Source organism: Salvelinus sp. IW2-2015, linkage group LG3 (assembly GCF_002910315.2).
Source record: "Salvelinus sp. IW2-2015 linkage group LG3, ASM291031v2, whole genome shotgun sequence".
NCBI lineage: Eukaryota > Metazoa > Chordata > Actinopteri > Salmoniformes > Salmonidae > Salvelinus > Salvelinus sp. IW2-2015.
This window is the reverse complement of record NC_036840.1, coordinates 21,708,860-21,780,948: the sequence shown is the minus strand read 5'-3', so window position 1 is coordinate 21,780,948 and position 72,089 is coordinate 21,708,860. Positions and strand designations below refer to the sequence as shown.

The 72,089-nt window shown below is 43.4% G+C and overlaps 4 protein-coding genes across 5 annotated transcripts in view; all 4 read right to left on the bottom strand.

Moving 5' to 3' along the window:
- The window catches only part of LOC111952498 (FACT complex subunit SPT16), a 20,425-nt gene extending 9,694 nt beyond the window's left edge, over window positions 1–10,731 (bottom strand). The window contains exons 1-9 of one of the 2 annotated variants that reach the window (XM_023971225.2): window positions 10,246–10,731; window positions 6,366–6,458; window positions 2,314–2,484; window positions 1,852–2,004; window positions 1,505–1,651; window positions 1,018–1,169; window positions 660–832; window positions 385–475; window positions 143–216 (exon numbers count right to left, since the gene is read on the bottom strand). In XM_023971225.2, the coding sequence (XP_023826993.1) occupies window positions 143–216; window positions 385–475; window positions 660–832; window positions 1,018–1,169; window positions 1,505–1,651; window positions 1,852–2,004; window positions 2,314–2,484; window positions 6,366–6,458; window positions 10,246–10,311 (1,120 nt within the window). In that variant the 5' untranslated portion in view covers window positions 10,312–10,731. Of the gene's footprint in view, window positions 1–142; window positions 217–384; window positions 476–659; window positions 833–1,017; window positions 1,170–1,504; window positions 1,652–1,851; window positions 2,005–2,313; window positions 2,485–6,365; window positions 6,459–10,029; window positions 10,088–10,245 lie in introns of those variants that run through there. The other variant, XM_023971235.2, reaches the window with a different exon arrangement.
- A 3,662-nt stretch (window positions 10,732–14,393) lies between these two features.
- LOC111952492 (TOX high mobility group box family member 4-B-like) lies at window positions 14,394–26,283 on the bottom strand. Its single transcript, XM_023971214.2, has 9 exons — window positions 25,633–26,283; window positions 22,745–22,813; window positions 22,135–22,431; window positions 19,268–19,528; window positions 18,752–19,069; window positions 18,498–18,578; window positions 17,689–18,333; window positions 17,360–17,514; window positions 14,394–16,744 (listed from the first exon to the last, which is right to left on the bottom strand). Exons 1-9 carry the CDS (start codon window positions 25,729–25,731, stop codon window positions 16,690–16,692), a joined length of 1,980 nt encoding a protein of 659 aa, XP_023826982.1. The 5' UTR covers window positions 25,732–26,283; the 3' UTR covers window positions 14,394–16,689.
- A 3,760-nt stretch (window positions 26,284–30,043) lies between these two features.
- Window positions 30,044–33,124, bottom strand: LOC111952486 (H/ACA ribonucleoprotein complex subunit 3). Its single transcript, XM_023971200.2, has 2 exons — window positions 32,766–33,124; window positions 30,044–30,557 (listed from the first exon to the last, which is right to left on the bottom strand). Exons 1-2 carry the CDS (start codon window positions 32,817–32,819, stop codon window positions 30,417–30,419), a joined length of 195 nt encoding a protein of 64 aa, XP_023826968.1. The 5' UTR covers window positions 32,820–33,124; the 3' UTR covers window positions 30,044–30,416.
- Window positions 33,125–44,121: 10,997 nt separating this feature from the next.
- Window positions 44,122–61,378, bottom strand: lpcat4 (lysophosphatidylcholine acyltransferase 4). Its single transcript, XM_023971186.2, has 13 exons — window positions 60,567–61,378; window positions 59,897–60,260; window positions 59,091–59,203; window positions 58,516–58,576; window positions 58,151–58,209; window positions 56,182–56,216; window positions 56,003–56,057; window positions 55,729–55,811; window positions 52,381–52,506; window positions 48,846–48,999; window positions 46,585–46,677; window positions 45,883–46,018; window positions 44,122–44,874 (listed from the first exon to the last, which is right to left on the bottom strand). The coding sequence occupies exons 1-13, from the start codon at window positions 60,654–60,656 to the stop codon at window positions 44,657–44,659; spliced, it is 1,587 nt and encodes a 528-aa protein (XP_023826954.1). The 5' UTR covers window positions 60,657–61,378; the 3' UTR covers window positions 44,122–44,656.
- Between the last annotated feature and the right edge of the window lie 10,711 nt (window positions 61,379–72,089).

The window sequence follows — 72,089 nt, the reverse complement described above, 5'->3', positions numbered from 1 at the left end:
AGTTATGAAAGCGTCCGCTCTACACACACACACACACACACACACACACCACTTAAAATTGCCTCTCTCTGAGACACACTACCATGCCTACAAAGTAACCTACTCCTACTCAGTAAGACAGTACAGTGACTTGATTTCTCACCTTTCTTCAGTTTGTACTGGTTCTTGCTGTTCAGGACCAGGGAGCCCTCTCTGAACTCTATCCCCATGGCAAATCTACAACCGGGAGAGAGAGGGGCCGCACAATAAACATATGGGCACATGGGGAGCCCTTGGTCAGAAGTTAAGAACGTGTGTTTGTGTGCACGTGTGTGAGAGAGAAAGAGAGACAAAGAGTGAAAGAGTGTGCGAGAACGAACGGGTGCGTGTCGCGGCGCGTCCTACCCGAGGTTCTTGGTGAGTTTGGCCGCCAGGTCTGGTTTCTCCTTCTTAACGTAGTTCAGCACGGCACTGTACGCGTCACAGATTTTCACACCTAGAAAGAACAAAGGTAAGAATAAAGAAAAGGTTAGGTTACGGCAACCACGTGTACCCTATCCCGCAAACACACTCCCTCTCATCTACAGCCCTCTCTCCCCTCGAGGTGTTTGAGCAGCTCCAAGCGGATGTCCTTGCATCTCCCCCATCACACACACACTCTCCCTCCACCCTTCACCCACCATGTTTGAGCTCTTTGAGCAGCTCCTCCTCCACCTGTAGCAGGAAGCTGTAGTTGTCCTGCATCTCCTGCGGGGGGTCCACCATTAGGGTCCGGACCAGGTTGGAGCAGTAGGACTTGTAGCGGATGCCCATGGCACACGTGATGGCCCCGAAGTGCATGTGGTTCTTGTCACTGTCATAGGGAGTTAGAACAGATAAGAGGTCAGACTGTGTTAGAAAAAGTCTGCTGTGACAGGTTATGTACTATTTGATACAGGTCCTTGTGTCTTTCTGGTCAAGAAAACGGGATAAAATGAAAGACTGACGACTTTGCAGTCACAAGTCAGTTAAGCGGCAAACTGCCGATTGACCTATTACCTGACGACGCTGAACTTGAGGCTGTAGTTGCCCCCGCTCTGTATAATAGGGGGGTAACACATCTCCACTGTCGAGGGGTCTGCTCCCCCGAGGTACTTCTTCTCCTCGATGGCCTTCTCCACAGACTCAGCCAGCTTACTGTGGCGCACCTTCTGTTAGGGCAGACAGATGGGGACACACTGTTAAGAAAGGAAAGGAATGGAATGGATTCAAAACAATTTGGACGTAAACTGTTAAGCTTACATCTATGTTTGCTGTATGATGTTCTTTCAGGCCAGTCTAGCCCGGTTCCAATACTTTGAAAATGCATCCTTTCTTCCTAATTTGAAAGATAGCACTGATCTGACATGACTCGATTGGTGAAAGCTGGTGTTGGGCCAGTGATTACTCCAAGGGAGAAAGGAAGGTAGGGAGAAAGGAAAGAAGAAAGGAAGGATTTTAAAAGTACTCAAACAGGACCTAGATCTTCTCTCGTGTCCTTCCTTACCTCATCCGCGTCTACGATCTCCATGACCCTCTCCTTGAAGAACTTAGAGTAGACCTCGCTGGTGACGGCTGCAGCTTTCTTCATCAAAGCCAGCTCCCCATCCTCCTTCACGGCCATGGTGTAGGCCACTACCGCACTGATGTCCACCTGGGAAAAAAGAGGGGGAGGAAGGGGTTATATATGAGGATCCACAAACCAATGAGTAGCTACTTGTGCATTACATGCATACAAGCACATCACAGACATATCCATGGGTCGGATTTTTGGCCTGCTAACACACACCATCATCCCTCCTTCCCTCTATCCTCCCTCCCTTCATCCCACCCTCCCTCCCTCCTTTCTCTCACCTTCTCCAGGCCCTCAGCAGTGATCATGTCATTCCAGCTCTTCATGTACTCTCCGGGGAACTTGTCCTTGCTGAACACACCTACAGTCTTGCCCTCCTTACTGGCCCTGATCGCCTCCATCATCTTCTCAAAGTTAGCCTTGTTGCTTTCGTTCTGAGGGGCGGGAGAGAGACAGAGGTGTTTGAGTGTTATACCAACAAGCTTGAACACATTCATGTGAGCGAGTGAGCACACTCACACACAGGCTTTCCCCTCACACAAAAACACAAGCGCTCACAAACATGAGCTGACAAGGGCTCTCTCTCACACAACGTAGCAATTACAAATGGCTATGAGACTTAGAACAACCACACGGACTTGATGTGTCACACATTACAAAGGACAGGCATGTCGGGGAAAGATGCATCAACACTGACAGCCAATCAGTGATAGACCATGCCGAGTCTACCAAGCGGTGCTTACCTTTTCCCTGACGAGCAGTGTGATTGGTGGAACCCCATTGGCGTTCTCGTTGCCCTTGGTGACAGCCACCTGTTTAAGAAACTCCACCTTCTTCTTGCTGGCCAGGAAGATGATCTTAGACTCACAGAACACCATGATGGTGTCGGTTAGCTCATAGCCAAACAGCCATGTCTTCAGAAAAGAGGAAGGGAAGAGAGGAGGAGAAGAGCATACATGTTATTCTCTGAAAAATATAGATTTTTTTTCAAACTTATGGTTTAATGTTCTCTCGAAATAAGCTTTGTCGTACAATTAAAGGTCAAATACACTGCATCTCAAACAGTCAGGAATAACCTAATGAATTCAGGGCTTGCAAAAATTCTACCTAGGCTAAATATAAGCCTTCCACAACCATAAGACCCACTTTTTGTAAACATTTTACCAGAACCATGACATTCACTAATAATGACTTAACTTCTTGTAGCAGGCATTTTAGACAATGAACACAGCTCTCAAACAGGTAGCCTAGTGGTTAAGACCGTTGGGCCAGTAACCGAAAGGTTGCTGGTTCGAATCCCCGATGTTGTGTAGCACGCGCCAGATGATCTAGTTACAGTATGAAATTCACAAATAAATGTTTGCCAGCTAGATACCCTAGAACTATTAAGTTAAGTCTAAAATGTGCGAAATGCTCCGCATGTGTGCATTTGGATTGATAGCCAACATGAATTATCTAACTAAGTGCTTAGCTTCTTCCAAAATCAAGCTTTGTTTGGTATCAGGAGAGAATCCCCTACTGGATCAAGATCCTTGCTGTCTAATATTTGTTTTGTGTGTGCAGCAAACTGTGCTTTTTTTATTTACTTGTATAACTTTGAGCTGGGATGTCTGTCCTGCAAATACTTTAGGTCAGAGACAGGTGAAATGCAACAACCTCTCCCTCAATGTGAGCAAGACAAAGGAGCTGATCGTGGACTACAGGAAAAGGCGGGCCGAACAGGCCCCCATTAACATCGACGGGGCTGTAGTGGAGCGGGTCGAGAGTAGAGGTCGACCGATTATGATTTTTCAACGCCGATACCGATTATTGGAGGACCAAAAAAGCCGATACCGATTAATCGGACGATTTTTTGTTTGTTGTTGTAATAATGACAATTTCAACAATACTGAATGAACACTTATTTTAACTTAATATAATACATCAATAAAATCAATTTAGCCTCAAGTAAATAATGAAACATGTTCAATTTGGTTTAAATAATGCAAAAACAAAAGTGTTGGAGAAGAAAGTAAAAGTGCAATATGTGCTATGTAAGAAAGCTAACGTTTCAGTTCCTTGCTCAGAACATGAGAACATATGAAAGCTGGTGGTTCCTTTTAACATGAGTCTTCAATATTCCCAGGTAAGAAGTTTTAGGTTGTAGTTATTATAGGAATTATAGGACTATTTCTCTCTATACCATTTGTATTTCATTAACCTTTGACTATTGGATGTTCTTATAGGCACTTTAGTATTGCAAGTGTAACAGTATAGCTTCCGTCCCTCTCCTCGCTCCTCCCTGGGCTCGAACCAGCAACACAACGACAACAGCCACCATCGAAGCAGCGTTACCCATGCAGAGCAAGGGGAACAATTACTAGAAGGCTCAGAGCGAGTGACGTTTGAAACGGTATTAGCGCGCGCTAACTAGCTAGCCATTTCACTTCGGTTACACCAGCCTCATCTCGGGAGTTGATAGGCTTGAAGTCATAAACAGCGCAATGCTTGGCGCACAACGAAGAGCTGCTGGCAAAACGCACGAAAGTGCTGTTTGAATGAATGTTTACGCGCCTGCTTCTGCCTACCACCGCTCAGTCAGATACTTAGATACTTGTATACTCAGTCAGATTATATGCAACGCAGGACATACAAAAAAAAGTTTTTTCTTTAAACATTTATAAAAATAATCCGATTAATCCATTCCGATTAATCAGTCGACCTCTAGTCGAGAGTTTCAAGTTCCTTGGTGTCCACATCACCAACGAACTATCATGGTCCAGACATACCAAGACAGTTGTGAAGAGGGCACGACAAAACCTATTCCCCCTCAGGAGACTGAAAAGATTTGTCATTGGTCCCCAGATCCTCAAAAGGTTCTACAGCTGCACCATCGAGAGCATCCTGACCGGTTGCATCTTCGCCTGGTATGGCAACTGCTCAGCATCTGACCATAAGGCACTACAGAGGGTAGTGCGAACGGCCCAATACATCACTTGGGCCAAGCTTCCTGCCATCCAGGACCTATATAATAGGCGGTGTCAGGGGAAAGCCCATAAAATTGTCAGGGACTCCAGTCACCACAGTTATAGACTGTTTTCTCTACTACCGAACGACAAGTGGTACCGGAGTGCCAAGTCTGGGACCAAAAGGCTCCTCAACAGCTTCTACCCCCAAGCCATAAGACTGCTCAACAATTCATAAAATCGCCACCGGACAATTTACATTGACCCCCCCTCCCCTCCCTTTTATACACTCGCGTTTGTTTGTTACCTATGCATAGTCACTTCGCCCCCACCTACATGTACAGATTACCTCAACTAGCCTGTACCCCCGCACACTGACTCGGTACCGGTGCCCCCTGTATAAAGCCTCGTTATTGTTATTCTTATTGTGTTACTTCTATTATTACTTTTTATTTAAATAAATAAATATATATAAATATAATAAATATAAATATAAATAATAATATAGGTAAATATGTTCTTCTTCTTGAACTGCACTGTTGGTTAAAGGCTTGTAAGTAAGCATTTCACGGTAATGTCTACACTCGTTGTATTTGGCGCATGTACACATCGTTAGCATTTAGTTAGCATTCTCTATGGGATTTTACACGTAAGCATTGCTACCCTTCGGATTATAAAGGCTCAGCAGGGGTTGGGGGAAAAAGACCAAAAAAACAACACCCATTGTGTTCAGTGCCGTTATTACAGTACATCCCTGTATGGCACAAAGTTTGTATGAAGGTATGAGAATCTGGATTCCACCCAAGCCTCGTTCAGATACTGAAATCAAATGGCCTGCTTTATTTTTTAGAATGAGTTGACAATTCCTTCTATAAATTGTTTTTAATAGTTATTGCACATTTATAAAACACAGACTTGACAGCTAGTATAACAGTCTTTGGCTAAAATGCTGCTAGCCGTACGTGGTACCGCAATGCCACAAACTGAGCATACATTTTCCAGAATCAATGTTCAGTGATACTCCCATTTCGTGGTGTCGGCTCTGCGCGCAATTTGATGAGTTGAGACAAAGGGTATCATTATAAAGGTTAACTTCTCCATTACAGTCAAATGATGTCTCAATGTGTTTCGGTGTCCATAATATGACCCATTCTGTTGGACTAAATCTCAAATGTAAATAGTGAGTTGAAACCGCTTGTCAGAGAGGAAGAAGTGATCTCTCCATCTTTGTTGTTGTGAGTGCCAGGGGGAGGGGCTTGGTGTGTATGTGTGTGTAAACAGAGAGGAAGAGCCGAAGTGAGAGGTTTCACGCTTGCCAAAATCTGTCAAAAATAAGCCCTACGCATTAATGGGTTTATTTTGGATCTAAGCTTGTTGCCTGCCTTGCCGCCGTCGGGACAACGACTCCAATTGTTAGGGCAGAGACGTGAGCATCTCATCGTTATATACAGATATCTGGTGTAAATGGGAATGTGCAAAAAGCACACAAGGAGCGAAGGAGACGAGACCAAGAAGACGACAAGAGCTCAAACGCTCATTAAAACAAAAGTATTGCAGAAAAAGATCAAGTAGAATTAATCAAGTTATATATATATATCACCCAGCCTTATGCTTGAGTGTAAACTAGCTATGTTTCGTCATTAGACAAGTCATAACACACATGCGCGCGCACGCACACACGATTTAAAGTCAGACTATGCAACAAGTTGTCAAGGAGCCATATTTTCCTGACCGGACCCAAATGACTCCAGGCCCCAGCTACAGCCTACAATTGGGGTCCAGAGTTTTCCCTGATCAGCTCACACAGTTAGGAATAACTCCAGGATAGGGGTAAGGTTCATGAGTTTTACCTGCAGGGCAGTGGATTTGGCGTATACAATCTCCTCGTCCACACCAACAGAGACCACCATGGCATCCACTTTGCCAAACTCATCTTCTCCTTTCTGATAGAGAAAAATAACAAAATACATCATTGATTATTAATACAGGAATGTTTTACATAGTTCTAAGTTAACCAATGAGCAAAAAGGTACAGCTAGCCACAGTTGTGAGTTTTGGATGACAAGTTGCTGGTTGTTCTTTTTGAGTGCAGGTGTTAAGTACGGAAAAATTGCTAGCAAGCTACAACCTAGCTAGCTAACCAGTTAAGAACAAACTGAAGTTTATAGCCATCTATTGCTATAGATACAGTAGTATCTCAATGTTGCTAGAGAGCAAGTTGCTAGCTAGCTTCAAATGCAGGGGTTGAGCTTAATCATTGCATGCCCCAAAAATAATAAAAGTGCACTGTGCACGTAACAAATCAATGCCGTGGCGCGATAAAAAAAAAAGCTAGCTATTGCGCTAGCTTGAACATGTTGATGTTTGATAGTTATAGGGCCGGCACCAGAACGAATCAGTTGGATGGGCATTCACATTTTTTAAATGGGTTTTATAGTAAAGACAGTTTAACTGTAAAAATGTATTATGTTTTAATATGGCATGAACACAACTAGTCATGACGTTTTCACCTGATTGTCAAACAAATCACTTTAAAAAGCAGGTTACCTTCGCACGTTCGTCAAAAATAATTCCAGCATCCGAAGTGGCTGAAACTATCTCACCGGAGAAAGCATCCAAGGGAGCGAAACACGCCCCTCTGTTTTACTATAAATAGCCCATGTATCTGATGCTGTCTGGTCAAAAAGAGTACGACATGTCACTCTTTTTGTCCACACAGCATCAGGCTACACATTGAGACAGAGGGCCGCTGTTTCGCTCGCTCAGATTAGGGAAGTCGAATGAATGGGCTGCTGCACAGTCACTATGGGAGCTCTTTCTAGAGCCCCTGGTTAAAATTGTGCATAAGAGCATCTCTAAAATGGTTAAACTAGTGAGAAATGTTTACTATCATCCAAAATCAAGATAATTATTTCGCCATGGGCCTCCCTAGTGATCTAAGGCACTGCATCACAGTACTAGCTGCGTCACTACAGACCCTGGTTCAATCCCAGGCTGTGTTGCAGCCGGCCGCGACCGGGAGAACCATGAGGTGGCGCACAATTGGCCCAGCGTCGTCCGGGTTTGGTCGTCCTTGTCCCATCGCGCTCTAGGGACTCCTGTGGCGGGCCGGGCACAATGCACGCTGACAGTCGACAGGTATACGGTGTTTCTTCCGACACATTGGTGCGGCTGGCTTCCGGGTTAAACGAGCACTGTCTCAAGGAGCAGTGCAGCTTGACGGGGTCTTGTTTTGGAGGACGCACGGCTCTTGACCTTCGCCTCTCCTGAGTCCGTACGGGAGTTGCAGCGATAGGACAAGATTGTAACTACCAATTGGCTATCACAGAATTGGGGAGAAAAAGGGGGACATTTATTATTATTAAATAAATAAAAAGAAAATAATTGTTTTTTTGCCATATGTAATTCATTTATATTATGCTACTTTCCATGTCGACAGTACGTGTTACTACATTACACAAGATGACGTTTTGACCACTTCGAATTATGGGGGTTATTACACATTCTTTTTACCTCAAATGGCACTGATCATTCGGGCGGTCTCTCTAAAAAGTCGCAGGCCACCACAGGAGGTTGGTGGCCCCTTAATTGGGGAGGACGGGCTCATGGTAATGGCTCAAGCGGAATAGGTGGAATGGTATCAAATACATCAAAACACATGGCTCTGAGGCCATTATTATGAGCCATTCTCCTCTCAGCAGCCTCCACTTCTGGCCACACACCAGTCAAACTATCACTTAAATAGAAGCCAACTGTTGTCTCTGTTGATATCCTATGGCGGGTCGTGATTCATTGAAGTTAACAGAAAAAGTGGTTTGTTCCCTTTTCTGTGATGCCAGCCTCCTGAAATCAACATCCGCCATTACAAAATATAGATATAAGCCTTCTACAACACCTTGTTCTATTTCAGCGTGATATCGAGAGTTCCTCTGTCCAGTGTCTGTTCTTTTGCCCCTTTTAATATTTTATTTTTGATTGGCCAGTCTGATATGGCTTTTTCGTTGCAACTCTGCCTAGAAGGCCAGCATCCCGGAGTCGCCTCTTCACTGTTGACGTTGAGACTGGTGTTTTGCGGGTACTATTTAATGAAACTGCCAGTTGAGGACTTGAGGCGTCTGTTTCTCAAACTAGACACTCTAATGTACTTGTCCTCTTGCTCAGTGGTGCACCGGGGCCTCCCACTCTTTCTATTCTGGTTAGAGCCAGTTTGCGCTGTTCTGTGAAGGGCGTAGTATACAGCGTTGTACGAGACCTTCAGTTTCTTGGCAATTTCTCACATGGAATAGCCTTCATTTCTCAGAACAAGAATAGACTGACAAGTTTCTGAAGAAAGTTCTTTGTTTCTGGCCATTTTGAGCCTGTAATCGAACCCACAAATGCTGATGCTCCAGATACTCAACTAGTCTATTTGAAGGCAAGGTTTATTGCTTCTTTAAATCAGAACAGTTTTCAGCTGTGCTAACATAATTGCAAAAGGTTTTTCTAATGATCAATTAGCCTTTTAAAAGAATAAACTTGGATTAGATAACACAACGTACAGTATAACACAACGTGCCATTGGAACGCAGGAGTGAAGGTTGCTGATTATGGGCCTCTGTACGCCTATGTAGATATTCCATTTTTTTCCAGCTACAACAGTCATTTACAACATTAACAATGTCTACACTGTATTTTTGATCAATTTTATGTTATTTTCATGGACAAAAAAAAGTGTTTTTCTTTCAAAAACAAGGACATTTTTAAGTGACCCCAAACTTTTGAACTGTAGTTTATATTTACGTTTTTAATATATCAAACTGTTTCTGCATATTTGGTATTAGGAATATAAAATGGGGCTTTCAACATTAATTTCCAATGGGGTATTATACTTAAAAATCAGGTAACAGCTGCTGAATGAGATTTATTATTTTTTGATATACCAGACATCTCCAAAACGGTTTTGCCCTGCCTTCTCAGATGCTTTATCTGGGATTGATGTGTCTTTCTTTCAGGGAGTGTCTCAGTCAAAGAAATATATTTTATTTGGATGGGCAAGGAGCTACGGTAGGGCGGGCAAGGAGCTACGGTAGGGCGGGCCATGCACCCTAAGGCCCGCCCTGGATAGTTGCTGTCTGGCTAGCTAGCTAGCATGTTTACTGATGCTAGTTAGCCATGTGAACAAGAAGCAACTAGTTAGTGAAGATAACCAGTCAAAAAAGCCCATGGTACTTTGGCATTGTATTTTGGTGCCAATTTTAGATGTGCAACCCAGAATATTAATTCAAAATTTGCTAGCTAGCTAACGCTGGCTAGACTGGCAACGAGCTAAAGTGGTTGTGCCACACACAGTGCCAGATACTGGGAACTGACTGGCTGGCTAGCTAGCTAGCTACGCTAATTAATAGATAACTGCCTGACTTGGTGAATAATATACAATGCAGAATAAGTGGCAATGTTGTAGATATCATTTTTAGGATGTTTAAGATCTCCTGAATGTATTAAATCCACAATAGTGTTTCATGCATGTAAGTCTACCTATATCATCAAAGTGAGGCCTTCCGCTCATTGTTGGGGGCTTTTTGCGCTTCTGTGCAACACCACCATGGCACTCACTCATGCCGAAAACAAAGTCAACCACGCACTTCAAAAACGCGGCTATCCGCCAGTATCAGCATCTAGGCTGGAGGATGATTTTACGAGTTTTACCCACACCTATACAAAAAAAATTATCGTTTCAAACGTGCCGTTTACCTTCCAATTGCCATATAAGCGCTTGATTCGGCGGTAGTACGCTTCCTTGTCCAAGTTTACCGCCATAGCGAGTCTTCTGCACCTTCAAACTTCAGCTCCTGGCTTCTCAGAGTAGCACAGGCCGGATGAGTGTTTGCTGTTTCACGCACTTTCCACGCCTTGAAACCTCTCTATCAAAAGACACTCTTCCTTCCTCCTCGATGTATGGACGATGGTTACGTTCAATTCTTCCCAAGATGTGCCTCTATGGCTATGTTGCTCAATTAAAAAAATCGCCAACAAATGTTTACATTAGATACACGTTTTGTTAAAAATCGATATTTGAAGTAAAAATGTCAAATTCATAATTTTTCTTGAGATGAATAATTGCATAACATCTAGCTGTTTGTTATCCACACTGGTGCCACGCATAAACGACTCGATTATAATTAATACCCCCCACCTTCTCCGTTTTCTCCTCCTTCTCTCTCCCTCCCTCTTCTTGCAGTCTGTCGAGCACTTTACGTGTCAGATAGGTCAATTCCACTACTCAGCCTATATCTCGCAAGCACATTATTTGGATAAAATAATGCGACATGTTTATTATATAATGGTGCACTAGTTTATATGACACACACGCATTCTTGGTTTGCTCCCGTTTTCCTCTGGACCGCCTGGATTTCTATCTTTATGCAATGTATAAAAAATAATATCGGTGTATTAAATAGTTGGATGGGGTTTTCAATTTGGGGCATTTCATGTATATTGTTAGATTGTTACAGTGTATCATTTTATTGTTTTACATTACTCGACAGCGCCTCCAGAACTACATCTGAATTCCCACCTCCAGTCGGATTGTGCCAGAGACCATGCGCCCCCCCACTACTGTATATTTTCCCGCCACCTCCAGAATTCGAAATTCCTAAACACGTCACGCTGGAAACAAACGTTTCATTGCACAAACATTTAAAACATCTTCTTACGGTTGGAATGAGATGTGCATGGAAGGCTCTTGCAAATAGTTATTTATCATGGTGATAAAATCATAATCTTTAATAGATTAGTTGATTGGATATTTTGCTTCTTTTTTATTTATTTTTATTTTTTACATTTTAGGGATATAAACCAAAATTCAAACCAAAAATATTACGTTCTGATACATAAAACATTTAATTTTTCCATAAAACATTTTAATCACCATTAGGAGAACAACCTTTTCATTCATTTGTTTTTGCTTTTGTTATTATTTATGAACATGTTTGTGCAATTTTTGTTCTGCACCCATAATATACTGACGATGACAACTGGTAAGAGATTAGAAATCAGAACCCATCATTTCTCTTTCACTAATCCAATGCCAAGCAAATCTATTGATGCACGTGGTGAAACCATATGAAAAATAATTACTATTGTACAGAATTACGATTTAATGAAATAATTATATTATCTCTATGGGTAAAAGACTGATATTGCTTATTTACACGTCACTGCCATTTTCATAAAGCATCTCAGAGTAGAAGTGCTGATCTAGGAACAGTTGTCTTTTAGATAAAAATGAATAAGATTACATATGTCAGCAGGGGACATGATCCTAGATCAGCACCCCTACTTAGAGACGCTTTATGAATATGGGCCCAGATTGAGATTAAACAGGAAAAAAATTATGAGGTTGCGAAATCAACAAAAGAAAATCCTTTCCCCTACTGAAATAAAAGTACAAACTGGTTAAGTGTTACTGTGTGCATTGTTTAAATGATTTTATGTATTTTCTTTCAAATAKATTTTTCCAAATCTTATTTCACCACATAATGGTTTTTCAAAAACAAACTGTAAACCTGAATGTTCCTAATATGCATACTTTAAAGGAGAGAAGCCTTCCCATTCAACGGGAATCATTTTCAGTATAGAACAACCGACAGATAGAAATATATTATATGAAATATATGTAGTACAGACATGCTTTTGTCAGGTACTAGAGAAAGGAATCATGTKAGTTCAATACATAGCATTGCTATCTGCAACGTTCATAATGTTGCACACTCCTGAACACAGCCCAGAGGTTTATTTTAAGTCAAACCCGGTCCCCTGCTCCGGAAACCAACTGTCTTAACCATTAGACCGAGAGGAAATTCCTACTAGGGCTGAGGGTGACACTGATTTTAAGTTGCAGGCAGGGCTATCAAATCACAATGCATGATTTACAGTGCATTCGAAAAGTATTCAGACCCCTTGACGTTTTCCACATTTTGTTACGTTACAGCCTTCTTCTAAAATGTATTCAATTGTTCCCCTCCCCCATCAATCTACACACAATACCTGATAATGAGAAAGCAAAATTAGGTTTCGACATTTTTGCAAATTTATTAAAAATAAAAAACGGAAATATKAAATTTGCAAAGGTATTCAAACCCTTTACTCAGTACTTTGTTGAAGCACCTTTGGCAGCGATTAAGCAGCCTTGATTATTCTTGGGTATTGGATCTACAAGCTTGGCACACCTGTATTTGGAGAGTTTCTCCAATTCTTCTCTGCAGAGCCTCTCGAGCTCTGTCAGGTTGGACGGGGAGCGTTGCTGCACAGCTAATTTCAGATCTGTCCAGAGATGTTCGATCGGGTTCAAGTCCGGGCTCTGGCTGGGCCACTCAATGACATTCAGAGACTTGCCCCGAAGCCACTCCTGCGTTGTCTTGGCTGTGTGTTAGAGTCGTTGTCCTGTTCAACAGGTGAACCTTCCGCCCCCAGTCTGAGGCCCTGAGCGAGCAGGTTTTTATTGCGGATCTCTCTGTACTTTTGCTCCGTTTATCTTTCCTCGATCCTGACTAGTCTCCCAGTCCCTACCGCTGAAAAACATCTCCACAGCATGATGCTGCCACCACCATGCTTCACCGTAGGGATGATGCCAAGGTTTCCGTCCAGACGTGACGCTTGGCATTCAGGCCAAAGAGTTCAATCTTGGTTTCATCAGACCAGAGAATCTTGTTTCTCATGGTCTGAAAGTCCTTAGGTGCCTTTTGGCAAACTCCAAGCAGGCTGTCATATGCCTTTTACTGAGGAGTGGCTTCCGTCTGGCCACTCTACCATAAAGGCCTGATTGCTGGAGTGCTGCAGAGATGGTTGTCCTTCTGGAAGGTTCTCCCATCTCCACAGAGGAATTCTGGATCTCTGTCACTGACCATCGGGTTCTTGGTCACCTCCCTGACCAAGGCCCTTCTCCCCCGATTGCTCAGTTTGGCCGGGCAGCCAGCTCTAGGAAGTGTCTTTGTGGTTCCAAACTTCTTCCATTTAAGAATGATGGAGGCCACTGTGTTCTTGGGGACCTTCAATGCTGCAGACATTTTTTGGTACCATTCCCCAGATCTGTGCCTCAACACAATCCTATCTCAGAGCTCTACGAATAATTCCTCCGACCTTATGGCTAGGGCTGTGGTGTTCATGAAATTTTGTCAGCCAGTGATTGTCAAGCAAATAACTGTCAGGCTCACGGTAATTGACCGTTAATTAACATAAGCACATTTAGCATCTCTTGGTTTCCACACACAGCCCACAAGCCATTTTAAAAAGTTGAATAAATCCATGTAATATAGCCTACACCTTCACAATAAATCCATTATTTATTTTAGACAGGTCTAAAGAAGCATGATAAGAAGAAAATGTAGTCTATTTCAGAAGAAAAGAATAGCATACTCTGAGTTGTCCTTGTGTTAGGTCCTGATGTGGCTATGTCAAATGGCTGTGGGCTACACTACTTCATTCAGCAGACAAGATTTGCTTATAATTCCGTGGCATTATTTTATAGTATGAAGAATACAATTGAACAAAGCAGAATAAATATAAATATTCTCTCGATTTGAGGGAGTGAGCACATGCGGCTATTCTGTGTTGAGCGGTTAACAAAGAAATAGGTACTCCTATATGCTTAATTTAGAGTTATCAATGTAACTTTAGTTGTTCTACAAACTTTGTAAGGCTGCATGATGAGACTAATGGTGATTTGAAAAAAGTTGCTTGAATGGCATGAGCTCTGCTTTATTTTTTGTGCAGGCTGTACACACMCCAATAGTATCATTCACAATTTAACAAGCACTTGATAATGCCTCGAATTTCACGGTGGCATCCCCTTGTGGCTGTAATGCACCCTAAAAAAAATCCATGCCTTTTGCGGCCCGGAGTGCTGCGTTGTGCCCTTCTCCCTGAGTGTGCTGCGCAATCTGTCACGTGATCGGGTCTTTCTCACAGGCTACAAGTGAAGACAGACATATCGAGGACGCAGCTGCGCAAGTTCTTATCCAATTCCGAGGTACATATTGAAGATATTGTAAAAACTGTCCACATTTACTTAGTCAGCCAACAAGATGAGAAGGCCTAACGAACAGCAAAAGCACTAGTCTATGTCAAGCTACTATCCCCCGTAGTACAAAAGTCAACCTATTCTATTCTGTGCGATAAATAAATATTCCAAACAGTCTGGGACAGTTGTGGGATGCTATAGAGCCCAAATTAATACAGCCACTAGCATCAAAAAAACTTTTTTAATGCAATATGACTGACGCAACAGATCAGAATGTTTAGCTTAAAATGTTGATAAACTATTAGGCTATTTCTTCACATTATAAGCGCAGCAATGTGGACATAGTAGGTTATATGCGCAAATGTTCAATTAGAGGAAAACACCATTATCAAAAGTGACCGCAAAGGCAATTATGCATGTAATGCTTTTATTATAAAGGTGCATTTTTATGGTGAAAATGATCTTCCCCAAACTTTAAACTCACATGCTGCTTATATATGCCAGTTAGGCTCTACACCCCTTGTAAAGCAGATTAATGTGCTTCATTTTAAGAAGTTATTTGGCCACTTTAGTGATACAAATCTTATTAAAAAAGAGGCCTATGGCCTAGGCTACATGAGGTGTGCGACTATGATTCGAACAAGTCGCAAAAAAAAAGGCATTGTTTCTTATGCTTATGCATCATTCACAAGTGACAGGCTAATATTGTCACCCATCAGACTATTCTTGATTTAATTTTGTCTTTACATATACTAAATAATATATGTGTGACATTTGTTTTGATTTAGAATGGACCATTATCATGCACCTGTATCGAAACAGGGCAGTGGGAAAAAATAAGTCATCTATGCACTTAAATAGCGAATGGAGGACGCTTTTCCCAGTGGTTTATTTTCATGCCAGCCAGGTAGGCTATACTCCTGTTGTAAATATAAGCAATGTGCTTAACATTAGGAAAGTTGAGAAATGACTAAATATAGTAGGCCTAGCCTTTAGAAAGCTGATGGGATCCTCCTCTTTTTGTTAGTGACCATCACTCTGTTTTCTCCCACAATTGCATAGTCTATAGAAATGTTGCGCAACATGAGCTGATGGGCTCTCATGAAGTTTGATTCGATTTTAGAATACATTTGCATTGATGTCAGAGTGATTAGAGGGACAATAGATTGCTGAGTACCAGGCAGGTAGCATGTTTGGTAGGCTACCAATGACCAGCAGCAGCATCAGAGCTTAGAGAAGCTTAATTACCGTGACTAAACGGTCATGTGGAATTTGACTGCCTTCATGACTCGTGACTGCCGGTGTGGCAGTAATATGGTCACCGCAACAGCCCTACTCATGGCTTGGTTTTTGCTCTGACATGCACTGTCAACTGTGGGACCTTATATAGACAGGTGTGTGCCTTTTCAAATCGTGTCTAATCAGTATAAAGATCTTAAGGATGATCAGTGGAAACAATTTCGAGTCTCATAGCAAAGGGTCTGAATACTTATGTAAATAAGGTATTTCTGTTGTTTATTTTTCATACATTTGCAAAAATGTTTTTTTTTTAACTGTTTTTGCTTCGTCATTATGGGGTATTGTGTGGAAATTGATGATTTTTTTCTTTCTTCATTTAATCCATTTCAGAATAAGGCTGTAACGTAGCAAAATGTGGAAAAAGTCAAGGGGTCTGAATACTTTCCGAATGCACTGTACATACCTTGAAATCACTTGGATACGACAACACTGATACCATGGTCAGGAGAAAAAACGTCATTAGCCGTAGAGTTGGATAGATTAACACAGTCTATTTTTGCATGGACAGCACCATTTGCAAATATGTGCCCTTTGTCCAACTCTATGGCACGAGCTATGAAATGCAAGAGACATACCAGTGGCGCCTGTAGCGTWATATTACATATCACCTTAAAAACATTTCATATAAAATGATATTATTTAAACTTCATAATGTATCAGCACAGGAGTATTGGTCTTCTGCTTGATTATTCTATGAGGACAAAGTCTGGTTGTGGAAAAAAGCCAAGTCCCTCTCTTCTCTTCTCCATTCTTCACTCCCCTCTCCTTTCTCTTTAGTCCTGGCTAATCCCTATCATGTCCATATATATCACTCTTCTCTCCTCTCACTCCTCTTTGAAGTCTTTGTCCATCTATCACTCCTCTCTTCTGTCCATTCCTTACGTGACAGTGGAGTCCTGCCCTCGGATCGCACACCAGGCCATGAACACATCCCTATAAAGACAATAAATTGGAGAAGAAATTATTATTATTTTTTTTTAAATCGATCAACTAATCAATAATAAATAAAATCACAATTAGAGCAGAAATGTTGCTTTGTCGACATTTTCTTTCCTGGCTACCCAAACTGCTACTGCCAAACGCTACGCCACACCCACGGACATTCGTTTCTTCTCCACAATGAGTCTGGATCTGAGCTGTCGAAACGTTGGTTATTAGGTTATAAATCTATTGCATCGGAGCTCCTAGAGTGTGCGGCTCTCCTTTTCTTTTCCAAGTGTTCTACTCCGCTAGCCAGCACCTCAACCGCAGGTGTGCGGTTCTTTCGCCTCGAGACCATTCTTTGGGAAGAACATCTTGACTCCTAAGTGTTTCAGGTGGTAATGTCAGTGTGTTCTGTATACGTGTCTGTATGGCTGCATTTAGACAGGCAGCCCAATTCTGATATTTTTTCCACAAATTGGTATTTTGACCAATCATCAGATATTTTCACATCAGATTTTTTTCAGCACTTATCTGATTGATCAAAAGTGAAAAAAAGTGAAAAAAGCACAGAATTGGGCTGCCTGTCTAAACGTAGCCTATGTCCAGCCATGTATCTGTCTGTACCTGCAGTGTGTGGCCACACACTCGTTGCTGCAGTATTCCCTGTCCCAGTCCTTGTTCTCTACAGCTGGGTTGGTGCAGCCGGCTCGGACACACAGGTTAGGGCTGCAGGTCTGGGTCACATCTGGCCCCGGAGACACATTCAACTCCACCTGCATCTGGGAAGGGAGAGGTGAAAGACCGGAGGGGGAGAGAGGTAGAGGAGAGAGAAAGACAGTGGTTGATATACAGTAGTGTGAAGGATACCAATCATTAGATGACCAGGGCCCTGAGTTTTCAGAGAAAATTATGAAAATATATGCTAAAGTTTTTCTATTCTATACTTCTCTTACCCCATCCTCTCCTTCAGCCCCGTCCTCGGCTTCCGTCGAACAGGCTGTTACTAAGGCAGCGGACTGTACCACCTCCCCCGAGGTCAGAGTGGCCCCCCCCAACGCAGCTAACCCCCCTGCCGCCGTGCCGATAACAGGAGAGTCCAAATCTGAGGCGGGAGGGACYATCTTGATCTGCAGAGGGGGTGGTGCCATGGCACCCCCGCCTCTTGGTTTGGCCTGCAGTGGCGGTGGGGCCTGGGCATGTACCATCTGCTGGAGACGGGGCGGAGGAGGGGTGTTCTGCATCTGTTGGAGTGGTGGCGGCTGCCGAGTAGACAATACCGTACTACTTGACACCACCATTACCCCTGATGGCGACGTCTGTTGCTTGATGATGATTTTAGTAACGGTGGGGGGGCTTGGGGCCAGGGCGGGCGTAGGAGTGGGGGGTTTGTGCGCCCCTGTACGGGAGCGGGTGGTGACCTGAGGGAGGTCTCCACCTGCTAGGATGATGTTGGAGGTGCAGATGTTGGTGATGGTGTTCTCTTCAGGGGCGAGGTGGGGGACGGAGGAACGGGTGGAACGGGGAGCAGGGGCGGGGAGTGGGGCGACGGGAGGAGGAGAGGGAGGCGACGGGGAAGTGTCCAGAACCTCAATGTTTGGCTGGGAGAGAGAAGAGGAGGAGAAAGGTAGAGGGGTTACAAGAGAGAGGAGTTGAGAGGGAAAAGAGGAGATGTAGTTTACACACTGACAAAGGGTGGCCATCATAATAAACCTACTCACACACATAACTGAAGTGCTCTCTAGGAATACTCGTCTTGCCTCACCTGAGAAAGCTGATTATCTCTGTAGGCTGCCAGAGCCTTGAGATACTCCTTCTTAGCTGCTTCCGTCTTCCTCTTGTACACCTGAGAGGAATACACATACAGGGATATCATGAACCCGATACCATTACATTATTCATATCTGCGTGTGCTTGTGTAGTGAGTGTGCTTTACATGTCCTTGTGTAGTGAATGTGATTGTGAACATGCGTGTGTGTGTGTGTGTGTGTGTGTGTGTGTGTGTGTGTGTGTGTGTACCTGCTTCTGCTCCTCCCCCAGGCTATCCCACATGGAGGCCACTATCTTGGACACCTCTCCGAAGGTGGCGCTGGGGTTCTGGCCCTTAATGGCTGCCTGTGTGTCCCTGAAGAACAGAGCGTAGGCCGACACAGGCTTCTGGGGCTCGTTAGATTCTTTCCTTTTCTTCCCTTTCTTCCCTCCTCCGGCCGCTGCCCCTCTCCGGACGAGAGTAGGAGGGGTGCTGGAGGACGGAGCGAAGGAAGGAATAGGGGAGTCGGAGACTGGGGGCTCTAGGGAGATGACGCCGAGAGAGATAGGGGACTCCACCAACACACTCTGCTGAGTTAGAATGGAAGGAGGAGGGGTGGGATGGGAGAAAGGGAGGAATAGCAAAAACAAGGATATCAGTTTCATATAAAGTGAAGTTTGAATACAAATTTGTGTGTGACTGTAATCAATGAAGAGACTGAGGCAGACAGACGAACCAATAAACAGACAGACTGACTAGTAGACAGACCGACCAATAGGACTGACCTGTCTGAAGTCGTCCATGTCGTCGTCCTGTAGCGAGCCGGCCGGCGAAGCAGCGGCCGACAGTGGTTGGTCAGGTGACTGCGACCTCGCCAGGATGGCCCCGCCCCCTAGGCTGAGCCCCAGCTGGGCGCTGAGCTCCGATTGGTCGATGGTGGTCAGCTGGTTGTGGCCCAACAGGCCGTGGTCCATGTCACTCAGCGGGGCGTCTATGGTCATGGGGGAGGAGCTGCTGAACTGGGAGCCAACGGGGTGGCCCAGATCCTGGAAAATGAGGCAGGATTCATACATAGAAAAAGCCAAAGACAATGTATTACAGGCAGGGGCCCGCCCATTAGGCAGGATTAGGCGACCGTCGACAGCAGCAGATTGAAGAGGGCGGCATTTTCCGAGCTAAACTGACCAAGACACACCATCAACAACACATAAAACCTCACATAATTCTGCACAAAAATAACTACAATTCCTCTCACCTAGTGGCATATGGATTATTTAGGTGAGCGCTGATGCCCTCCTGTGATAAGCAGAGCCCACTTTGTCAAAAGCAGGGGCGCAAAATATTTTGCTCGTCCATGCCGAATGCGCCTCTCCAGTGTGCTGTTGGCGAGACACACCGCTGCGGCGCTCCACCAACATTACTTCAAAAAAATCATCTAACATAAWTAATTTAGCCTATGGTAGAAAGAGTATATGGCCTTTGCTGTAGCCTACAGGTAAAATGTATGTCAAGAGACACTTTCAACATCATGCACGCTTCTCCGATCAAATAGCCTAACCTAAATGGCACCCAATCAAATCAAAAATGTGCTTCGATGTGAATATGGCATGTTAACAAACATCATATTCTTTAAAACAGGACAGCTCAAAGTAAAATGGATAATATGGAATGGAAAAATCAGGCTATTCACAACTGCTGTCGAGGAGTTTCACACCGCGGGCTAAATTGTCATGATAATCAGTGGTTTCAAGTTTGTATCCATAATTGTTTTTACAAGATGATCATAGTGAAAAATAAAATGCTTCTGCATTTCCCGCTATGTAAACACATTGATTCTCATTGCAAATAGGCTCAGGATAACTCCTGATAAAGTTGGGTAGCTGATATTCAGAGCTTAAAACAGCCAAAATGATTAGTAACAGGAATCAGGACTAATAAAGCCAATGCAACTGCCTATTTTACAAATGGTAGGTCTACCACATGGATGAGCATTCATAAAATGTCATTGTGGGCTGACACTGTAGGCTACACCCCAGCATTGGAGGCTGGTGGGAGGAGGTATAGGAGGATCAGGCCCATTGTAATAGCTGGAATGGAATAGAAGGAAAGGAGTCAAACATCTGGTTTCTATATGTTTGATACCGTTCCATTTATTCCAGTCCAGCCATTACAATGAGCCCGTCCTCCTATAGCTCGTCCCACCAGCCTCCACTACACCCCAGTAAGCACCGACCAACGAGGACGTCTTTTGGACTTTTTTTTTTTGGTCCTGTCCGGACGTCTTTTTTTTGTATTGATTTGGTGTCATCCGGACTTGATTTCAACATCTATGGACTGGATCTAATCTGAACCAATCATAGACGTCTATGTTAAATTGAGATTTGGTCCGGTCTGGACCGGCCTTGATTTGGCCCAAACATAGATGTCTATGTTTGGTTCAGATTTGGTCCGGTCCGGTCCTACTCAAGACATATTTTCAACTTTTATTCAGAACTGAAAATGAACCCCAAAATATTGTCTCGTCTAGGGCGGCAGAAGGGCCAGGACCGGGCCTGATTACAGGCAGCAACCATCTTGTTATCAAATAATGGACTGTGGTGTGAAAAGGGCCCAATTCATATAATTTCATATTTCTGTCAAGAACTAATTGTGTCGGAAATGGCACCCTAATAGGCTATTACCTAGAGTACCAGTCAAATGTTTGGACACACCTACTCATTCCAGGGTTTTTCTTTATTTTTACTATTTTCTACATTGTAGAATAATAGTGAAGACATCAAAACTATGAAATAACACATATGGAATCATCTAGTAAACAAAAAAAGTTTTAAACAAATCAAAATATATTTGATATTTTTCAAAGTAGCCACCCTTTGCCTTGATGACACCTTCGCACACTCTTGACATTCTCTAAAACAGCTTCATTAGGTAGTCACCTGGAATGCATTTCAATTAACAGGTGTGCCTTGTTAAAAGTTCATTTGTGAAATGTCTTTCCTTTGAGCCAATCAGCTGTGTTGTGACAAGATAGGGGTGGTATACAGAAGATAGCCCTATTTGGTAAAAGACCGAGTCCATATTATGGCAAAACAGCTAAAATAAACAAAGAGAAGCAACAGTCCATTACTTGAAGATATGGTCAGTCACTACAGAACATTTCAAGAACTTTGAACGTTTCTTTAACCGCAGTCGCAAAAACCATCAAACGCTATGATGAAACTGGCTCTCATGAGGACCGCCACAGGAAAGGAGTTACCTCTGCTGCAGAGGATAAGTTCATTAGAGTTGTGTAAGGGCTATTTGACCAAGGAGTGGAGGGCTGGATCAGATGACCTGGCCTCTAATATCACCTGACCTCAACCCAATTGAGTGAAGGAAAAGCAGCCAAGTGCTTCGCATATGTGGGAACTCCTTCAAGACTGTTGGAAAAGCATTCCAGGTGAAGATATCTTCACTATTATTCTACAATGTAGAAAATAGTAAAAATAAAGAAAAACCCTGGAATGAGTAGGTGTGTCCAAACGTTTGACTGGTACTGTATATAGTGTACTACATTTGACCAGATTCATATGCAGGCCCGTTTCAAAAGCAGTGCACTACATAGAGAATAGGGTGCCATTTTGAAAGCATCCTCAACCCTTGCAGTCCTCACCATGCCCAGAGCAGACCCCAGAATAGCTCCTCCTCCACCGGGCTGACTGATGACCCCCAGACTCAGGTGGTGGTCCAGTCCCTGAGACCCCTGGTGGGGATTCACAAAGGTGGAGGCGAAGGACGGGTCGTCTCCCCCGACCACAACGTTCCCGGGGGTGGACAAGCCACCTCGCTCTCCATCCGACAGCTCTCCGAAGTGGGCCACCACATCGGACGCGATGAGCGCCTGGTCTGGATCCAGGGAGATGGGGGGGATCTCGAACTCCTCATCTCCCAGACTGGGGGTGTGGAACGTCTATTGGGGAAGAGCGAGAGGGAGAAGAGATGGTAGGGGATGGGGGAGCGGAGATGGTAAGAAGGAAAGGGGGTATGGAGAAAAGAGGAAGAGGAGAAGAGAGAGAAGAGGGGAAAGAGGGTGGGAAGAGCAAAGGTTATTATTATTATTGATTGAGACTTCCTCCCCTGCTATATTGGGTGTGATGTGAGTAACTGCAGATTGTGTGTGTTGTAAAGAGAGAGAGAGAGAGAGAGACAGGATAGTGGAGAGAAAAAGAGAGTGAATGAGAGTTTAGAAGCGAGAGAAGTGGAAGGAAGGAATGAGTAGCTACCTCAGAGGATGAGAGGAACGGATGGCCCGCCCCGCTGATGGTCAGGTAGTTATCACTGCCTTCCGGGAACTGAAACACACAAATGCTGCAGAAATGAGCTTGAAAGCAGTATCCAGATCCATCAGATGTAGTGATCACAACATAGTAGCCATGTCTAGGAAAACCAAAGTTCCAACGGCTGGGCCTAACATAGTGTATAAGAGGTCATACAAGAAGTTTTGTAGTGATTCCTATGTTATTGATGTAAATAATATTTGTTGGTCCGTGGTGTGTAATGAGGAGCAAACAGACACTGCACTTGAAACATTTATGAAATTGCTTACTCCAGTTGCTAATAAGTATGCACCCATTAAGAAAATGGCTAAAAAGTGCTAAATCCCCGTGGATTGATGAGGAATTGAAAAATTGTATGGTTGAGAGGGATGAGGCAAAAGGAATGGCAAATAAGTCTGGCTGCACAACCAATTGGCAAACTTATTGCAAATTGAGAAATCATGTGACTAAACTGAATAAAAAGAAGAAGATACTACACCACGAAACCAAGATAAATGAAATAACAATTGATAGTAAAAAGCTTTGGAGCACCTTAAATGAAATTCTGGGGAAAAAGGCAAACTCAGCTCCATCATTCATTGAATCAGATGGCTCATTCATCACAAAACCAACTGATATTGCCAACTACTTTAATGATTTTTTCCTTGGCAAGATTAGCAAATTTAGGCATAACATACCAGCAACAAATGCTGACACTACACATCGAAAACGGACCGAATTATGACAGAACAAGCATTGTAATTTTAAATTCCGTAAAGTTAGTGAGGAAGAGGTGGGGAAATTATTGTTGTTTATCAACAATGACAAGCCACTGGGGTCTGACAACTTGGATGGAAAATGACTGAGGATAATAGTGGATGATATTGCCGCTCCTATTTGCCACATCTTCAATTTAAGCCTACTAGAAAGTGTGTGCCCTCAGGCTTGGAGGGAAGCAAAAGTCATTCCGCTACCTAAGAATAGTAAAGCCCCCTTTACTGGCTCAAATAGCCGACCAATCAGCCTATTACCAACCCGTAATAAACTTTTGGAAAAAATTGTTTGACCAGATACAATGCTATTTTACAGTAAACAAATTGACAACAGACTTTCAGCATGCTTATAGAGAAGGACATTCAACACGCACAGCACTTACACAAATAACTGATGATTGGCTGAGAGAAATTGATGATAAAAAGATTGTGGGGGCTGTTTTGTTAGACTTCAGTGCGGCCTTTGACATTAATCAATCATAGTCTGCTGCTGGCAAAACGTATGTGTTATGGCTTTACACCCCCTGCTATATTGTGGATAAAGAGTTACCTGTTTAGCAGAACACAGAGGGTGTTCTTAAATGGAAGCCTCTCCAACATAATCCAGGTAGAATCAGAAATTCCCCAAGGCAGTTGTCTTGGCCCATTACTTTTTTCATTCTTTACTAATGAATTGCCACTGGCCTTGAGGAAAGCCAGAGTGTCTATGTATGCGGATGACTCAACAATATACATGTCAGCTACTACAGCGACTGAAATTACTGCAACACTTACCAAAGAGTTGCAGTTAGTTTTAGAGTGGGTGGCAAGGAATAAGTTAGTCCTAAATATTTATAAAACTAAAATCATTGTATTTGGGACAAATCATTCACTAAACCCTAAACGTCAAATAAATAATGTGGAAATTGAGCAAGTTGAGGTGACTAAACTGCTTGGAGTTACCCTGGATTGTAAACTGTCATGGTCAAAACATATTGATACAGTAGCTAAGATGGGAAGAAGTATGTCTATGATAAGGCACTGCTCTACCTTCTTGACAGCACTGTCAACAAGGCAGGTCCTACAGGTCCTAGTTTTGTCGCACCTGGACTACTGTTCAGTCGTGTGGTCAGGTGCCACAAAAAAAGGACTTAGGAAAATTGCAATTGGTTCAGAACTGGGCAGCACGGCTGGCCATTGGATGTACACAGAGAGCTAATATTAATAATATGCATGTCAATCTCTTCTGGCTCAAAGTGGAGGAGAAATTGACTTCATTACTGCTTGTATTTATGAGATGTATTGACATGTCGAGCTGTCTGTTTGAATTACTGGCACACAGCTCGGACACCCATGCAGACGATGGAAGGCGCACAGTACTAAATAGAGCCATGACTACATGGAACTCTATACCACATCAAGTAACTTATGCTAGCAGAACATTTTGATTTAATAAACAGATTTGAAAAAACACCTTATGAAACAGCAGGGACTGTGAAGCAACACAAACATAGGCGCATACACACACACACACACACACACACACACACACACACACGATAGCATACGCACTATACACACGGATTTTGTACTGTATATATGTTGTAGTGGTAGAGTAGGGGCCCGATGGCACACAGTCTGAATGTATTGTAATGTTTTTTAAATTGTATAAACTGCCTTAAATTTGCTGGACCCCAGGAAGAGTAGCTGCTGCCTTGGCAGCACCTGATGGTGATCCATAATAAATACAAATACTTACTTGTCTAGTTAAATAAAGTTGAAAAATAATAATAATAATTGGGATGACCTCATCAGCACCTCATCAGACCATAATAACCAACACCTAGATATAATGTTCACACAAACTTTACCATTCATCAAAACATTGAAAAGGAAAATCCCAATAACAGCTGAGCTCACATCACCTCCCCACACACATGTACTGGATATATATTACATATTCAACCAAGCCCTTATATGCTGTTGTAAAATAGTTATTGTCCAGGATTCTGAGTGCATGTGAGAGTCAGTGAGTTTTCCATAGAGCACAACACACAGACAGACACACGGGTCGCTTGTCAAATCAATCTCGCTGTCAGTCACCTTATCGTCATATCCATTGAAAGACCCAGGGTCCAGGAATTCTGGATCTCCGTGTGGCCCAGTCCCATCCGTTAGATCGGAATAAAAATGCAGGTCCATTATCTAATGGCGCCTCGTATGACATTAAATCAATGCAATTGGTTGATATGCGGAATAAATCTATAATCTAAAACGTCTCTACCACTGACTTTATTTTAGTACCACAAAATGTATAACCAAAAAAGAAATCAAGACTCGAGGCTACACACAACGAATTCAGATTTCTGTCATGAAATATGCAGGATTTAGCGACTTGATGGTATGAAACGAAGCAGTTGTTAGCCATGCTCATATGGCCAAATAACTATTGTAGTGCACGCCAGCGCTCTCACTCACACCAAAAATAACCTGTCTCTTTACTAATTAGCGTGGCTATCCTAGCTGACGCAAGGCTGTGTGGTACCGAATCATGTGCTAGTGGTATGTCTGGTTAAAATTCTACAGCCACTACACCCGAAAAAACCCCAGACAAACTCATGTTAACAGATGGGTAATAGTACAAGTTAAATGGAGTCCCGCAAATAACCGTATTTTGATGTGTCTTGAGTCATTTCAGAATTGAGCTCGTCTAGTTCTTTCTCAAAGCTGCTCTGCTCTGCGCTCGAACAAGGCTGCTCAATGGATCCCGAACTGTGGATTTGGATTGGAATCAATCACCATGGGTCGGGTTCCAGTGTGGGGAATGGTTGGGAATAGAGGGTGTCTGGGATTTCGGACAAATGCTTTCACAGATGCTTAAATTCAAAGATTTGTCAACATGTAACAATCAACGTTCTTGTGTAGATACTCATATGGCTGGCTCAAGTCAGTATACAACCAATCGCTAATTGAGATAAGTAAACAACTTGAGTAAACAACAAATCGCACAGATTTCTCTCCCCCCAGGCCCCCATTTTTCACAAATGGTTCATCCCAATGGCCTAGTAAACCAAATGAAATAAATGTAACCGTTTATTCTCTGGAGACAGAATATCCCAGACCACTAACTCACTTTCAAATATTTGGTTAAGCCAATTGTCAACATTAATTTAGGTAAATAGCCATTGTCGCAGTTTTATTTGAACACGCGGAATATGGTACGAAAGGGATCGTGACCGCCCTTTTCCTGTGTTGAGATCTTGGTTTTACTAGCAAGCGTTCTCAGCTTTTGAAACAAGGCCACGTGAAGCTCACTAACTAGTTCATCTAAGGCTTCAAGGACTTTTAAAGAATCAGAAGCTAACTGCAGCTCTAGTGACAAACTAGGAAATTGTAAGCTATGCTCGCTAGCTAACGTTAAATCTGAATTGATGTTGGGCTGAGCGTGAAGTGTTCATTGTGTGTTGGAAAACCAAAGATTGTGGACACTTGTGCGATCCAATCTGTACACGTTTGAAAATGCCGACCACGCCTGATTCCCCACTACGAAACTTTCTACGCTTCTTACGTCCATTATTACCCCGAAATCTGCCCTGTCCCACTTTTCTGAATTTCGTCCGTGATTATTTRCCCCCCCAAAAAATTACATTTCACCGGCTTCCGTGATTGTCTCGAGAAGAGGAAGTGACATCATTTCCACAGAGCGACAAACAAGTTGAAGTTCCGCGAGCTCGAGTTACAAATGAGTTAGCCAAGTGGAAATGCAATTTTTGTGAACTACAGTTTAACAATCATTTGAATGTTCTTGAATAAATATAACTCAATTTCTACTGTATCCTTTCCTATACCATTATGTCAGAATACACAGAAAACGATAAGTCATCACAACTTAAAACATTTGTTTACCTCACATTTTCATATTAATGTAATGAAAAGATACAACTTGGGACGTTGTTTATGTACAAGCAAAATATTGGAGGAAAAACAATATCACACTGTAGAATCTATCCCTGCACAATAAAGTCAATACATTAAGATCAAAGACAAGCATTTAGCAGAATAAAATACCGCCAAGTTGGTGTCCCAAATGGCACCCCATTCCCTTTATTAGTGTACTACTTTTGACCAGGTCCCACTTTCACCTCTCCTATTTTCACGAGTTCACAAGCATTGCCAGAGGCAGGTATCATGCACACAGGCCCAAGACAGAGACAAAAGCAGGAGACAATGTGATAGAAATTGCACCCAATTACCTACATCGTGCACTATTCAAAAATATAACATTTACATAATTATTCAGACTTTAAGCAGTACTTTGTTGAAGCACCTTTGGCAGCAATTACAGCCTCAAGTGTTCTTGGGTATGACACTACAAGTTTAGCTACCTGTATTTGGGGAGTTTCTCCCATTCTTCTCTGCAGATCCTCTCAAACTCTTGTCAGGTTGGATGGGGAGTGTCACTGCACAGCTATTTTCAGGTCTCTCCAGATATGTTCGATCGGGCTGGCTGGGCCACTCAAGGACATTTAGAGACTTGTCCCTAAGTCACTACTGCATTGTCTTGGCTGTGTGCTTAGGGTCGTTGTCCTGTTGGAAGGTGAACCATCACCCCAGTTTGAGGTCCGGAGTGCTCTGGAGCAGGTTATCATCAAGGATCTCTCTGTACTTGGCCGTTCATCTTTCCCTCGATCCTGACTAGGCTTCCAGTCCCTGCCGCTGAAAAACATCTCCACAGCATGATGCTGCACCACCATGCCTCACCGTTGTGATGGTGCCAGGTTTCTTCCAGATGTGACACTTGGCAATCACACCAAAGAGTTCAATCTTGGTTTCATCAGACCAGAGAATCTTGTTTCTCATGATCTGAGTGTCTTTAGGTGCCTTTTGGCAAACTCCAAGTAGGCTATAATGTGCCCTTTACTGAGGAAAGGCTTCTGTCTGACCACTCTACCCTAAAGGCCTGATTGGTGGAATGCTGCAGAGATGGTTGTCCTACTGGAAGGTTCTCCCATCTCCATAGAGGAATTCGGTCAGTGACCATTMGGTTCTCGGTCACCTCCCTGACCAAGGCCCTTCTCCCCCGATTGCTCAGTTTGGCCAGCTCTAGGAAGTGTCTTGGTGGTTCCCAACTTCATCCAATTAAGAATGAAGCCACTGTGTTTTTGGACAATTCTTTTGACCTCATGACTTGGTTTTTGCTCTAATGTGCACTGTCAACTGTGGGACCTTATATAGACAGATGTGTGCCTTGCACATCCAAATCATGTCAAATCAATTGAATTTATCACAGGTGGCTCAAGGATGATCAATAGAAACAGGATGCACCTGAGCTCAATTTCGAGCCTCATAGCAAAGGGTCTGAATACTTATGTAATAAGGTATTTGTTTTTTATTTCTAAAAACCTGTTTTTGCTTTGTCATCAGTATTGTGTGTAATTAGGGGGGGGYAAAACAATTTAAGAAATGTTTGAATAAGGATGTGACGTAACAAAATGTGGAAAAAGGGGTCTGATACTTTCCGAATGCACTGTAAATACTAGCTAGCAGATCTGACCTGCTTACTTACAGCTGCACTAGGGTCAGATAGGCTTCCTGTGTAGATTAAAAGCCAATTCGTGCTTGATCCGAAAATGTGGTCCGTGGCTCCGTATGAAGGGTGTAATCCCAAATCTGGTAACAATGTGGAGGTCTCTGTAGAGCTCCGCAATAACATGATTGGTTGGCTACAGGTGGGGGCGGGAAGTCCTGTATAAACACAAACTCTCTTATTTTACAACAGCTCTCCGAAGCGCAAGAAGTATGAACGCCCTGACTTCCACAGAGGCTGTATCACCGGAAATGCTGCAGCAAACGCTGACGGTTGGATTGACCATGCCGTGCCTTTAAGACACAATGGAGCCGGCGTGAGATATGTCTCGGGAAAACATGCCTCAATCCAGGGCTGAGAAATGCATTGTAATCCTAATTATCCCACATTTTACAACGAGAAGATTGAACAACTGCTAGTTTAATTAATAGCAGTCGTTCAATCTTTTCTGTGTAACAGTTGGGATGATGGAACAATTAGGAGTACAATGCGTTTCTCACCCTAGGATTGAGGTACAATTCTGAGTCTGGCACCAGCTCCGAGGTGTCTTAATCTACACAGGAAGCCTGTCCGACCCTAGTGCAGCTGTAAGCAAGCGGATCTGCTGGAGATTATAATATATACACAATCAAAACGTAATTAGCTAACAAAAAGTTGATTGAAAAATATGGTAAAAATATATTCAATATCTACAAAACTCTGTCTAAGCAACCTCACAGCCCCATGGCACCTCTCTGTCCTATACATTTATCCAACTACATTTCAGTACACGTACAAGAGTAGTTCTCACATTTAATTTATTCTCCATCTCCAAAACAAATATCCTCAGAAAAGTATTGACACTAGTACACATGTTAATTGAACAGTTGATTTTGACAGCTCTGAAACCACATTCATATGGATTAGGAGAATCACATAAAGCACTTCATGTCCAAAATGATGTGTTCTGTATACACACAGAAATAAAAACTCAATTTAGAAATTACATTCTGGCAGGGCAAATAGCCTATATAGGAGCCAGCCTGAGATTTTCATAAGCAGATTTCTCAGGCTAGCCCCTAGACATACATCCTCTGGGCCCATACGTCTCAAACAATTGTGCAGCGAGCCTCTTAAATCAATTGATGATAAATCAAAGCCTGAATCACACTTTAGGGCCATGCTGAGCTGTACTGTTTAGCTGTAACCATGCTAGAAAGGACAACGTACAAAGAAAATATCCAAGCCAACGCAGTAGGTCTACGGTTCGGGTCGGCCCTGGAGGGTGAATCAGGCACAATAGTTGTCATCCATGCTTCAATCACAGAACTGGTCTGGGCTGCTGGGTGAGGAGGAGGCCGAAGCGTTTCTTCAGGGTTACCCGGTGCCGGGAGAACTTGTCGTCGGGCGAGAAGCGGGCGGGATGGGCAGAGCTGGTGGGCTGGCCCAATAGATCCACCTTCTGTTTGGTCACAGGGTGACGAGAGGAGAAACATATGACAAGAAAAGAGATAGCATGAACAAGTAGCCGAGTATAGCTTGTCACAACGTTACAGGGTTGGACAGGCCCATTTTCTACAGAAGCTGTAGGGCCAGAATTTTTTMGGGATGTAAAGTTTGAATAGGTGGACCACCTCTGAGAAGGTTATGAATTGCATCATTAGTTGATGTTTAGAGATGCCATCTAAGCAGGACCTAAGAACACAGTTACAATCAGGAACTAGCTACAATAAGAATAACACCATATACAAGTAATAATTAGGTGGGTGTTTATATTTGTCCTATTTCACACATGTACAAGTTTGTATTAACGTGTTTTTTGCATATCCCAACTCAGAGACCTTTCGGAGAGTGGGTTCACAGCTGAACCAGTATCTGTGCTTGAGGAGACGAGATCTCCTCTGATGCACAGGATCCTTCAATTCAAAGTCCCATTAACCAGCTCCGTAAACATATAACGTCAAAATATGTTCGGCGCTCACCAAAATATGGAGCTTCGCACAGCAACTATCATAATTACTGCAGTTACGCATGGTATGTGCTTCCAAAAATGGTCTAAATAAAAATGTATTGTTTATGGCCAAGTGCGGATGCAAATTATCTACCTTCGGCACTGGCAATAAAATCACTCATTACTACCACACACAAGTCAGCTGATCCAGCTACAGTACTGTATCCTGAAAGTATCATTGATTTTATTGAGACATGTTTTGAAAGTACATACCCTGCGTAACCGCAGTAATGACGATAGCGGCTCTGCGGAACTCCATATTTTGGTTAAAGCCCGAACGTATGTGGACATTAAAACATTTGCAGAGCTAGTTAATGGGACTTTGAATTTAAGGGTACTGGGCGTCAGTCTCCTCAAGCCCAGGTACTGGTTCAGTTCACAGCCAGCGTCTGACATTATCAATGGCGACCCTGGAGCACTTAGGGGTTAAGTGCCTTACTCAAGGGCACAGAAACACATTTTTCACCTTACCACCTCTGGGATTTGAACTAGTGACCTTTTAGTTACTTGCCCAACCAGAGAAATAGAATGAATTATATTTCTATGGGCCCAATGGTCTTAACGCTAGGCTAATCTGTGCATTAGAGACCTCTAATGCCCAGAAAACTCAAATTGAAACTCCCATTCACCAGCTCTGCAAAGCGTTGTAACGTTAATTTCAAAATATGTTTGCTTGTCACCAAATACTAGCTTAAATTTACTCCTGTTACGGCCAGTATGTACCGGAGCTGTTTTCGACCTGTGCGTGGCTTGTAAGGAGATGCTGAATAGGATTTTTTTGGGGTTGCTTGTATATGTTTTGGGCAGTYCATATTGGCCTTAACATGAGTACATGAGCATAGTTTCTCAGCAAAACTCCATATGATCAACGAACGTATTTTGACAATGCTTGCAGAGCTGGTGAATAGGAGATTGAATCTGAGCGTTAGTGGTCTCTAACCCGGATAGTGGTTCACCTGTCGCCCTGCTTGACTGCCTACCGCTTAACGTTGGAGACAACATCGGGAGTCTTTGTATTGGTTGGACTCCCTCTACAAATAACCCATACCACAATATAGCCAGCTTCACTCCCAAAAAGTTTCCAGGCAAAAAAGGGCATATATATATAATATCTTGCAACTCTCTACCAGACGTACAGTGAAATGTGTGCTTCGCTATCAAATAAACAGCTGAATCCAACTTCTGTCCGAACCGCACCATATTCCTGCTGTGTTGAGTAGACGGTGGTAGATTTCATGGTAGGATTTGTCACGTGAAGTGCATGGTCTAATGGCAGCCCGCTGTTTAACTCGACATGAATATGGTGCTTTTCTGACAAAAGTTGGATTCAGACGTTTATTTGATAGCGAGGGACACATTTCACATATGTCAAGTAGAGTTTCTATATAGTAAATACATGGCTTTGTTAAATGGAACGTTTTTTCTTAGGGTGAAGCCCTAAGATATATTGTGGTAGCGTTATTTTCGATACACAACTAGCCTACCTCCCTAAAAAACACAATGCATTAACGCACTCCGCTAAACTTTTCTTACAACGCAGAAGACAGACGTAATACTTATGTGCATAGAGTGGACACGATTCTATAACGTTACCACATCATMGAATATTGTTAACGGGTTTGCTTGCTAGTTAATTAGTTGTTAGCTAGCTAAACCTACCTTCAGAGTGTAAACTCTCTCCCCATTCTCGTTCAAGTAGAACTGCAGAAACATCGTGTCGAATAACTTGTGCTTTGTAAGTTATAAATAAGTGGACTTGTTAACTTTTATTTTACAGAAAATGTGCCTCTAATTGTTGCGTTCAGCGCTCCACGTGCTATTTTTCCTCCGAGTGTTGAAAGCGGATATACGTGAGGGGAAAAAAGTGCCTCTTGCACAAACCTAATCTTTTTTTTTCTTATTGGATGAGGTTTAGTTGGCATCCAATAAATGTTGCATTACCGCCACCTACTAGACTGGAGTATAACTCCTTTGCTTGAAAAAAAATACAACAAATACCCTACCATCTAACACCACTTTATTTATAATAATAAAAACAATACCATACTTTGTCACATGCGCCGAATACAACAGGTTTAGACTTTACAGTGAAATGCTTACTTACAAGCCCTTAACCAACAACACAGTTTTAAGGAAAATAGGTGTCAAGTAAAAAATAGATAGGTAAAAAAATAACAAAAAATGTAACTCATCTGATYTCAAGTCTCGAGACACCCAAATACCTCTCTGCAGCTACCACCACAACCTCTATTTTCTGRGACTTACGGATCCTTGCAGTACAGTTGATAACCATTGCTATAAATGCCAAAAATCCAATCTTACTGAAACATATCACTTGTTGGTTTATCCCTACTCATACCACTCCTCTCAGGATCCCTCCACCTTGACCCATCTTTCTCTATTTTCTTCACTGCCTCAGCATATGACTTCTGCACTACTCTAACCAGCAGAAACACAAACAATTATCACAAGACCACTTCTGGTTACCCTCACCGATTCCACAGCACCCAACTCTGTTTTCACCCACCCTGAAACCACAAATGGATCAACAAAAAAGCAAGGGTCCACTTTTTCCAAAACTTCACTCCTACTGTCACAGACTCATCTTGATCCTGACCCTCCGTACAAGCCCCGGGCTCCAAGAACTACACCACACCTCTAAAATAATGGCGCCGGAGGAGACGGCTGCCGTTTACGGTCTCATAACCAATTGTGCCATTGTGTCTGTTTTCTCATGTTATTTGTAACTTATTTTGTACATAATGCTTCTGCCACCGTCTCATATGACCGAAAAGAGCTTCTAGATATCAGAACACCGATTACTCACCCCGTAATGGAAGAAAATGTTTTCTTAAACGAGTCGGACGCAAAGGATTTACTTCAGACGCCCGACAAGGCCCTCATACCCGTCATTCGCAGGAGAAAGAGACGGAGACATATCGGGGACATAGATCTGGGTCCCTTGTAAGGATCCGACGGCGAGTGGGTAATATGCCTTTACCATCGGTCCTATTGGCCAACATACAATAATTGCATCATAAAATAGACGAACTACGAGCACGTATATCCAACCAACGGGACATTAAAAACTGTAATATCTTATGTTTCACTGAGTCGTGGCTGAACAACGAAATTAATAACATACAGCTGGCGGTTTTTACACTTTTTCGTCAGGATAGAACAGCTGCCTCTGGTAAGACAAGGGGTGGCGGTCTGTAGACCACACTATTTACCAAGAGAGTTTTCATCTATATTCTTCATAGCTGGCTATTTACCACCACAAACCGATGCTGGCACTAGGACCGCACTCAATGAGCTGTATACGGCCATAAGCAAACAGGAAAAGGCTCATTAAGAGGCGGCGCTCCTAGTGGCCGGGGACTTAAATGCAGGGAAACTTAAATCCCTTTTACCTCATTTCTATCAGCACATTAAATGTAGAAAAAAAAAACTCAAGACCACCTTTACTCCACACACAGAGAAGCGTACAAAGCCCTCCATTTGGCAAATCTGACCATAAATCTATCCTCCTGATTCCTGCTTACAAGCAAAAACTAAAGCAGGAAATACCAGTGACTTGGTCAATAAAAGAGTGGTCCGATGAAGCAGATGCTAAGCTACAGGACTGTTTTGTTAGCACAGATTGGAATATGTTCCGGGATTCTTCCAAGGGCATTGAGGAGTACATCACATCAGTCACTGGCTTCATCAATAAGTGCATTGATGTCATCCCCACAGTGACCGTACTTACATTCCGCTACCAGAAGCCATGGATTACCGGCAACATTTGCACTGAGCTAAAGAGTAGAGCTGCCACTTTCAAGGAGCAGGAAGCTTATAAGAAATACCGCTATGCCCTCCAACGAACCATCAAACAGGCAAAGCGTAAATACAGGACTAATATTGAATCATACTACACCGGCTACAACGCTCGTCAAATGTGGCAGGGCTTGCAAACTATTACAGACAACAAAGGGAAGTACAGCCGCAAGCTGCCCAGTGACACGAGCTAAATTACTTCTATGCTCACTTCGAGGCAAGTAACACTGAAACATGCATGAGAGCATCAGCTGTTCCGGACGACTGTGTGATCACGGTCTCCGTAGCCAATGTGAGTAAGACCTTTAAACAGGTCAACATTCACAAGGCCGCAGMGCCAGACGGATTACCAGGACGTGTACTCCAAGCATGCGCTGACCAACTGGCAAGTGTCTTCACTGACATTTTCAACCTGTCCCTGACTGAGTCTGTAATACAATCATGTTTCAAGCAGACCACCATAGTCCCTGTGCCCAAGAACACTAAGGAAACCTGCCTAAATGACTACCGACCCGTAGCACTCATGTCTGTAGCCATGTATAGCCAAGTGCTTTGAAAGGCCGGTCTTGGCTCACATCAACATCAACACCATTATCCCAGAAACCCTAGACCCACTCCAATTTGCATACCGCCCCAACAGATCCACAGATGATGCAATCTTTATTGCACTCCACAGTGCCCTTTCCCACCTGGACAAAAGGAACACCTATGTGAGAATGCTATTCATTGACTACAGCTTAGCGTTCAACACCATAGTGCCCTCAAAGCTCATCATTAAGCTAAGGACCTTGGGACTAAACACCTCCTTCTGCAACTGGATCTTGGACTTCCTGACAGTCCGCCCCCAGGTGGTAAGGGTAGGTAACAAAACATCCGCCACGCTGATCCTCAACATGGGGGCCCCTCAGGGGTGCGTGCTCAGTCCCCTCCTGTACTCCCTGTTCACTCATGACTGCATGGCCAGGCACGACTCCAACCCCACCGTGGTAGGCCTGATCACCGACAACGATGAGACAGCCTATAGGGAGGAGGTCAGAGACCTGGCCGTGAGGTGCCAGGACAACAACCTCTCCCTCAACGTGATCAAGACAAAGGAGACGATTGTGGACAACAGGAAAAGGAAGACAGAACACGCCCCCATTCTCATCAACGTAGTGGAGCAGGTTGAAAGCTTCAAGTTCCTTGGTGTCCACATCACCAACAAACTATCATGGTCCAAACACACCAAGACAGTTGTGAAGAGGGCACAACAAAGCCTAAAAAGATTTGGCATGGGTCCTCAGATCCTCAAAAAGATCTACAGCTGCACCATCAAGAGCATCCTGACTAGTTGCATCACTGCCTGGTATGGGAACTGCTCGGTCTCCGACCAGAAGGCACTACGGAGGGTAGTGCGTACGGCCCAGTACATCACTAGGGCCAAGCTTCCTGCCATCCAGGACCTCTAAACCAGGCAGTGTCAGAGAAAGGCCCTAAAAAATGTCAAAGACTCCAGCCCCCCTAGTCATAGACTGTTCTCTCTGCTACCGCACAGCAAGCGGTACCGGAGTGCCAAGTCTAMGTCCAAAATGCTTCTTAACAGCTTCTACCCCAAAACCATAAGACTCCTGAACAGCTAATCAAATAGCTTACCAGACTATTTGCATTGCCCCTCTCCCTCTTTTACGCTGCTGCTACTCTCTGTTTATTATCTATGCAGTCACTTTAACTGTACCTACATTTACATATTACCTCAATTACCTTGACTAACCGGTGTCCCCGCACATTGACTCTGTACCGGTACCCCCTGTATATAGCCTCGATACTGTTATTTTACTGCTGCTCTTTAATTATTAGTTACTTTTACTTTTCCTCATCTATTTTTTTTACTGCATTGTTGGTTAAGGGCTTGTAAGTAAGCATTTCACTGTAAGGTTGTATTTGGTGCATGTGACAAATACAATTTGACCTCCAATACTTCGCCCTCATTCACTTCCAATTCCTTTCCTGTCTTCAACTCACTCCGCTTACACTTTCTACCATTCTTCTTTAACAAACCATCTCCCCTTTTCCCACCATTTTTAACCAACTCAAGCTCACCCTCTTCCTTCCTCTCTCTCTCTTAGATCTCCTCTGCCTCTCTTTTTCCCTCCATTCCTCCTCCGTATTCCAAGTATAAGTTTCCTTACAGAGGGTAGACTGACTGCATCACTTCTTTTCAAAAGAAACATTGTGTTGAAAATCCCAAATTGTTTGCATAGTCAACTTACACACAGCTCTGACACACACTTATGCCACCAGGGGTCTTTTCATAGTCCCCAAATCCAGAACAAATTCAAGAAAACGTACAGTATTTTATAGAGCTCTTACTGCATGGAACTTCCATCTCATATTGCTCAAATAAACAGCAAACCTGGTTTCAAAAATTCAGATAAAGCAATACCTCGCGGCACAACGCCTCTCCCCTATTTGACCTAGATATTTGTATGTATGCATTGATATGTGGGCTACGTGTGCCTTTTWAAAAATGTATGTAGTTTTGTCCAAAATACCAATAATACTGCACTTCTCCTGACATACATCTTGTTCTTGCCTTGTCAAGGGATGCCGTTTAACCGGCTGTCACAATCTCCTAAATTGAGTTTTATTTGCAGTTCTCATACTTGAAAGAGTTTTCATAGGATAATATTATTTCAGTCAATCATTAAATCACATGTAATGTTCTCTTGTTAGAATGGTTTTTTTTTGTCCTCAGAACGTTGGATCATCGTCAGTGACAGAAGGAGCCATGGTAGTCTATTTTTAGCCTATTCAAGTTGTCCAAATGTTCAGTGCTGGCTAAAAATACACCATATTTTCCAGTCTCCAACCAAAGTTGGCTTTATTACATAGCTTACATAGTTGTTTTTTTATGCAGCTAGGCTAGTTCTAATAGTACTATTGCAGGGAGAGATTGAGATGTTCACTGACTCAAATCCCACTAAATAAAAACTTCAAAGRTACAGTATGTTGGATATACTGTATGAAACCCCAGAGGCTGCATTAGAATGATCTCAGATACAAGGGAGGCAGACGCCGACCTAGCACAGATACTGTCAGATCAATCCCGTGTCTGTATCAGATCCACCTCTGATTCAGATAAACGAAGAGTCTAACCAAGTCCAGATACAGGCTAGTGCTCCTCTCCCTCACTTAGATTATCATGGATTTGAGTCTGTGCCACCTCATTCACAAGGGTAATCCGACACAGTCCTGTTACAGCTAGAACAGCCAGTCCCAGCCACAGACCTTACATTCAAGACTGAGACCAATCTCTCTTCTCCGGCTATATCATATCTGGTGTTTTACTTCGGACCAGAACCAGGTGCAGTGACTCTGCAGTCTGACTCAAGGACAGGGACAGAGTCATTGAAGGCTCCCACTTGCGACGCCTTCAACATCACCCTGTCCCAAACCTCTCACCCATACAGCCTCAGCAGCCTCCATCCATATCTAATGGCCCTTCAAAGATAATCTGTCACTCAACCCTTATCCCAAGCTGCCCACTTCTGGATATAGCTCTCCCCCCAGACCAAAAAAATATTGATTTCAAAGTTTAAAGCTAGAATCCTAAGTCGCTCTATCCATTTTTGGGCTTGCAAATGAATGATATTTAGCCATTGATTTTTGAAGAGTATAACTTAGAAATGCCTCATGAGCTTAGTTCAACTGTCGTACCCGATCAGAACCTAAAAATATTGTTTTACTCCAATGTTTGTAAACAATGTAAATGTAAACAAACAATGTACAGCCTCAAAACATGGTTAAAAATATAATTTTGATTTCATGGACGGTCAGTCCTTGCATCCATAGCTCTGTCTATGAATTTGAGTGGTTACATTTCTCCAGGCACATCCTTCAGCTTTTTACCAAAACCGAGGCGGGATGACCGCTTTGTTATTGTTTCATTAAGGATTCCAGCTTTAACAAAACCTTACAGCTCTATGCACAAGGACACATTTTAAACAACTCCCACTGAACATTTTACAAAAACGCATTTACAGGAAGAACTGTTCAGATGCAAAGTATGGTAACAGAATTTCTGTCAAATCTCTCAGTTTATGTGATTATGTTTTCCAAACACTTCAATATTTGCTCTGAATTCAAATATGTCTGCATTAAGAATTGGGTTTTTAGCTTTGTCATGACACCTCAACTTTGAAAACATCTCTTTTGGTTATTGAACTACAGTAAGTGAGGTGGATTTACATCCGGTAACAGAATTACAGTAACGGAATTACATTATGGGTTCTTGATCTGTACCATACAAAAATGCATTATTATGCATATGAATGTCATTCTCTTCATGTATCCTAAATGGGTACCCAAAAGTAGAAATATTCAATATCCTCCTTTAAACATCACAGCATACTTTAAAGATATATGGTGCGTAAAAATCAGCAGAGGGTGGCCAGCAGAGAAAGGTGGGATTGGCTGGGGGAAGCTGAGGGTTGCGATGTGTAATTGGAGACAAGTGGGGGTGGAGTTGCTGGGCGGGGGATATAATGACAGTCAAAGATAAAAGTAAAAAAATAAGGCCAAAATAAAACAAAAAGTATGTTTGAATGACACCGAGGGGCAACGTTGTTACAGCTAATGCCTGTTTGCCTGAGGCTGATGCCGCGCAGGTGTTTGTACACATGCATATACACACACTCATTCAAACGCACAACCGTGCACATACACGGACACACACACATGTAAATAGTGCCATACATGTACTCAAACATATTCAGTTGGCCTTGCTGTTATGATTTTTGTTGTCCTTGATGTCTTTTGTATTGTTGTTTTCCTTTGTCTTTTTTTTTTATTTTGTTCATTTTGTTGGTTGTTGGGGAAGGTGGGGGGAGCTTGGGCCGGTGGCTGATGGGGACCCTAACCAGCGACATGTTTTTTGACCTTGTGGGAGATCTGTCGACGTGCCGTTGAGCAGGGCGCTGACCCTGGTTGCTCCTGTGGGTCGCTCTGGATGGGAGTCTGTTAGATTACTGAATCTAATGTAAATGTTGAGCGGCTTCACTGCAAGTAGATTGTACGTTTTAATACTCAATAATAAGAAATAAAATATGCTCCTTTGCATATTTGGCTATTATTCTAATGAGCTACGCACCCAAACAAGACCACATTTGGTTGGTCTGGACCAGACCAAATCTGAACCAATCATAGACATCTATGTTTCACAAGTTTGGACAGTACATCACAGTAAAGCTCAGTAGAGTTCAGTACAGTAGTTCAGTAAAGTAGATACAGTACATTATACTATACTCTAGTGTAGTGTGCTCTACTGTACTTAACTCGACTGTACAGTACTGAACTATGGTCAACTTTTCTTTACTGTACTGTTCTCTAGTTTACTGTGCTGTCCAAACTTCTGAAACACAGACGTCTATGATTGGTTCAGATTTGGTCCGGCCAGGGCGAACGGACCAAATTTCAACTACTTTTCAATGTCTAAGGATGCCATGTCGGTTGGTCGGTGCTCAGTTGGTGAGGATGCGTGTTACAGTAAATGGAAAGAGGGTAAGTGTTACGTGTCATGGTAGTCGCCTGTAAGAGCCATGAGAGGTGTCATTAACTGGAGAGAGAGTGAGAGGGAGGGGTTGTCCAGACTGTTTTACACTCTTGCTTTGACCCCCAGACGACAGAAAGAGAAAGAAAACAGTTATGACCTGAACATAACAGTATGCTAGTAGAAGGGAGGACAGACAGTAGCAGGTGTCTGACCCAACTGTGGTTTGTGACTACTATGATTCCCCATTGTAGCCATTTCAATTGCAGTAATTTGATTTGGTAACAGAATTACACATTTTAATCACTTAATAATTCATAAACTCAGTAAAATAAACTCAGCAAAAAAATAAACGCCCCTTTATCAGGACCCTGTCTTTCAAAGACAATTCATAAAAATCCAAATAACTTCACAGATCTTCATTGTAAAGGGTTTAAACACTGTTTCCCATGCTTGTTCAATGAACCATAAACAATTAATGAACATGCACCTGTGGAACGGTTGTTAAGACACTAACAGCTTACAGACGGTAGGCAATTAAGGTCACAGGTATGAAAACTTAGGACACTAAAGAGGCCTTTCTACTGACTCTGAAAAACACCAAAAGAAAGATGCTTAGGGTCCCTACTCATCTGCGTGAACTTGCCTTAGGCATGCTGCAAGGAGGCATGAGGACTGCAGATGTGGCCATGACAATAAATTGCAATGTCCGTACTGTGAGACGCCTAAGACAGCGCTACAGGGAGACAGGACGGACAACTGATCGTCCTTGCAGTGGCAGACCACGTGTAACAACACCTGCACAGGATCGGTACATCCGAACATCATACCTGCGGGACAGGTACAGGATGGTAACAACAACTGCCCGAGTTACACCAGTAACGCACAATCCCTCCACCAGTGCTCAGACTGTCCGCAATAGGCTGTGAGAGGCTGGACTGAGGGCTTGTAGGCCTGGTGTAAGGCAGGTCCTCACCAGACATCACCGGCAACAACGTCGCCTATGGGCACAAACCCACTGTCGCTGGACCAGACAGGACTGGCAAAAAGTGCTCTTCACTGACGAGTCGCGGTTTTGTCTCATCAGGGGTGATGGTCAGATTCGCGTTTACTGTCGAAGGAATGAGCGTTACACCGAGGCCTGTACTCTGGAGCGGGATCGATTTGGAGGTGGAGGGTCCGTCATGGTCTGGGGCTCATTGAACTGAGCTTGTTGTCATTGCAGGCAATCTCAATGCTGTGCATTACAGGGAAGACATCCTCCTCCCTCATGTGGTACCCTTCCTGTAGGCTCATCCTGACATGACCCTCCAGCATCACAATGACACCAGCCATACTTCTCGTTCTGTGCGTGATTTCCTGCAAGACAGGAATGTCAGTGTTCTGCCATGGCCAGCGAAGAGCCCAGATCTCAATCCCATTGAACACATCTGGGACCTGTTGGATCAGAGGGTGAGGGCTAGGGTCATTCCCCCCAGAAATGTCTGGGAACTTGCCTTGGTGGAAGAGTGGGGTAACATCTCACAGCAAGAACTGGCAAATCTGGTGCAGTCCATYAGGAGGAGATGCACTGCAGTACTTAATGCAGCTGGTGGCCACACCAGCTACTGACTGTTACTTTTAATTTTGACCCCCCCTTTGTTCAGGGACACATTATTSCATTTCTGTCTGTGGAACTTGTTCAATCTTATGTTCATACAAATATTTACACATGCTAAGTTTGCTGAAAATAAATGCAGTTGACAGTGAGAGGACATTTCTTTTTTTGCTGAGTTTACAACTAATTGGTAGGTCTACCTTTACTTGTTACTTCTATGAACTTTCATTATCCTCCCTCCCCATGAGGGAGATACATATGTGGGGTTTTGGTAACAGAATTACAAGGCACAAGGCAAATAATTTCTCCAAAACTAAATATAAGTGTAGATATTAGTTGGCAGGGGTCATTACTTAAACAATATTGTGTTTTCCTGTATTTCTAATACCCTTTAAGACCTTTTCTGGTAAATGTTGTCAAAGACCCGTATTTCCATCTGTTTGACAAGAAATCAAAGCCTATAAATCAAATTTGTATATGCCTTAATTTCTCAAAATTATAGACTCTTAGATTTCATTTGTAATCCAATTTGACACTCCTATGAACATCACGTTTGTGCTCATGGGTCCTTTTACATGGAAATTCCCATTTACACGACTTCAGTGACTCTGAATAAAATGAGATTACACACTTTACACATAGCTTGTCAAAACAGTGATGTTATTAGTAGTTAAAAAAGTAATGTCTGCATCACAAATGGCACCCTATTCCTGAATCCCTATATTCTGCACTACATTTGACTTGAGGCCCATATGGCTCGGGTCAAAAGTAGTGTACTATATGAGGAATTTTCTAGTGTGAAAAGTGAGAATGGGACAAACTGGTAATTCAATTGCAGTAATTCGATTTGGTAACAGAATTACGAATTTTAATCACTTAATTCATAAACAAACTTGATATCAGTAAAAACAACTAATTGGTAGGTCTACCTTAATTGATGGTCAGTATGGTTGCGTTTTTAGTCACAAACATACTATGTGGCCGGGAAACAGGGCGCCATTTGAAATGTACCGTGTGTGTGTGTGTGTTCAACCCTAGATTCTTGAAGTTTGAGGTGACAGAAGAGCAGGGATAGAAAATTCAAAATAGCGAGTAAAGGAAAAAGATTTTAAAAAGGAAAAAAAGTGAAGTAGCTAGTTATAGGAGAAGAGGTGGAGAAAGTGATAGCAACCAAATACAAGACGGAACAGAAAAGAAACAGAGTCAAAAGGAGGAGACAAGCAACGAAAATTAGAAAACAAACAAGCTGAAGGGAAACAGACATACAGTGAGGAAGAGAAAGTGTGAGTCCAAYACGACTACTGTTCCTAATATTAACACTGATAAACTGAAGGCGATACTGAAAGAGCCTCAACAAGGACAAAGAAAACAGAGAGACGGTGAAACAACGAGTCGAGGCAAAGACGACAGAAAAGCCAAGTCCCATGGTGAGAGAAGAGGAAAAGCAAAACTGCAGAGAATAGGGGAAAGGAATTGACGAAAACAGCAACAATTGCCAAAAACGAGAAAGGGGATGAAGCAGAGGACAGAAAAGGCTAGTTATATTACAAGTCAGAGAAAGAAGGGTAACGGTTTAGAGAACTGACTTTGTGGCTGTGGTAACCGTTGTGCCTGTTGTTCACATGCGTATCTGCCCTCTCATTGGCTGGAATGGTCCCACCTGATCTTGCCACATCCTGACAGCCTTCCATTGTTAGAGCGGCCACTTGAGTATCTGGTCACGAAGACTGCAGCAGTTTGTGATTAATAAACAATGCCATGCTAGTGGGTGGTGACATTCAAATAAAATCCAGCCCTGAAACGAAATGTAGGCTTAAAATAAGTATTACGTAATATCATAGAAAGACACCGCATTCACGCACATTTTCACAAAGTGGGTAGTTCGGATTTGTCACTTCTAGCCGAAATATATCATACTTTTGACTAAATCAACGACTTTTATTGACTTAAATTGTTGTGCAACACCATATGTAAACTTTCCAGTAAACTCTGGCCATTGTGTCTCGGCTCTAAAAAGTGGATTTCTACAGGTGTATGTGTATGTATAATACAATAAAAAATCTTGAGAATAGTCATTTCCATTTGATTTATATATTTTGTTCTTTAAACAATACAAATTATTCACATACCACATCTCTTTCAAGCAGTACAAAATACAAGAACTCGTAATTTTATTAAAACATTACATTTATAAATAACTATTGTGATACTATTTTCACAGCATCTTGTTGATGAACAGACTCAGAACTGCGTGACATAATCATAGCTAGCTATGTACATTGTAAACAATATATAACTAATCTGAGACTCACACAAACTAGTCATGACATATTCCCTTTGACATCTATGGGGCTTACAGTAGATACTGTGGAGCTGCTTCGTGCAGGTTTTCTCCATTTCTCAAAACAGTGTAAGCACCATAGAAATATAATTCCTAGAAGGGAATTTGCCATCAAAGTCAATTGGGTGTCATTGGAGACGTAGCCAGCAACAGACTAGCCTTCAGAGTACATAAATATAATTTCTAGAAGGGACATAGCCCTTCAGACCACAGCAATTAGACTGCCCAGTCAGGAATTCAATTACTATGCTTCAGAGTTCCTTCACTTAGTCATCCTTCTTCTGGGATAGAGCTGAGCTGTTATCAGCGGTTTTATAAAGCAAAGCCGATCTGTTGTCGTTAGGCAATCCTTCATTATTGTTTCCAACCTTCCCATTGATCAGAGGAGTCGATGGCGTTGTAGACTCTGCCCCCTCAGATGTGAGGTACTCGCTGATCAGCTTCTGATAGGTGGGATGGGTGGTCAGCACTCTGAACAGCTCCTCTGTAGAGATACAACAATGTAGCATTAGGGTTGTTGACAAGGATGTGAATCTCTCAACTTGTCTTTCCTTCAGTTCTCGCTACCTATCTCCTTGGCGCCTCAACTGTATTGGAGAAGGTCCACGGTCCCTCCCGTAAGACCTTCTCTAATGGGTTTTGAGAAGGAGGCAAGGAGAGAGGATGCGGGGGAATCGAGGAAAGATTAATTGAGAAAGAGCCAGTAGTTAGGGGCAGTCGGACGATCGCTCTTCTTTGAAACAGCTGATCACAGACTTGGTTTCTGCTCAACAGCCACAACAAGTTTAATAATACAACACTAATAATCAAGGTAAGTTGGAATGGGCTGAAAGTAGCTGAGGGGTGAATTTAAAAACCCATGATCTATAATAGTTCTGACTGAAAACACTTTATATAATGTATACCGGATGTGTTTAAGTACCATCTATCCAGATGGACTCAAATAGCAAAAATATAGTTATGTAATTACGGCGTAAAAAAAAAACTACCATGTAAATAATGTGTAGAATATACATGTAACAAAAAGGATGGGTCCCCCAAAAAATAAAGATACGTTTATTTGATTAATCAAGTTGTTCATTCATGCTAGGGCACTGCATCGCAGCGCTAGCTGMACCACCAGAGACTCTGGGTTCGCGCCCAGGCTCTGTCGCAGCCGGCCACGACCGGGAGGTCCGTGGGGCGATGCACAATTGGCCTAGCGTCGTCCGGGTTTGGCCGGTAGGGATATCCTTGTCTCATCGCGCCCCAGCGACTCCTGTGGCGGGCCGGGCGCAGTGCACGCTAACCAAGGTCACCAGGTACACGGTGTTTCTTCCGACACATTGGTGCGGCTGGCTTCCGGGTTGGATGCGCGCTGTGTAACTACAAGAGAGTAACTACTAACAATTGGATACCACGAAATTGGGGGAGAAAAAGGGGGTAAGAAAAATGAAAAAATGTTGTTCATTCATTTAAATGTAAATTATGTTAATATAGATTGGTGTCTTGCGTTCAGTGGGCGCGCCTCTCCGGGACAGTTCTGAGTACAGCTCCTCTGTGTGGTATTGAGGACTCCCCACTAGCGCCCCCATCAGGTCAGACACATCCACTGCAGTCAGACTGCCACTACCCTCTCTGTCATACAGCTGCAGACACACACACAGCAGAGTTTATATTGGGTTAAAAATATACAGTTTATGTAAGTATATAAAGTTAATATACAGTTTGTAAAATATTCCATTTAGAAAATACAGTACATACATACATGTACAGTGCATTCGAAAAGTATTCAGACCCCTGTATTTAATCCATTTCAGAATATGGCTGTAACGTAACAAAATGCGGAAAAAGTGAAGGGGTCTGAATACTTTACGAATACACTGCATACAAACACATGTAAAATATACTATATATGTACAGTTTATAGGTTAAAGCGCCCTCTTTATACTGTATATACCGCCTGGGTTTGTTCCTCTGTTCTTAACCTGGGTGCCAGACTGTTTCTGCTCTCTTGCCAACTCCTGCTCGCTTGCCAAACATGTTGGAGTTGACAACKGCACAAACAGATCTGGGACCCAGGCTACGTACACACACACTTTATAGGTTGAAATGCATAACTTCCTACCAGGTTTAACATGTACTCTAAACATTAACACAGGGGTTATGAATCCATTCTACACGTACACACACAAACACTGGGAGAGGTACTTACAGTGAAGGCGATGTGAAGGAGAGACTTGAAGTCCATAAAGCTGGAGACAGCAGCCACACTTAGATAGATCTGTCTGAGATCCACCTTGTCATCCTGCAACGCAACACACACACACACACGTTTACATGCACACCAATATCCCGTTATTACTTGGGATATTCAAGTACACTGTTTTTGAGTTGACGCATATAAAACATCAAATCCTGTTTACAATAACCCGAAAAAGCTTGTATCCCGGTTATGTGAAACCAGGATAAGATGCCTGGAATATGTTGATCTTAGACGGAATAGTGTGGCACGTTCGCCGTAGTAAATGTGAGTAAGACCTTTAAACAGGTCAACATTCACAAGGTCGCAGGGCCAGACGGATTACCAGGACGTGTACTCCGAGCATGCGCTGACCAACTGGCAAGTGTCTTCACTGACATTTTCAACCTGCCCCTGACTGGGTCTGTAACACCAACATGTTTCAAACTGACCACCATAGTCCCTGTGCCCAAGAACACGAAGAACACGAAGAACCTGCCTAAATAACTACCGACCCGTAGAACTCACATCTGTAGCTATGAAGTGCTTTGAAAGGCTGGTGTGGCTCACAACACCATTATCCCAGAAACACTAGACCCACTCCAATTTGCATACTGCCCCAACAGATCCACAGATGATGCAATCTCTATTGCACTCCACACTGCCCTTTCCCACCTGGACAAAAGGAACACCTATGTGAGAATGCTATTCATTGACTACAGCTCAGCGTTCAAAACCACAGTGCCCTCAAAGCTCATCACTAAGCTAAGAACAACTGGGACTAAACACCTTCCTCTGCAACTGGATCCTGGACTTCCTGACAGGCCATCCCCATGTGGTAAGGGTAGGTAAAAACACATCCGCCACGCTGATCCTCAACACAGGGGCACCTCAGGGGTACATGCTCAGTCCCCTCCTGTACTCTCTGTTCACTCATGACTGCACGGCCAGAACACAATCATCAAGTTTGCCGATGACACAGTGGTAGGCCTGATCACCGACAACATGCAGTGTGGTGCCAGGACAACAACCTCTCCCTCAATGTGAGCAAGACAAAGGAGATGATTGTGGACTACAGGAAAAGGCGGGCCGAACAGGCCCCCATTAACATCGACGGGGCTGTAGTGGAGCGGGTCGAGAGTTTCAGGTTCCTTGGTGTCCACATCACCAACGAACTATCATAGTCCAAACATACCAAGACAGTCGTGAAGAGGGCACGACAAAACCTTTTCCCCCTCAGGAGACTGAAAAGATTTGTCATGGGTCCCCAGATCCTCAAAAGGTTCTATAGCTGCACCATTGAGAGCATCCTGACCGATTGCATCACCGCCTGGTACGGAAACTGCTCGACATCCGTAAGGCGCTACAGAGGGTAGTGCGAACGGCCCAGTACAACACTGGGGTAAAGCTTCTTGCCATCCAGGACCTATATAATAGGCGGTGTCAGAGGAAAGCCCATAAAATTGTCAGAGACTCCAGTCACCCAAGTTATAGACTGTTTTCTCTGCTACCGCACAGCAAATGGTACCGGAGCGCCAAGTCTAGGACCAAAAGGCTCCTCAACAGCTTCTACCCCGAAGCCATAAGACTGCTGAACAATTCATAAAATCGCCACCGGACAATTTACATCGACACCCCCCCCCTCCTTTTGTACACTGCTGCTACTCACTGTTTATTATCTATGCATAGTCACAACACCCCCACCTACATGTACAGATTACCTCAACTAACCTCTACCCCCGCACACTGACTCGGTACCGGTGCCCCCTGTACAACAGCCTTGTTATTGTGTTACTTTTTATTATAGTCTACTTGGTAAATATGTTCTTCTTCTTGAACTGCACTGTTGGTTAAGGGGTTGTAAGTAAGCATTTCACGGTAAAGTCTACACTTGTTGTATTCGGCGCATGTGACAAATAAAGTTTGATTTGATACTTTCCTAATGCACTGTACTATTACATTTAACCAATATGAAAGTCAATTAGGAATATTCGGTATATTCACAGATTCCATGGATACTCGTGAACAGGATATCAAAAGGTACATGTAAACAGCTTATCCCGAATAAGACCTTAAGCGGAATATGAGTTAGTAGCCGGAATACTTTGTGCATGCAAACGTTGTCACTGTTACACAAACACAGAAACAAAGTACACACAACACSAAGAAATACTCAAATGTACTGCACACACACGCTTGACGCTGGAGGACAATTTTACCTCAGAGTACTTTACCTTTGAATAGAGACCACAGATCTTAGCAGCAGTCTGTCTGTCAGTCAGTCCCATAAGAGGGACCAGCTCATCCACAACAGCCCTCCAACCCTGTTCTGACTGACACCGGTCAATCATCTGAGTTAGTGCCGCCTCAACCTCTGACTTACGGAGACTGAGGATGGAGAGGGGGAGATGGAAGGAGAGAAACAGATTGAAGGGGAGAGAAATGAGAAAGGGAGGTTTCTAAATGACAATTTAAGAAGCACTGCACACAAGAATGGAGAGCACCTGCGTAGTTACGATCAAACACAAAGCCATAGATAAAATAGCCTACATATAGTGCATTCTGAAAAAGAGCGTCGCAAAATATATTTAGAAATCCATGTTTTTCAATTATTGCGCGCGCCAATGAGAGTCTGCGATGCCAAGGGCTAAAATAGAACTCCTTTCTATTTCTGACGCAGATCGCGCTGCAAGTCCTGCCTCTCCCATCTCCTCATTGGTTTATAGAAGCAGATACCCACGTGCCATCTCCTCATTGGTTATACCCACGTGGGTGATTGAAAGACAAAATGTTTTGCCGGTAGTCGTGGTAATACTATGAAAGTTTTGATGCCAATCACCATATAAGTTCAAAGATGAAAAAGCCTGGAAGGAGGAGAGATGACTAGAAACGATTCGGTTGGCCATTTTATGTGTGGATTAATTGGCGGAGTAGAGGAGCTTGTGCATTTCAGGTAAAATAACAACTCGATGTTTATATCCCAGGACAAATTAGCTAGCAACAGCAAGCTAGCTAAATAGGACAAATTAGCTAGCAAGTGCAAGCTAACTAGCTAAATTGCCATACATGTTTAATGCTTTTCGACCTGTCCCCAAATAATTGTCATTGGTTCAGAGTTTGTTTTGCTARTTTAACCTGTGTGTCGTGATCGCGTTTGGTGCAGGGGGACAAAATAAATGTATGTACGATGGCGCACGCACGCAGCCGGTTTAGGTTCCGTGTTACTGTAAAATTTATTKAATTGTTGTTCTCATCAATCTACACACAGCACCCCATATTGACAAAGCAAAAACAGGTTTTTAGAAATGCTTGCGAATTTCACCCKAAAAAATCTGAAATATCACATTTACATAAGTATTCAGACTCTTCACTCAGTACTTTGTCGAAGCACCTTTGGCAGCGATCACAGCACACAGCTGTGTCTTCTTGGGTATGAAGCTTCAAGCTTGGCACACCTGTATTTGGGGAGATTCTCCCATTCTTCTCTGCAGATCTTCTCAAGCTCTGTCAGGTTGGATGGGGTGTGTCACTGCACAGCTATTTTTCAGGTCTCTCCAGATACGTTTGTCCCAAAGCCACTCCTGCGTTGTCTTGGCTGTGTGCTTAGAGTCGTTGTCCTGGTAGAAGGTTAACCATCTCTGTACTTTGCTCTGTTCATCTTTCCCTCGATCCTGATTAGTCTCCCAGTCCCTGCCCCTGAGAAAAATCCTCACAGCATGATGCTGCCACCACCATGCTTCACCGTAGAAATGGTGCCAGGTTTCCTCTAGACGTAATGCTTGGCATTTATGCCAAAGAGTTCAATATTGGTTTCATCAGACCAGAGAATCTTGTTTCTCATGGTCTTAGGTGCCTTTTGGCAAACTCCAAGCAGGCCGTCATGTGCCTTTTACTGAGGAGTGGCTTCCGCCTGGCCACTCTGGCTGTCTGGCCTGATTGGTGGAGTGCTGCAGAGATGGTTGTACTTCTGGATGGTTCTCCCATCTCCACAGAGGAACTCTGGAGCTCTGTCAGAGTGACCATCAGGTTTTTGGTCACCTCCCTGACCAAGGCCTTTCTCCCCCGATTGCTCAGTTTGGCTGGGCAGCCAGCTCTAGGAAGAGTCTTGGTGGCTCCAAACTTCTTCCAGGCCACTGTGTTCTTGGGACCTTCAATGCTGCAGAAATGTTTTGGTACACTTCCCCAGATCTGTGCCTCGACACAATCCTGTCTCGGAGCTCTACGGACAATTACATTGACCTCATGGCTTGGTTTTTGTTCTGACATGCACTGTCATCTGTGGGACCTTTTATTGACAGGTATGCGCCTTTCCAAATCATGTCCAATTAATTGAATTTACCACAGGTGCACTCCAATTAAGTTTTAGAAACATCTTTAAGATGATCAATGGAAACAGGATGCACCTGAGCTCAATTTCAAGTCTCATAGCAAAGGTTCTGAATAGTTATGTAAATATGTTTTTGTAATACATTTGCAAAACCTGTTTTCACTTTGTCATTATGTGTGTTGAGAAAAAAAAATATTGAATCAATTTTAGAATAAAGCTGTAAAGTAACAAAAATGTGGAAAATACTTTCCGAATGTCCTGTATACAGGCAACTCACAAAATAATGGAAACACCTGAGTCAATGAGGGGAACAATGTATTTTGAAAGCAAGTGCTTCTACACAGGTGTGGTTCCTGAGTTAATTAACATCCCATCATGCTTAGGGACATGTATAAAAATGCTGGGCAGGCCATTACTTTATCTACCATGGCTATGCCCCCATTGGATGGCTATGCCTCCATCCACAGAGCACAAGAAGTCACTGAAAGGTTTGATGAGCATGAAAACGATGCCGTCTCAGTCGCCAGATGTCAACCCAATTGAACACTTATGAGAGAGAGATTCTGGAGTGGTGTCTGAGACAGGGTTTRCCCCCACCATTAACAAAACACCAAATTATGACATTTCTCGTGGAAGAATGGTGTCGCAACCCTCTGATAGAGTTCCAGACACGTGTAGAATCTATGCGAAGTTTAATTGACGCTGTTCTGGCTCACGGTGGCCTAACGCCCTTTATGTTGGCGTTTTCTTAATTTTGGCAGTTACTTGTATGTGTATATTGTCATGGCTTCAGTTCCTAGATTCTAAAGTAGCCATTTCTATAGAAGCTTTGCAGGCACGTTTCCAACGTGAATTCGCATTAATGACTTGAGAGAGTTGATAGATATGTATTACTCACAATGTACGGGTTGTCACAGTTTAATATATATTTGTAAATATAAAAATGTGATAAGACATTCGTAAACTGTTTTTCTGTAGCATCTTCCAAGGCCCGTCACACCTGTTCCAACTCAACACTAACAGCATCTCCCCATAATCCCTTTATTCTACTCCTACAGGTAAGCCACACAGGTGACCACCAGGTGTAACTAACAAAATAGGAAGTTACCATATACAGAAGTTTTCATACATTCTATACACAGTAACAAACAAGTTCTATACATTTTCTTTTCTAATACAAAATGGTTATTGTTATATGACTCTGCACACACACACGCAATTGATAGAGCACATATGTATGACTCCACACAGGCACACAAACCACAGGTGACTGGTGGCACTTTAATTGGGGAGGACTGGCTCATAGTAATGGCTGGAACCGAGTGTACTTAACGGTATAAAAACAAATCAAACAGATTGATACCAATTCATTTACTCCATTCCAGCCATTAATATGAGCCGTCCTCCCATCACCAGCCTCCAGTGACACACACGTCTCTTACCCGTCTTTGTGCAGCAGTGAGAGGGTTTCTCTGGCTGGGGGTTCTAGGGGGAGGGAGAGCCCCCCTAGCATTCTGGTAGGAACACGCCCCTCCATCACATGGTCTGTAGCTGGGATACCCAGAGTCCTGAAACACATAGGAGATGATACTGTTAGACCACACACACACACACACACACACACACACACACCTCTCGTTCACATAAGCAGTGCCTACTACTTACTTAAACTGCATATTGTTTACTAATCGTACTACATATTTAGTCAAAACTAACGCAGTAAGCAACAAATATCACCCTACTAGGCTGAGCCTACTGAGAATGCATCATCTAATGCGCAATTCTACTAGATGAAAAGCGTAAATGAGCATGACATCCTGGCATTTAAACCATACTCATTATTTTCTTCTCAAAAAGCCTACAATTTAAAACGCAAGTACAGGTATTCGTACACAGCCATAGTCTTTAGCTGTGATACCCAGAGCCCTGACAAGCTCAAAGAGGTAAACTCAATACTGTTAGATTTTTTTTTTTTTTTTTTTTTTAACCAGGAAGGGCTCATTGAGATTTAAAATCTCTTTTTCAAGAGCATCCTGGCCAAGATAGGCAGCACCAAGTCATTACAAAAATTACAGACAGACAACATGAAAAACTACAAGTAATCTAGTAAAAACCATTGAATTCACAAGAATATAACAATATCAAAAACAGCAAATTAAAAACATTGACAGGTCAGGGAATCAGCCTCAAAATCCTTCATCAGTGATTTAAAAATACCAATCGGGACAAGTTCTTCCAGTTTAAAATTATTTTGGAAGGTGTTCCAAGACGATGGCGCAGAGTACATAAAAGACCTTTTACCAAATTCAGTTCGGACATTTGGAACAGTTAGCAGGATAAAGTCTAGCGAACGAAGAGAGTACCCACCACATTTCTGAACAATAAAAATGCCCAAATAAAAAGGTAGTAAACCCAAAATGGCTTTGTAAATAAAAGTATACCAGTGACTGAGCCTACGAGTGACTAGAGAAGGCCAGCCAACCCCTCGGTTATATAACAAAGCTGCAGTTGGTGCGTAATGGTTTTGCAGTTTAAATAATACTCAAAGTGCCATGGTAAAGAGTGTCAATTGATCTCAAAACACTGAGCGGAAGCATTCATATATAAAATACCCCATAGTCTAGTAAAGGCATAAATGTAGCTGATACTAGCCTCCTTCTGGCTTCAAAAGAAAACAGGCTTATTCTAAAATAAAACCCAATTTCAGCTTCAATTTTTTTGTAAGTTGTTGAATATGCAATTTAAAAGAGAGGCCGTCATCAATTAGAATTCCAAGATATTTATATGAGGTTACAACCTCAATCTCCTGCCCTGACAGGTAGTAATAGGTGAAAGGTTCAGAGGTCTATTTCTTGCATTAGAAACACCATTAGTTTAGTTTTGTCAGTATTGAGGATAAGCTTCAATTGAACACAAGGTATGTTGAACAGTATAAAAAGCAGTTTGCAAGTTCTGGAAAGCTTTTGTAAGAGATGAGGCACAACAGTAAATAACAGATCATCAGCATAAAAATGAAGTTGTGCATTTTGGACAATTTTGTCTAAATCATTTCTATAAATAGTGAATAAGAGAGACCAAGTACAGAGCCTTGGGCACACCATTCAGGACAGACAATTTAACAGACATAAGCCCAATCAAATTGAGTGCACTGAGTTCTATCAGACAGATAGTTAGCAAACCATGCAACTGCATGCTCCGAAAGACCTACACTCAACAATCTCTGCCTTAGTATAGCATGATCAACTGTATCAAAGCCTTAGAGAGATCAAATAAAAAGTGAGACACAGTGCTTTTTTTGTCAAGGGCTTCAGTGATATCATTTAAAACTTCATGGCTGCTGTAATTGTGCTATGCTTCTTCCTGAGCCCGATTGGTACATAGAAAAATAGAGTTAGTAAATAAAAACTCTTTTAGCTGTTCACTTACAAGGGTTTCAAGTATTTTCACCAAGGGGTGACAGCTTTGAGATTGGCCTATAATTATTTAAAAGAGTTGGATCTCCCCTTTTAAAAGTGGTAGGACAAATGCTGATTTCCAGATATTTGGAATTTCATTACATTCCAGGTTAGATTGAACAGATATGTAAGTGGTTTAGCTATGAAATCAGCTGCCAGATTTTCAAAACCGCGCAGGGATCCAAAAGATCAGGACCTGCAGGCTTTCTTTGATCTAAGGATTTCAGGGCTTTATGTACCACCTGCACTGAGAATGGCAAAAAGCTAAAAGTTTGACCAGCTCTCACTGGTTCAACCACACAGGGTTGTACAGAGACAGAGGACACTGGTTCATCCACACAGGGTTGTACAGAGACAGAGGACACTGAATCAAACAGCCTACCAGATGATACAAAGTGCTCATTGAAACAATTCAGCATTTCAGTTTTGTCATATATAGCAACAGAGTCCTTCAWAACACATGACGGTYATTCATTAACATTACTGTTACCAGACATAGACTTAATAGCKTWCCAAAACGTTCTAGGGTCATTCAGGTTATCAGTGGTAACAGACATAAAATATTCAGACTTGGCCTTCCTGAGAAGAAAAGAACACTTGTTTCTTAACTGCCAAAAATAAGCCAATCAGCATCAGAACAAGATTTCCTTGCTTTAGCCCAGGCTAGATTACGGTCGTGAATAATACAAGACAGCTCAGAAGAAAACCATGGATTATCRCGCCCTTTAACCCTGAACCTGCGGAATGGGGCATGTTTGTTTACTATTTGGAAAAAACCATCATGAAAGAATATCCAGGCAGTTTCCACATCAGGGATAAGCTCAATCTTGCTCCAGTCAAAATAAAACAAATRATGAAAGAAAGCCTGCTCATTAAAACACTTCAAATTTCTCTTACGAATAAAACGTGGATTTGTCTTTGGAACCTTAGTATTTCTAACAGCAACAACAGCACAATGGTCACTTAAATCATTACAAAAAACACCAACRGCAGAATATTTATGTGGAAKATTTGTCAATATCAAATCAATCAGGGTAGATTTATCTGGGCATTTAAGATTTGGGRGAGTGGGTGAGTTAATCAACTGGGTAAGATTCATAGAATTACAAAACATTTTTAAATCATCAGACACCGGCTTTAACCAACACCAGTTGAGATCACCAATCAAGATCATTTCACTGTAAAGAAGTTTAGACATAAAGGTGCATCAAAGAAGAAAATGCATCATGAAAGAAAGTAACACACATACAGCAACAACAAACACACACCTCAAGAAGACGGAGCCCAAAGATGAGATATACATACATTACAAGCAGAAATTCTGTGTAAACTTACTTGGCCATGAGTTTCTGGACGTTGTCTGCATACAGGTTAGGGTCATCCTTCTCTTCCTGAGAGGGGGTGTATACTGGCAGATACTGTAACCAAATCAGAGTACAGGATATTAATACAAGTACCGTAGCCAATAAGAGAACATTACATTTATAATTTATAGTGACAGGTAATACAGGCAATCAGAACAGGATATTAATACTGACAGGTAATATCGCCAATAAGAGAAGAGGACATTTACACTGACAGCCAATCTGAAAACAGAACACTATCATACCTCAATGGTAACGTTAGTGTAGAGCTGAGAGCAGGTGTGCCACAGTGTCTCAATCCTGGAGGGAACAAAACCCATCAGTGAAATAACATTTAGAAAAAGCTTATTTCCAATATTATAGATAACAAAGTTGAATGATTATCATATTTAAAAATATATATATAATTTAGATGATGCCTTACCAGGTTGTGCCCTTGTGGGTCCAGCGCACAGTATCCTAGAAAAATAAGCAAGTTTTCTTTTAAACTCACATGTGCAGACAGTACGTCACCTGATTATGTTCAGATCATTGCACAGGTCACCCAGTTCAAAGCACACCCTGTACAGGCATGCTGTTGCACCATTGGAGTTCAAACATGCACAAAGATTAACAACAGTGCCCTCCACTAATATTGGCACCCTTGGTAAATATGAGCAAAACATCTCTGCTATTTATCCTCTTGGTCTTTCATTCAAAATATTCACAAAAATCAAACCTTTAATTGAAGTACAATTATTGAAAAAAATAAAATGTGAAATAAATGACAAATATTTTTTATCCGAAACAATTATTGGCACCCCTAGAAATTCTTATGAGTAAAATATAACTGAAGTATATACCCATTAATATTTTACGTTTTTAAGTTCACTTGAGTGATTAGGAACACTTAAGTGGTAAGCCATGACTTTCCTGTTTCACTGGGGTATAAATATTAGGTGACACACAGGCCAAGTTCCCATAGTCATCCATTACTATGGGAAAGACCCGAGAATACAGTAATGATGTGTGACAAAGGGTTGTTGAGCGGCACAAACCAGAAAATGGCTATAAGAAAAAAGCTCAACGGTTGAAAATGACTACTATCAGACTACTAKATTTCTACTATCAGGGCAATAATTTAAAGCAACTGGAGATGTTAACAATCGGCCTGAAAGAGGACGTGTGTCTATATTGACCCCACGCACAGTGAGGAGGATGGTTCGAGTGGCCAAAAAATCTCCAAGGATCACAGCTGGAGAATTGCAGACGTTAGTTGGGTCTTGGGTCAGAAAGTTTCCAAAACTACGACCACCACAAGTTGTTTGGGAGGGTTGCCATAAAAAAAGCCTTTGCTGTCAAACAACAAACTCAAGCGCCTACATTTTGCCAAATGTTACTGGAACTTTCAATGGGACTGGGTTCTATGGTCAGATGAGACCAAAATAGAGRTTTTTTCGAAACAAATACCAGAGGTGGATTTGGCGTAGACATAAAGACAGCCACGCAGAAAAGTATCTCATCCCCACTGTGAAGTATGGTGGCGGATCTTTGATGTTGTGGGGCTGTTTTTCTTCCAAAGGCACTGGACAACTTGTTAGGATACATCATGTATCAGCAGATATTAAATCAAAACCTGACTGCCTCTGCTAGGAAGCTTAAACTGGGCCTTGGTTGGATCTTCCAGCATTACAACGATCCAAAGCACATCTCAAAATCAACACAAACATGGTTCAATGACCACAGAAGCAAGGCTTTGCCATGGCCATCCCAGTCCTCTGACCAAAAACCACATGGAAAACCTGTGGGATGAGCCGAAGAGTCCACAAGCGTGGACCTTGGAGAATCTGAAGGATCTGGAGAGATATTACAGTATATGGAGGAATTGTCTCAGATCCTTTGTCATGTGTTCCCCAAACTCATTACACATTATAGGAGAAGACTCAGAGCTGTTATCTTGGCAAAAGGAGGTTGCACAAAGTATTGAATGAAGGGCTGCCAATAATTGTGGCACAAATATATTTGAGAACAAACATGTATTTATTTTATGATAATATATTTTTTCTTTCAATTATTTTTTACTTTAATTAAAGGTTTGATTTTTGTGAATATAAAGATGTTTTTCTTCTTCCCCACAGACAGTTTTGCTCATATTTACCAAGGGTGCCAATATTAGTGGAGGGCACTGTATCTATGATTAGAAAGCAAACAACATGGTATTTTCCCACGACCAGAACACACTGTAGTCCTTAATAGGAAGGGTGCGCTCAGGCCCAATTCCAATCCATCAGCAAGTTAACTACTCTGTCTGGAACTGGTCTAGTGGTAGTGTTGTCATCCCAGACCATATATGCTCCCGGAGGCAGCGCTTCGTTCCACCACTCACTTTCTATTTCATTTCCCTCTCTACTCACCAGTTTGTTGGGGTAGTGCAGCAGAACTGGTTGGACTGGGACTCCAGCCAGGAAGGCACCTCGAAGGGAGAGAGAGAGAACAGTAAACCAGTCAGCTCACACCTTTCTTTCTCCCCTCCCTACGTAACACAACATGCCATCCATTTCTTCAGGTTCAGCATAAGTGACAGTTTGTTGATTTTAGCCAAGATATTTTTTGTGTGCTCACCAATACCAGGTTCATATACTATTAGAAATTATTTAAACTATTAGAATAGAAGCAAAAGTGCAAACACCGCCAATCTGCCACCCTAGGCAGGCTAAAGCAAAGGCTAAAAGCATTTGAAAGATTTCAAATAGTATTTGAACCAAGGTCTGGTTCTCACCACGCTTAAACTTGATGAGAATGGTGCCGTTCGTAGTGGTGCCTTCTGGGAACATCAGCATCTGAGAGAGGGAGGGGATAGTGGGGAGGGATAGAGGGAGAGAAAGACCGTGATTGATGAATAGAGACAATGACAGAGATGGGGAGTGAGAAAGCAAGGGAGTTAGTAAAACCAGTCCATCAGCAAGGTTCATTAGGAGGAGAAAGAGGGAGAGAGAGAAAAAGATGGAGGGAAGGATAGAGATTGAGACAGTGATTGATGTATATACAGAGAAAGAAGGCGTTAAACCAGTTCTATAACAGTCGTCCATTCATCAGTAATGTTAATTGTCCTATATTTACATCATTCTATCGTGCCCGTTAACTCAAGAGTCATTGCGCTACATGACACAAGACTGATYCAGTGAGGTTACATGTGTGTAACTGGTTGGATGTGAGCCCACGTCGCCTATGTGGTAACCCAATGTATCAACCATAGGAAATCCTTGAACAATTGGGTTTACATGTCTCGGACAAGACTACTCCGTTTCACCCGTTACCTCCATTGGCCTAATATGACCTTTGAACACTGCTTACCTGTGGCCAGTAGCCGTTGGAGGTGAGCCTCTCTATGATCTGCGCAATAGCTTGTTTCCTGGACTCTGGATTCTTCCTATTTACCATCACTGACTGGTTAAACGCCAGGAGGGCTAAAGGGAGAGAAAAAAGAAACCATACACAAGGCTGTTATAATGTGACATGAAAATAAAGGAGGGCCGCACACTCTAGGAGCTCAGATGCAAAAATGTAATATCCAACGTTTCGACAGGCTTCATCAGGGTAGGGTGACAACCATAATAACATGATTATTATATTGTTTAGGACACAAAAGCCACTGAAGGCCTGTGCTACTGAAGAGATAGGAAAGGGAATACGAAGGGAAAAGGTAAGAGAGAAAGAAAGCGGGAAGGACAGGAAAAGATAGCGGGAGAACACAAACAAGAGAAGTGATGAGGCAATAGTTTGTTTTAGAAGTTTGTCAACATTTCTCAATGCTCCCTATTCTCCAATCCCTCCCCCATCTCTCCCTCCTTTCCCAACCTCGACCCCCCCTCTCATTCTCCATCTCACCCCAACAGAGTAGAATGATGTTGCCCCTAGTGTGGTATTCTATCCCCAGTGATTAAGGTTACCATTTGAGGACAGTAATCAAATACTAGATCTGTTTCTTTTAAAGGTAAACTTTGACCCAGTCACTCCAAGTATCCCGCATAACACCCACCCCCTATTACTGGCAGGCTCTGGTTCTCCAATCTGGACACCACCTTAGTCAACTGTGTGTGTGTGTGTGTGTGTGTGTGCACACGCGCATGTGTCCCACTCCCAGTTACCCCCACACTCACCCCCTATAACAGGGATTTTTTTGTTTTCCGATCGGGACACCACTGTAGCTAGCTGGGTTTCCGGCAGCACCAACATGTCCAGGAAGCTACTGTGAGGCGCCACCGCCAGCACGGGAGCCTCCTTACACCCCGCCCTACGACCTTTAACCTGGACCCAGAACCCCAGGAAGAAAAACGCTGCCCGGCTCAGGAACCGGATGATGGAATGTAGCAGCCACCAACGCCACCCCGCCACTACTGGCCGGGAGCGTTCCTCCTCTGACAAGCCGGCCAAACGCAGCCGGGCAATAGGCCACATCAACAGGAAGCAGAGGGCGACCAGGAAGATTCGTATGGGGAAGAGGATGGTGCCCAACACCATGCCCTGTGGATTGGAGGGACATGTTAATATATGGAGAATAGTAAGTTAAATAGGGTAGGTAGCCTGCAATGTATAATATTCATCACACACACAGATGCACACATTCTGGCACAGGCTACAATGTATCAGATTGTATCACATAGTTCCTAAACAAGCTGCTACATGCTACAATGAATCCAGAAAACAGATGCGTGCACAGTTGATCAACAACAATAGGCACATGCATGCAGACACACAAACCATTCAAATGTGTCCTCTTTTCAACTTAAACTCTTACCACATTTCCTCAAGCATAATAAGACAACTCACCCGTATTCTCTGAGCCCTGGTCAGTTTCAGTTTGTGTATAAATGGGTGAGGGTAATCGGATGTTGCTTGGCGACTGTCCCGCCTCTCCATGGCGACTAGGCAAGCCTTGACAGACTCAATATCTGTAAAAAGTAGGTCAGACCCAACCAGATTTCAAACTAACCCTTTGAGGTTTGATGTGCGAGGATTTCACTGAATGGCGATGAATATCCCCGTGCGTCGACAGTTTAATTCCGCCGCAACTATTTGGCGTTGCGTAAAAAGTTGTGATATAAAAGTTATAAAAGTGCCTCTCAAAATGTAACGTTATCAAGATGCAGAGAGCCAAAACCAGTCCGAGGGATAGGAGTGCGACAGTTGGTTGGATCAAAAGAAACAAAGAAACAAGTTCAAAAGTGAAAACGATCCAAGTGAAATCGAAGATGTGAATACGAATCCGAATTAAAAAATTCCAATACGTTGATTTATTGTACTCTAATACAAGGAACTTTATACGAAAGGTGCGCTCGTGTCAATGCATATGGCGTAAAAACGAAGAACAACAACTCGCATTGGTGATCTTCTTCGGTGGGGTTTTAGGGCGGACTACATCCTGAAAAGTTATATTCCCGCCCACTTTTTCTTCTCCTTCCTCTTGAAAATAAAATATTCCATTGTGGGAAAGGGGAAATAATATATAAATAACTCGAAACCCGTCCCACTCCTTCAATCACAATCTAATCATGTAAGGTGGTGGGCTATCTGCTTTCGTTTTCGAGATGATCGATCTGTCGAGGGAGGAGCTATTTATTCTGAAAACATTTCCGTTTGTTGGCAATGTCAATTCTCGGAAATGTTTTCAAAATACTTACTTTCATATTCGCTAAATAGACAGGCAAACGCCACCGAGTACTAAACTGTACACCAATCAAAACTGGTCTACCATGGCAGTATCTCTGCTGTTCACGTCTGCCAATCACGTTATACGTCTCTGAGGTAGTAGACAATTGGAGACATCTTGAGAGCAAACTAACGTAGCAGGCGCTTGATAATATGTACATTTTTTTTTTTATATTGGGGGAGTTTTTCTTCTGCACTGATCAGATTTGTTGAACAGTGCAGAAAACCTCCCCCGACAGTTTTTTTAAATTGTTGTCAAGCGCCTGCTATGTTATATTAGTCTCAAGATGTCACCAGCTGTCTACTACCTTTAGATACGGATAAATTCATTGGCAGAGGTGATCAGCAGAGATAGTACCACGGTACACGAGTTTTGGATGTAACCTGATTTCTAAGCATTTCGTATTATTCTGTAGTAAATCCTAAACAATAAATTTGGTATGACATGTTACGTTTTGTATGGTATTTATTAATTTGTGGATGTCCATCACCCATTTCGTAAGATATGTTACACATTACAATTCGCATTATAATACATGTAATACATTTGGGCCAGATAACTCACACGGGAATCGGGCCAAGCACCAAGTAATACATTTGGGCCAGATACCTCACACCGGAATCGGCCCGAGCTCAATCCCCGCATCCTAGCCATAAGTAATACTGACGAAGGCGGCCCAGACTCGGGCCACATGACGTCGGCAGAGTCTGACTAAACCGAGTGCCCCGACTCGCATCCGGAATCGGCCCAGATCTACTGTGCTAGCTGGGAAAATACCATACTAATTTGAGTATCCCAGATTGACTGTACTATATTACGTATAGTCTATGAGACCAGGCTGGAACAATCAAGTAAATGTGGAGGAGGAGTTGAGKTGCATTGTTGACAGAGATACTTTAGAAGAGATGGGAAACGTATTAAGGCCTATTGTGTACATTGCACATGCTACGTCAATGGGCCGCACGATGCATTCTGGGCTATTCTTGGAGTTCCGAGGTGGATGAGCGTTCAAAAGATTTTCCCAGTCTGAGCTCGTTTTTTTCCGAGTTCCCAGTTGTCTTTAACGCACTGAAGTCGGAAATCTGAGATTTCCCAGTTGTTTTGAACTCGGCATTTGCAACAACGTGATGCAGAATGACAAGGTGAACGCGATTGGTCGACAGTCTGCGTGTGGGGCGTTATACAGTGCGTTTCTCCAATCGTTGCCCAAATGAGCCCCACAGCGGATGACCTCATAATACCCATAAAAACTAGCAGTAAAACACGGAAATGGTTCCAACCTCTTTTCAGCATATAGTTTATTCATTGTGGATTTTTAGAAACACTTCAAATAATTGTTTTGTGTAGGCTTACCCTGGCGTGACGTTTTGATAACAGTATAAATCTCTCTCGGACAAGGTGACTTTTATTACTATATTTGGCGCTCAGATTCAAAAATACTAATTAGCATCAAAGCAAACATCATGCAAGACTACACATCCTTGCAAGCTTCTGCATCATCATCACCTTTGCTGTCAGCAAGCTAGCTACTAGTTACCTTGATCCAAAACTAAAATATATTTAAATTTACTGTTCCATATGTTATTTAACTAATATTTGTTGTCTTATTTATACATTTGGTCTTGTGTCTTGCACATGATTCTATACTAGTAGCAGTCAGATATTTTTAATGTGCCATGAATACTAGACGTTTTTTGTTTTTTGCAAAGAAGCTACAGTGCATTCAGAAGTATTCAGACCCCTTCCCCCTTTCCACATTTTGTTACGTTACAGCCATATTATAACATTTATTAAATTCAACATTTTCTTCATAAATGGGGCGGCAGGTAGCCTAGTGGTTAGAGCGTTAGGCCAGTAACCGAAAGGTTGCTAGATCGAATCCCTGAGCTGACAAGGTAAAAATCTGTCGTTCTGCCCCTAAACAAGGCAGTTAACCCACTGTTCGTAGGCCGTCATTGTAAATATGAATTTATTCTTAACTGACTTGCCTAGCTAAAAAAATAATAATAATCTATCTACACACAATACCCAATAATGACAAAAGTGAAAACAAGTTTTTTGAAATGTTAGAAAATGTAATAAAAATAAGAAACAGAAATACCTTATTTACATAACAATTCAGACCCTTTGCTATGAGACTTGAAATTGAGCTCAGGTGCATCCTGTTTCCATTGGCCATCCTTGAGTTTCTACAACTTGATTGGAGTCCACCTGTGGTAAATTCAATTGATTGGACATGAATTGGAAAGGCGCACATCTGTCTATAAGGTCCCACAGTTGACAGTTCATGTCAGAGTAAAAACCAAGCCACGAGGTCGAAGGAATTGTCTTAGAGCTCCAAGACAGGATTGTGTCGAGGCACAGATCTGGGGAAGTGTACCAAAAAAATGTCTGCAGCATTGAAGGTCCCCAAGAACACAGTGGCCTCCACCATTCTTAAATTGAAGAAGTTTGGAACCACCAAGACTTCCTTGAGCTGGCCGCCCGGCCAAACTAAGCAATCGGGGGAGAAGGGCCTTGTTCAGGGAGGTGACCAAAAACCTGATGGTCACTTTGACAGAGCTCCAGAGTTCTTCTGTGGAGATGGGAGAAACCTCGCTCATCAACTCATCCCTGACCGCTGGCTACGTCCCTTCCGTCTTCAAGAGAGCGAGAGTTGCACCCCTTCTGAAAAAACCTACACTCGATCCCTCCGATGTCAACAACTACAGACCAGTATCCCTTCTTTCTTTTCTCTCCAAAACTCCTTGAACGTGCCGTCCTTGGCCAGCTCTCCTGCTATCTCTCTCAGAATGACCTTGATCCAAATCAGTCAGGTTTCAAGACTAGTCATTCAACTGAGACTGCTCTTCTCTGTATCACGGAGGCGCTCCGCACTGCTAAAGCTAACTTCTCTCTCTCTGCTCTCATCCTTCTAGACCTATCGGCTGCCTTCGATACTGTGAACCATCAGATCCTCCTCTCCACCCTCTCGAGTTGGGCATCTCCGGCGCGGCCCACGCTTGGATTGCGTCCTACCTGACAGGTCGCTCCTACCAGGTGCGTGGCGAGAATCTGTCTCCTCACCACGTGCTCTCACCACTGGTGTCCCCAGGCTCTGTTCTAGGCCCTCTCCTATTCTCGCTATACACCAAGTCACTTGGCTCTGTCATAACCTCACATGGTCTCTCCTATCATTGCTATGCAGACGACACACAATTCATCTTCTCCTTTCCCCCTTCTGATGAACCAGGTGGCGAATCGCATCTCTGCATGTCGGCAGACATATCAGTTGGATGACGGATCACCACCTCAAGCTGAACCTCGGCAAGACGGAGCTGCTCTTCCTCCCGGGGAAGGACTGCCCGGTCCATGATCTCGCCATCACGGTTGACAACTCCATTGTGTCCTCCTCCCAGAGCGGCTAAGAACCTTGGCGTGATCCTGGACAACACCCTGTCGTTCTCAACTAACATCAAGGCGGTGGCCCGTTCCTGTAGGTTCATGCTCTACAACATCCGCAGAGTACGACCCTGCCTCACACAGGGAGCGGCGCAGGTCCTAATCCAGGCACTTGTCATCTCCCGTCTGGATTACTGCAACTCGCTGTTGGCTGGGCTCCCTACCTGTGCCATTAAACCCCTACAACTCATCCAGAACGCCGCAGCCCGTCTGGTGTTCAACCTTCCCAAGTTCTCTCACGTCACCCCGCTCCTCCGCTCTCTCCACTGGCTTCCAGTTGAAGCTCGCATCCGCTACAAGAACCATGGTGCTTGCCTACGGAGCTGTGAGGGGAACGGCACCTCAGTACCTCCAGGCTCTGATCAGGCCCTACACCCAAACAGAGGCACTGCGTTCATCCACCTCTGGCCTGCTCGCCTCCTACCACTGAGAAGTACAGTTCCCGCTCAGCCCAGTCAAAACTGTTCGCTGCTCTGCCCCCCAATGGTGGAACAAACTCCCTCACGACGCCAGGACAGCGGAGTCAATCACCACCTTCCGGAGACACCTGAAACCCCACCTCTTTAAGGAATACCTAGGATAGGATAAAGTAATCCTTCTGACCCCCCCCCCCCCCCCCCCTTAAAAGATTTAGATGCAACTGTCTGTAAAGTGGCTGTTCCACTGGATGTCATAAGGTGAATGCACCAATTTGTAAGTCGCTCTGGATAAGAGCGTCTGCTAAATTACTTAAATGTAATGTAAATGTAAATGATAAACATCTCTAGCACTCAACCAATCAGGCTTTTATGGTAGAGTGGTCATACGGAAGCCACTTCTCAGTAAAAGGCACATGGCAGCCCACTTGGAGTTTGCCAAAAGGCATCTAAAGGACTCAGACCATGAGAAACAAGATTCTCTGGTCTGATGAAACCAAGATTGAACTCTTTGGCCTGAATGCCAAGCGTCACGTCTGGAGAAAACCTGGCACCATTCCTACGGTGAAGCATGGTGCTGGCAACATCATGCTGTGGGGATGTTTTTCAGCGACAGGGACTGGGAGACTAGTCAGGATTGAGGGAAAGATGAACGGAGCAAAGTTCAGAGAGATCCTTAATGATAACCTGCTCAGGACCTCAGACTGGGGTGAAGGTTCATCTTCCAACAGGACAACGACCCTAAGCACACAGCCAAGACAACGCAGAAGTAGCTTCGGGACAAGTCTCTGAATGTCCTTGAGTGGCCCAGCAAGAGCCCGGACTTGAACCTTTATCGAACATCTCTGGAGAGATAGGAAAATAGCTGTGCAGCGATGCTCCCCATCCAACCTGACAGAGCTTGAGAGGATCTGCAGAGAAGAATGGGAGAAACACCCCAAATACAGGTGTACCAAGCTCATAGCATCATACCCAAGAAGACTCGAGGCTGTAATCACTGCCAAAGGTGCTTCAACAAAGTAAAGGGTCAGAATACTTATGTTAATGTGGTATTTTATTTTATTTCTAAAAACCTGTTTTTGCTTTGTCATTATGGGGTATTGTGTGTAGATTGATGATGAAAATAAACAATTGAATACATTTTAGACTAAGGCTGTAACCTAACAAAATGTGAAAAAAGTCAAGGATCTGAATACTTTACGAATGCACTGCAGCTATCTACCTACCTAGATATTAGCAACATACATTTATTTTACCAGATCCTCTTCTGCTTCAGCCGGTGGAGATCTTTTCTTATTTCTGACAATTATATGAACAAGGTGAAATCTATTTCAATTGATGGTGTCAGAATGCACTGCTTTATTAAAGCAATTCAGAACTAACTTGTTATGTTGCAGACTCGAAAGCCTGATTAACTCATTGCAGAATGTATCCATAAGGATGAATGAATACGCATATTTATTTGACAATACACCTAATCACCCATCAATCACATTGTTTTAAAGAAATCAAAATAGTAAACAATGCATACATATGCCTTTTATACGCAAGATAACATATAAACATCTGAATTTAAGTAAACATTAAATTATTTATTCATCAATGCCACAAACCTTGGACATCGAAGAGCAACGTATGAACTATTGTTACTATCCAAGAGAGCACAGATTCTTCTGCTTTTCCCTTTTAGGAATTAGACCAGTAAAAATAACACAAAATGTAAAACAGCATATTGTGCTTTTTAGGGTGAGTTACAAATGGATACAGGCTGCTTAAGGTAGGTTTTATATAAGATACTAGGTCAACTCCAGCAGAATGAGAAACACTTAGACTCAAAACAAGGAAGCCATGCCTAAACGCAGCTACTGTATATCAACACCCTTGTAAATTTAACAGGTCCATGTTGCTGTCAATTGTAAGCAGTACATTTACCACTGCATTCAGTCTGAACCCCAGAATAAGCAGGACCGCATTACACAGGTGACAGAAAGGTAGTAAAAACAGTACATCACAACACGTTTAAACATGTTATCAAATCAGGAGAAGAAAAGGCAAAGGAAGCAGCATAGGGAAAATGGGTGAAGGTAGGGTGGGATTACAGAGATAAGAAGGAGAGTTCCAAAGTGTTGACACAAATGATAAACTAAGCAATACGATGCAACAAACTACTACACATATGAAAGAATGTACTCCACAGGCCAGTACAATAGCCTACACATGGAGGGGTACCTAATGGCACATACAGGCTGTGTGCAGCAGTTAGTGGTTATGAGATGGTTTGGCGTGGAAAGGTTTTTTCACCTGGTCACAGACAGTCGATGTGTTGTTCACTGAAGTTCACAAGCGAAGGGAAAAGGTGAGAGGAGGAGAGCACGTAGATGCGAAAAGGAATTATACAAAGATCAAAGTTTACATGCTATTTGCATGTGGTTGCTATGAAGGTGAACTGTGTTTGCGTGTGATTAGTTGTGTATTAATTCCGCCGATTCTGTTGAAAAACATTTCTTAAACAGAACAAAACAGGAATAAACATACCTGAATTTGTCCAATATAAACTCTTGTTTGCAACTGTTGGACTAATGATTACACCCTAGATCAGCTAGATGCAGGCAAGAGTGTGCAAGGCGGTATTGAATGTGTCACTTTCTGTCACCTTGATTACTCAAATTTCTCGACCTGTGCACCTGTTGTAAACTTTTATTCATAGGCTAGGTTGTAGCAACCTCATCATGGGTATAAGGAAGTAGTAGCCTAAATCTATCGATGTTACATTGAGATGAGTGAATGGAATATGAATGACAGTCATCTAATATGTTGTAATAGAAATAAGTGGCCGATTATAGGGGTGGTAATGTGTGAGGTAATGGAGCCCAGGTGTTCCTCATGATGACGTACAGGTGCGTGTAATGATTGATGCCAGGTGTGCGTAACGATGGATCCCAGGACCGGTGGTTAGTATACAGTCGACGTTGAACCCCGGAGGGTAGGAGCGGGAGTAGACATGACAGAACCCCCCCCTGACGCGCATCTCCAACCTCAGGATGATGCCGACCAGAGGGACGGACCCTGAGGATGAGGAGCGGGCCAGTCCGAGCGGCAAAGGTGGAAATCACGGATGATGTTGGGGTCCAGAATGTCTCCCACTGGAACCCAACACCGCTCCTCTGGGCCATACCCCTCCCAGTCCACCAGGTACTGAAGCCGATCCCCATGACGTTGGGAGTCCAGTAGAGATCTGACGGCATAGGCCAGACCAGGGGGGGCGGAGGGGTGTCGTGGGGGACAGCATCAGCTAGGGGACCAGGAACCACCGGCCTGAGAAGGGAGACATAAAAAGAAGGTGAGATATGGTAGTCACTGGGAAGCTGTAACCTACACGTCACCTCGCTGATCCTCCGGAGAACCTTGAACGGTCCCACAAACTGGGGGCTCAGCTTTTTACAGGGCAGGCGGAGTGGGAGGTTCCTGGTAGAGAGCCAGACACGATCCCCAGGGATCGTCCATGGAAGGAATCGAGCCCTGACTCCTCAGGAACCTTCCTAGCTCCTGGTTTATCCTCTCCACCTGCCCGTTGGACTGAGGCCTATACCCGGAAGTGAGGCTGACTGTGACCCCGAGCTTCTCCATATAGGCTCTCCATACCCATGATGTGAACTGGGGGCCACGGTCAGAGACGATGTCCTCCGGAAGACCATAATGCCYGAAGACCTGCTGGAATAGTGCTTCAGCGACCTGGAGAGCAGTAGGGAGACAAGAAAGATGGATTAAAGGACAGGATTTAGAAAATCTATCCACAACCACCAAAATGGTGGTGAAACCGTCAGAGGAGGGGAGATCAGTAACAAAGTCAATGGATAGATGGGACCAGGGAAGCTGAGGCACAGGAAGGGGAAGGAGTTTCCCTGCTGGAGTGTTCCAGGGGGATTTGGTTTAGGCACATACGAAAATGGAGTTGATGTAGCGAGTGACGTCCTGCGCCAAGGTGGGCCACCAGTACTTCTCAGAGATGGATTGATTAGTGTGAGAAATACCTGGATGTCCAGCAGAGACAGCTGTTTGTGCCCAGGTCAGCAGCCGATCCCTTATCCCCATGGGAACATAGATGCGCTCGGGAGGACAGTAAGGGGGTCCGGGCTCCCTCTCCAAAGCCTAGCGAATGTCCACATCTACGTCCCAGACCACTGGAGCTATGTCTCAGGAAGGGATTATAGGTGCACTCTGGACAGGAACCTCTCCCAAATCGCAGAGACGGGACATCGGCCTTTGTGTTCTTTGAACCTGGGCGATATGTCAGCATGAAGTCGAACCTTGTGAATAAAAGGGCCCACCTTGCTTGGCGCGGATTCAGCCTCCCCGCTGTCCATATGTACTCCAGGTTCTGATGGTCAGTGAGGGTGACGAATGGTTCCTTGGCGCCCTCCAGCCAGTGTCTTCACTCCTCTAATGCCAACTTCACAGCCAGGTGCTCTTGATCGCCAACGTCGTAATTCCTCTCTGCAGGGGACAGTTTCTTAGAATAATATGCACAAGGATACAATTTGTGGCTGATTTGGTAGCCTAAGTAGGAGACAGTCTTCTGATGAAATTGGCACTTTTAAGCCTTGATGAACAGGTGGTTAGCCAGGAGGCGTTCCATGACTGCTCGAACGTGAGTGATGTGATCCTCCAGGGTAGCCGAGTAGACCAGGATGTCATCGATATACACGACCACCTGGCGTCTGAGCATGTCCCTGAACACCTCGTTAATGAATGTCTGGAACACTGACGAAGCATTGGCTCAACCAAATGGCATCACCAAGTACTCGCAGTGACCAGACATCATGCTAAACGCAGTCTTCCACTCATCCCCAGATGAGATTGTTTACACTCCGCAGGTCCAGTTTGGTAAGGAACCTGGCCCCGCAGAGCTGTTGGATGGCTGCCGGCACCAACGGGAGAGGGTAACGGTACTTTGTGGTAATTTCATTGAGTCCTTTGTAATCAATACATGGACATGACCCTCCATCCTTCTTGGCCATGATGACGAAAGAGGGTAGATGCGTCTGCYCGGAGGCACAGACCCTGCCAGCAGGTCGATGGCACATTCCCAGGGGCGATGAGGGGGAAGACTGGTGGCGTGGGTCTTGGAGAATACCTCCCGCAAGTCCTGGTATACCTCCGGGATGTTGGGCTGAAGGCCAACCACAGGACTCTCAACCGACGTGGAACCACAGGGGATGGGGAAGCAGGTCCTCCGGCATTCGGGTGACCAGTCTGATTCTCATCCTCGACTATGAGATGGTGGGGTTATGGCGTTGAAGCCAAGGGAGGCCGAGGGTGATCTTGTGACCTGGTGCACTGGTGATGAAGAAGGAGATGTTCTCCTGATGAATGGACTCTGCGGTGAGGATGAGTGGTTGGGTGATGGTTCCGGATCCTAGTGGCCGATTATCAAGGGCTTGAACCGGGAAAGGAGAGCGGGTATGAGATGTTAAGAGAGGAGATAAGGGTCTGGTCTATAAAGTTACCCGTGGCTCCCGGAATCCACTAACGCTGTAGACACAGTACATGAGGGACAGTCAACTAGTGTGATGGACACCAAAAAGAGTTTAGCAGAAAGTGATGAAGATGGAATACTCACTCCTGCCCTATGAGGTGGAAGAGCACGTATTCTGCCGTAATTAGAGTAAGCGCTCACCTCCCTCTCTGCCCTCCGGGGATGATCAAAGATGCATTTGAACAGAGACATGAACCCCTCATATGAATCTAGCTCTTCCTCTCTCCCAGACGGCCGTGGCCCATTCCAAAGCCCTCCTAGTCAGCAGAGAAATAACCATGGCAACCTTGGACCTCTCGGTGGTGGGGGCTTCCCTCTGGTGTGTAAAGTAGAGGGACCACTGAAGTAGGAAGCCACGGCATTTAGATGGGGTACCATCATATTTATCCGGTAGGGACAAACGGGCATCGCTGACCTGAGCGGGTTGCTGAATAGGATGTTGTGCTGGATCGCTGGGTCGACTGGTTATAGAGTATCCTCCGCTAGTTGACGGCAACACCTCCTGGGTATGTTCGAGATGTTGCACACTGCGAAGAACCTCTCCCATAGCCGTCCCCAGTTGTGCGAGCTGGTCCTGGTGTTGACATAGAAGGTATCCCTGCTTGTGGACCGTCTGGGAGATATTTTGTTCTCCTGCTGCTTCCATTGTTTGAGTCAGTATTCCATAACGAAGACGCTGTGAGTCGAGAAGCAGGTGCAGCTGAAACATTTAATAAAACAACAAACATGGAACGAGACAATATAACAGTAGCATCTTTGCATAAACACAGGATCAATACTGACTGGGGAAGGAACCTAAGGGAGTGCCAGATATATGGGAGGTAATGAGTAAGGTAATGGAGTCCAGGTGTGCCTTATGATGACGTACAGGTGCGTGTAATGATTGATACCAGGTGCGTGTAATGATTGATACCAGGTGCGTGTAATGAGGGATCCCAGGAACAGTGGTTAGTATACAGGCGACATTGAACGCCGGAGGGGAGGGGAGGAGAGGGAGTAGACGTGACACATACAGTGTACAGTCTCCAAGCAGTTTAGCAGTTACACCAGTGGACCCCGGTGGCATTAAATTGATAAAAGCTTACCTTGACTTGGAAGAGTACCAGTGTTTGAATAGGCTAAACTAGCTAGCTGCATTTGCTAGCTAAGTAAGTGAAAGTGAAAGAAATATGAAATTTAGCTAGCRRTCTCTCACACTCTCTTGCTTTCAGTACTAMATATATTCTCTGATCCTTTGATTGGGTCAACAA

What these genes read in the sequence shown, in the direction of transcription:
- LOC111952486 (XM_023971200.2), bottom strand. Translation starts at nt 32,819, where the DNA reads ATGTTTCTGCAGTTCTACTTGAACGAGAATGGGGAGAGAGTTTACACT. An exon ending in AGAGAGTTTACACTCTGAAG is followed by an intron (nt 30,558 to 32,765) that starts GTAGGTTTAGCT and finishes GTGACCAAACAG; the next exon opens with AAGGTGGATCTATTGGGCCA.
- lpcat4 (XM_023971186.2), bottom strand. Translation starts at nt 60,656, where the DNA reads ATGGAGAGGCGGGACAGTCGCCAAGCAACATCCGATTACCCTCACCCA. An exon ending in TGCACTACCCCAACAAACTG is followed by an intron (nt 56,217 to 58,150) that starts GTGAGTAGAGAG and finishes TTATTTTTCTAG; the next exon opens with GATACTGTGCGCTGGACCCA. An exon ending in GAGAGGCGCGCCCACTGAAC is followed by an intron (nt 44,875 to 45,882) that starts GCAAGACACCAA and finishes GTATCTCTACAG; the next exon opens with AGGAGCTGTTCAGAGTGCTG.